The following is a 69670-nucleotide window of genomic DNA, read 5'->3' as shown; positions in this document are numbered from 1 at the left end:
GGGTTGGAAGGGACCTTTAGAGATCATCCGGTCCAGCCCCCCTGCAGAAGCAGCTCCCACCTTGATCAGGTCACACAGGAGGGTCTTGAAGCCCTCCAAGGAAAGAGCCTCCACACCCTCCCTGGGCAGCCTGGGCCAGGGCTCCCTCACCTCACAGAAAAAACTGCTGCCCCAACCTCCTGACACCCACCCTTTAGATGTTTGTAACTATTAAGAAGATGCCCCCTCAGCCTCCTCTTTTCTGCCCAAGCTCCCTCCCAGAGCCACTTACCCACAGCTTTGCACTGAGGCACTCACAGGCCAGCAGCACAGGCCCAGCAGGACCAGGACAATCAGAACTTTCATCACGCTGACAGCACGTGGCAGCTCCAAGAGCCAAGGGCACGTCACCCCCAGCGCTGTGTCTGATGTCGTAGTGCTGATAGTGCCTGGAAAGCCTCGGCCGGGGCGCTGATGTCACAGAGCTGCTGGTTCCAGGGGGATTCTGTGTGGGGCACCACGAGGGGCCCAAGCTGGGAGGAGGCAGAAGCAGGGGTGGACACCTGAGGTCACACCACGCTCAAAAAGCCCCTTTTCCTCCTCTTTGCTCTTGGTTAAAATTGGTTTGGGAGCAGCATGACTTGTCAGAGAGCCGAGATCTGGGTTGTAGCCGCAACCCCAAATCTCCAGGGTGCTGTTTGGCTGCGCACAAGGGCCAAAGGCCTGTGTGTGTACTGCCTGCAGGAGGGAAATGCCACTTGGCTTTCCCTGGCTCTCGGTACCACCTCCTGTCCTCTCAGGATCCAGCATTTGGTCAGCAGAGAGCCTCAGCAAAGTTGTTTCACCTTAACTGCGGTGGGATGAGGATGAGGCACAGGAGGGGGTCCTGTTCTCAGGGACTTGTAAGGGTTGCTGGGTAGCTGAGTAGTTGTCGTGTGCAGTGTTCAGCGGCTTCACCGCCCCAGAGCTCCTGTAAGTTCAGTCAGTGGTGGCTACAGAGTGATGTCACTTGACTAGCCAGCAGCTATGTCGGGTGACTTGGACCCTGGTCTTTTTGGATTGCAGTGGGAACTCAGGCAGCTGACACAGCCCCTGTATTTACATGCTCACTGACTCACAGCGTCAGTAAGCACCAGGGGACATCCCACTAGGCTCATCCCAAAGCAGCCTCCATTGCTCCTTCCCTTGATGAAAAGCTGAGCCTTCCTTTTCTGGTAAATAAGCCAGTCACTGCATGGTTACTGAGCCCCTCTCACTTGCTGGCAGAATTTGCAAGCCTGGGACCTCGGACTTGCCTGACAGATGTGACAGTTTCCCTGGCTCTCGGTCTAAATGGTCTTCGTGGTGTTCTGAGGAAAAGGAACAAGAGCTCAGTGACACCTCGACGAGCAGGAAGAGCTTATGGTTACATCTTCCTCTGTCAAGTGCCCTCAGCTCAGTCTCTGCTCCCAGGTCTCAAGGGTCACCCCCAGACACAGGTCAGAGTGCCAGAAGCTGCTCTGCTGTCCCTCTGTGCTCTTGACCAAGGTCTTGTCTGCAGAGGCTGAAGGAAAGCAAAGAGGTGGGCAGCTGCTGCTGAGCTCTGATGTTTGGTACCTTACGGTGTGCACAGGTTTCTGAAGGTCTTGCAAGGAGGCCAGTGCTGAGGTGAAAGTGACTTTCCAGCCTAGGCCCCTTTTTGGGCTGAGACAAAGGCGACCATTGCTCTGCATCAGCTTTGCTCCTCATGGGTTGTGTTTCCTCTTTCGGCAGGTTCTTGCCCCCGTAGACTGTTTTCCTGGTGGAAAGCCTGACCTGTCTCGCCTGGTCTGCTTGTGTGGACGAGTCACTGAGGCTGCACAAGTGGCCTGCTGAACTGTGACAGGAAGGAGGCTGTTTCAAGGGACATTTTGAGTGCAGCTGGCTCCACATCTCCACCTGGCCCTTGGGATGCCCAGGAAACAAAAACATCAGCACCACCATTTTGCACCCTAAATGTGCACATGAATCATTCAAGTTCCTTTAGACACAACAGTGTCCAAAGTCTTGGAGTCTCTGAAGTGTGCCAAGGCGTGTCTCCCTTGCCCCAGAGAGATAAACTTCATCAGAAGGAAATCTAGGCTGGAAGAGGTGGTTTTCCAGTGCTCAGTGGTCACTGCACAGGACAGCTGCCACCCAGCTTGCAGAAGAAAGGGCACAGTGCAAAGCAAGCAGAATCAAACTTGACTGTGCTGTATATGAAGGAAACCTAAAATGCAGGTTCTGTGTGCTGAACACAAGAGTGTTCTGTGGGAGGTGGAACTGAAAATGCTGTGTGCCTGTCTGAAGGGAATCCCTTCAGGGCCAGTGCAGGTCGAATTCCCTGCACTAGATCATTGCCACTAGCAAAAGCTTCTCAGGGACAACTGTCCAGTGCTGCCTCTGTGCCTGGGGGCCCTCAGCAGAAGAGCATTTCTTCTCTGCACAACAGTGTGCTCTGACCACAGATGGGATTTTTAAAGCACAGCAAGTGTCAAGTTCAGCTTTAAGTCTTCCAACCCATCCAAGCAATTTGGGTATTTGGACGCAATGGGCAGAGGAGCAGGAGAGCCAACTGTTCCTGCTTAGCAGAGGGATGGGGAGTAAGAAACAACAAGGATTGTTCTAACCAATGATGAAACTCAGATAGTTCCAGCAGAATGAGCTGTCTGAGAAGGCTTCCAGGTGGTGTTAACTGAAGTCAAGGAGCTCACAGACGTACAGGAACTGGGGGGGTGCTGGGTTTGCTGATTCTCTGGAATTCTATTGGTAGCAAAACTGAGTGATGGTGTTTCAATGACGCAGCTGCCTGTTCTTTCCTGCTCTTCTCCAGCCCAGTGTTTCCTCACTAACCCAGCATCTGGAAGAGCAAACAATGGGTGCTTTAAAAGTCTCCCTCTCACTGCAGTGGTGACAGGTTTCTGTTGATCTCCTAAGGACTTTACTTTGGGTTTGGTTTGACATTTTGGCCACCTGGACTTGAGAATTCTCCCTCCCTTTTCCACCCGCCTTTTCACATTTGTTGCCTGGGATTCTCCCTTTACAGTTCTTGCAGGACATTTATCCAGACTCTGTGCTCTGCACTTGAAACAACCAGCAGATGATTTCCGATGGAACCTGAGGCTCTCTGCACTGACCTGATGCAAAGGCAGTTTGCATCAAAACTCCTCCAAAATCCTTTTTTTTCTCTCAGAATTGCACCAAAACCTCATTTTATCCCTCACAACTCCCCCAAACCCCACTTTTTCCCCTCGAAACAATTCCAAAACTCCACTTTTTCCCTCAAGATGGCACTTTTTTACCCAGCACTTCCCAAAAATCCCACTTTTTCCCTCAGAATAGCACCCAAAACCCACTTTTCCTCTGAAAATACCTCCAAAACCTCACTTTTTCACTCAGAACTCCACCAAAACACCACTATTTTCCTCAAAACTGCACCAAAACCCCGCTTCTTCCTCACAAAGTTCCCCAAAACTGCACTTCTCCCCTCAGAACTCCACCAAACCCCACTTTTTCCCCTCAAAACTGCACCAAAACCCCATTTTCCGCCTCAAAACACCACCCAAACTCCACTTTTACCCTCAGAATTTCCACAAAACCCCACTTTTCCCCTCAAAACCCCACAAAAAAAAATTGTTTTTTCAAACATCCACCCAAACCCCACTTTTTCCCTTTAAAAATTTACCAAAACCCCACTTTTTCCCTCAAAACTCCACCCAAATCCCACCTTTTCCCCTCAGAATTGCACCAAAACCTCATTTGATCCCACAACTCCACTGCTTTTGGCCCTCAGAAATCTACTCCATCCCCACTTTTCCTCTCAAAACTCTTCCAAACTACACTTTTCCCCTGCAAAACTGCACCAAAACCCACTTTTTCTCCTAAAACTCCAACAAAACCTCACTTTTGCTCTCAGAAATAAACAAAAACTCTACTTTTTCCCTCAGAATTGCTCAAAAACACCGCTTTTCCTCTATCAAATTCCACCCAAATCCCAACTGTTTTCCTTTAAAATGCCACCCAAACCTCACCTTTCCCCTCAGATTTGCCCCCACACCTCATGTTATCCCTCAGAAATCCCACAAACCCCCTCCCCCAGCACCCAGAGCCCTCCCCAGCACCCAAACCCCCTCCCCAGCACCCAGGCCCCCTCCCAAACCCCCTCCCTCAGCATCCAAACCCCCTCCCTATCCCCCTCCCCAGCACCCAAATCCCCTCCCCAGCACCCAAATCCCCTCCCTAGCTCCCAGGGCCCTCCTCAGCACCCAAACCCCCTCCAAAACTCCTTCCTCAGCACCCAAACCCCCTCCCTCAGCACCCAAACCCCCTCCCAAACTCCCTCCCCAGCACCCAACCCCCTCCCTAGCTCCCAGAGCCCTCCTCAGCACCCAAACCCCCTCCAAAACTCCTTCCTCAGCACCCAAACCCCCTCCCCAGCACCCTGAGCCCTCCCCATCCCCACCCCCCATCCCATCCCCCCCCCAATACCCCATTAACCCCTTCTGTGCCGCCGCCCTCCCCAGACGTGGACGAGTGTTCGGGCCCCCCCCGCTGCCAGCCCGGCCGCTGCCTCAACACCGCGGGCTCGTTCCGCTGCCTGTGCCTCCGCTGCCTGTGCCCCCCCGGCCTCTCAGTGTTGGGGGGTCGCGGGGGGAGGTTTGGGGGACCCCCCACCCCAACACACACTGTTACAGAATAAAGGTTTTGTATAAAATGAGGGGGGTTTGTTTCGCACCCCCCCCCGTGAGAAATGGACGGGCCGAGGGGAGGGGCGGGGCCTGGCGCTGAGGGGAAAAGGGGCGGCTTTGGGTCTAAAGGCGGGAAAAAGGGGGTTTTGAGAGGAAAAAGGGGTTTTGGGGTCTTAAGGGATAAAAGAGGGGTTTTGAGAGGAAAAGGGGGGGTTTGAGGGGAAAAATGGAGGCTTTGAGGGGAAAATGGGAGGTTTTGGGGTCTAAAGGGATAAAAGAGGGGTTTTGAGGGGAAAAGGGGGGGTTTGAGGGGAAAAATGGAGGTTTTGAGGGGAAAATGGGAGGTTTTGGGGTCTAAAGGGATAAAAGAGGGGTTTTGCGGAAAAAGGGAGATTTTGGGGTCTTAACGGATAAAAGGGGGGGTTGAGTCGAAAAGGGGGGTTTTGAAGGGATAAAAGGGGTTTTGAGAAGAAAATGAAAGATATGGGGGTCTAAAGGGATAAAAGAGGGGTTTTGAGGGGAAAAGGAGGGTTCTGAGGGGAAAAATTGATGTTTTGAGGGGAAAATAGGAGGTTTTGGGGTCTAAAGGGATGAAAGAGGTTTTGAGGGGGAAAAAGGGGGGGGTTGAGGGGAAAAATTGAGGTTTTGAGGGGGAAAAGGGGGGTTTTGGGGTCTTAAGGGATAAAAGGGGGGGTTCAGTCGAAAAGGGGGGTTTTGAGGGGATAAAAGGGGTTTTGAGGAGAAAATGGGAGGTTTTGTGGTCTTAAGGGATAAAAGAGGGGGTTTGAAGGGAAAAAGGGGGGATTGAGGGGAAAAACGGAGGTTTTGAGGGGATAAAGAGGGGTTTAGGGGTCTTAAGAGTTAAAAGAGGAGGTTTTGAGGGGAAAAAAAGGGGTTTTAGTAGGGAAAAGGGAGGTTTTGAGTAGAAAAAGGAGAGATTTGGGGATCTTAAGTGTCCTGGTTTAGGCCCATCAGGGAACAAAGACCACGATTAGCCTCCAGTATGGAAGAGGCTGAGAATTGCTCAAGGGCAGGGAGAGCTTAATTGCCACTTAAGGTTCAGGACAAAGCAGACCAGGCCACTCGGTTTGGGGAAGAAAACAGAGAAACAATTTAATGCAACGTCAACTAAAACATACCCCCAAAAACCCAAAACATAACCAAAATGAAACAACACAGAGCAATACATCAATGAAGAGTCCAACCAGCCTTTTGAAGAACACCTTCTTGCCACCCCTCCCCTCTTCCCGGGCTCAGAGCCCTGATCCCGGGGTTTTTACCTTGTCCCCCCCTGAACGGTTCGGGGGGGCAGGCAGTGGGGGTTTCAGTTAGTCTGTTCCCGATAGCTTCTGCCGTTTGTCCCTCCTCAGGACGGGTGAACTCCACTGTTTTCCTGTAAAATGCCACCCACACCTCACTTTTCCCCTCAGATTTGCCCCCACACCTCATGTTATCCCTCAGAACTCCCACACACCCTCACTTTTCCCCTCTAAATCCCAACAGAAAACAACTTGTTCCTTCAAACCTCCACCCAAACCCCCACTTTGGACCTCAGATAGTTACCAAAACCTTCCTTTTTTTCTCATAACTCCACCCAGACCCCCACACTTTCCCCTCAAGATTTCCCAAAAACCTCACTTTTTCTTTAAACACCCCAACAAAAACACATATTTTCCTTCCAAACTCCACACAAACCCCCACTTTTTCTCTCAGAATTGCTCCAAAACCCCACTTTTCCTCTCAAAACTACACCCAAATCCCAATTGCTTTCCCTCACAATTACCCCAAAATTACCGTCTTTTGATCCCTCAGAACTACCCAAAACCCCACTTGGTCCTTCAAAACTCACACAAAACCCCTTTTCTCCTCACATCTTCCCCAAAGGCCCTCTTTTCCCCTCAGAATTACTCCAAAACCTCACTTTTTCCATCCAAACTCCACCTAAACCCCACTTTTGCTCTCAGAAATTTAACAAAACCCTGCTTTTTCCCTCAAAACACCACCCAAATCCCACCTTTTCCCTCAGAAATGCCCCAAAAATCTCATCTTTTCCCTCAAAACTCCACCCAAATGCCACTTTTCTTTCTCAGAAATGTACTCAAACCCCACTTTACATCCTCAAATCTCCTCCAAAATCCTTGTTTTTCCTCTCAGAATTGCACCAAAACCTCATTTTATCCCTCACAACTCCCCCAAACCCCACTTTTTCCCCTCAAAACGCTTCCAAAACTCCACTTTTTCCCTCAAGATGGCACTTTTTTACCCAGCAGTTCCCAAAAATCCCACTTTTTCCCTCAGAATAGCACCCAAGACCCACTTTTCCTCGGAAAATACCTCCAAAACCTCACTTTTTCACTCAGAACTCCACCAAAACACCACTGTTTCCCTCAAAACTGCACCAAAACCCCGCTTCTTCCCCCAGAAGTTCCCCAAAACCGCACCTTTCCCCTCAAAACTCGACCAGAACCCCATTTTCCCCCTCAAAACACCACCCAAACTCCACTTTTACCCTCAGAATTTCCACAAAACCACATTTTTCCCCTCAAAACCCCACCAAAACACTTGTTTTTTTCAGAAATCCTCCCATACCCCACTTTTTCCCTCAAAACTCCACCCAAATCCCACCTTTTCCCCTCAGAATTGCACCAAAACCTCATTTGATCCCACAACTCCACTGCTTTTTGCCCTCAGAAATGTACTCCATCCCCACTTTTCCCCTCAAAACTCTTCCAAACTACACTTTTCCCTGAAAAATTGCACCAAAACCCACTTTTTCTCCTAAAACTCCAACAAAACCTCACTTTTGCTCTCAGAAATAAACAAAAACTCTACTTTTTCCCTCAGAATTGCTCAAAAACACCGCTTTTCCTCTGTAAAATTCCACCCAAATCCCAACTGTTTTCCTGTAAAATGCCACCCAAACCTCACTTTTCCCCTCAGACATGCCCAAAAACCTCCTTTCATCCCTCACAACTCCACTGAAATCACACTTTTTCTCTCACAATTGCGCCAAAACCTTATTTTATCCCTCAGAACCCCCCCCAAGCCCTACTTTTCTTCTCAAAACTCTACTAAAACCCCACTTTTTTCCACGTAAGAGGCAGGAAGGAAAAACCAGAACAGGGAGCTATCTTCAATCCCACCCATTTGGACTGCTCAGCTCCCACTGAAATAACACATGCCCTCCCTTAACGTATACCACTGAGTATGGGAGCTACAAGAAAGCAGGAAGGCAGACCCCAGCTACAGTAGTAAGTAGGTCTCCATGCAGTCTATCAGCCAGCACGGTGTCACATTTGCAGCTGCTTTCCTGTGGGAGCTATCTCCAATCACACTCACTTTGACTCCTCAACTCCCATTGAAAAAGTACACACTGTCGGTAGAAGTTATATATCTCAATGGGAGATATAGAAAGCACAGAAAGAACCACTTAAAAATCAATAGGTGTAAGGGAACTAAAGAGAAAAAGGGACAAAATGGGGTCAGAGACTAAAAGGGATGTGGAAAGAGAAGAAGAGAAGGGAACGAGGAAAGGCAAGGGAAAAAGGAAACAAATAGGGCAGCAAATGGATGAAAAGCAACAGATAAAATTAAAAGCAATTAAGGGAACGAGGGGAAAGTTGAAAATGAGCATCAGGGAACCACTATGGACGTGCAGAATGGACATCTAATATACTTTGGCAAAGACATTGGAGGCAAAAAACCATCAGCATGTCAAGAATTGTTGTGCTCATAGTGGGGTCAGCACAAAGGACACGGGCAGCGAGTCAGAAGGAAACAGGCTGATTGATCCTGACATCTAAAGCGTGAGCATACACTACACTCCATCCACCAACTGCATCCAGTCATGGACAGTAACTAAGGAAGAGACATCGGCAGGTGCCTGAGTTCTCATCACCCAGACCCGCAGTGGCTGGGGAGCCCCAGTGCAGCCAGGACTTGCAGAACCTGTTGCTGCAACTGGGGAGTCCCACGCAGCGCGTCCACTCGTAGGGGAGGTCTCCAAGAAGGTCCAGCTCTTCTCTTCTCGAATCAACAACGTCACATCACTCCCAAAGCGGGAACAGCTGGTTGCACACTGCATTGAGATCCCCCCCGGAGCCTGGCCAGGGCTCAGGGAGGAACCAAGGGAGTTTCTTTCCCTGTTCGGCTCTGATCATGTATTTTCACGCCAGGCCAGACACCTGGTTTCATGACCTCGACAGTTGCCTCCAAACAAGCAAAGGAATCTCGTGGCATCTCTCTTCACTAATGATTCTATTCTGTCTGGCTACGTCTGTCACTAATCATCTCACGTATTTCACTGATAATCAGACACTCACTTCATCTCCTATTTGGCTGTGAGGTTGATTAGAGGTCAGCTTGAGTTTGGGGCCTCAGCACTTCAGTTGGTCTTTTGACCTACAGGTGAACTCTCACAACATTTCTTTTCCTTTGTTGGCCACATAAAACATGAAATGAGACACGGAACAGAGATTAGAACAGTGACTGCAAAGCCACCAGGCATTGCCAGCCTGGGCCCACGGTCCTGTTCCATCCCGCCCTGGGCTCAAGATGTTGATCCATCATTTGGGTTGCAGCGGCCAAGCCAGCCAGGTGCCTTCTGAGGCACAGCCAATAGCTCCTCATAGTATGTGATGAGCAGCTCTGCCATCCACATTTGCTAACAGGAATCCACAAGTGATGACAAAGCATCTGCTTGACGTGGCCTGAGCAGAGCCGGGCCAAATACCAAGCCGAGGTTGCTGCCTGACGTGCTTTTCCTCATAGTCCTGCATAAATAGGGAAAAAACCCCAAATCCCCAGGAGTTAGAGGGTTTTACCACTTCTGAAATATTTTAGATACTAAAATATTATGTCTAAAGAGGCCAAAAGTCAGTAGAAACCTGACCCTTCAGTGCAGCAGCTGGGACTGACCCTTCAGTGCAGATGCATTGGGCAGCAGCTGGGACTGACCTTCAGTGCAGATGCATTGGGCAGCAGCTGGGACTGACCTTCAGTGCAGGTGTATTTGGCAGCAGCTGAGACTAAGGGTTTTCTAGACAGGGTGTTTTTCCCATGCCATTGGGTGAACACAGAGAATTGCCCCAGGGTTCCAAGAAAGCTCTTTTTTTGGGGGCTCATTTGAGAGTTATTTCTGACTCCACCTCAGAGCTCAAGATCAGGGATCTCAGTTGAGACCTGCCCACCAGTCCATGGGGTAAGAAGCCCATTGTTATCCACTGCCTCCATGGTGAGAGTCCTCCTGAGAAATGCCAGTCTTGATGAGTGGATGGAGTTGCCACCAACCTTCCTGTATTCCTCAGAGCTTTTCTTCAGAGCCTTTTCAATCAAGATGGTAGAGTTTGGCCTGGAAAGATTGGTTCTGGACAGTGAGGGCCTGGAGGGCAGACACACCAATAAACACCCCAACCATGTTCTCACTCCTCTTCCACTCACATGAGGCAGCATGTGCTCTGAACCCACCAAGGGAGCTGGACAGGGCTTAGAAAGCCCTGCCATGGGCTGCTTGAATATGCAGTGCCTCAGGGAAGCCCGAAACCCCCGCAGCACCTGCGGCTGCTGACCCTGCCTGGCACCGCTCTGTGAAACTGTCACCCTGTTGCCTTGGGCTGCAGCAGAACAAGCCTGTCCTTCCTTCAGATTGCTGGCATTTCTATCTCAGGCATGAAAGAGCCCATTGGTGTGGATCCTGGAGTTAGAAAGAGGCAGGAGACAGCCCACCCCTGCTTCCATCACCTTGCTGGGCTTCTAACGTGGCAACAGGCAACGCTGAGTTAGTGGTGTGGACTTTCAATGCTCATCCATCTCAGAGCTGGACACAGCAACAAGATGTTCTTTTAAGCAATTGTGTTGCTGTTACCATCCAAAGCATTCGCTGAATCCCAGAATGGCAGGAGTTGGGAGGCACCTCTGGAGAGCACCTAGAGGTGGAGGCCATCCACTGCTCTCCCCTCATCTACCCAGCCAGCCATGCCATGGTAGAAGGCCATCACCTTGGTTACACCTGGTACCTCTCTCTGTGCAAAAGTCACAGCTGCTGTGAAACTGGTGTTCTTCTCTGGGACCTGACACCAGTGCTCTTTGCACAACTGCTGAGCTGCCTCAAACTGCCACAGCCACATGAGAAATAAAACAGTGGAACTGCCAACCTGGAGACACAGGGCTGGGGAATGAAACAGGGGAGCTGCCAACCTGGAGAGACAGGGCTGGGGAATGAAACAGTGGGGATGCCCACCTGGAGAGACAGGGATGGGGAATGAAACAGTGGGGCTGCCAACCTGGAGAGACAGGGATGGGGAATGAAACAGTGGAGTTGCCAACCTGGAGACACAGCTGCATTTGAGCCTTTTCCATTTGGTGAGCACTGGTCAGTTCTGGGGAAAAGACAAAGACAAGACACAAGACTTTGCTCAGAGAATTGCGAGGTCCAAGAGCACAGACATCGTGAGCAAAGAGCAATTTGGGATGCAGTCTCAGGGCATGGAGATTGAGTAGGAAACCAATAGCAATATCTCCTGTGACCTTGGTCAGTTGTTGGGAGGATCAAGACTTCTGACCTAAATTTAGCCATGCCATGCTGGATCCCATCTGTGCCTACAGGAGAAGGGAAGAGACTGTTCTCAACTCATGGGATGCTCTGGCCTGTGTCTCTGATGGACAGAGCACAGAGCTAAGACACAGGGCTGACTTTGGGGAAAGGGCTGGAAGAACCTACTGGAGCTCTTTGAAAGTCAGGGACTCGTCCTTATGTGAAAAAAACCCAAAGGAGACTGTGCAGAGAGCTGTTAAATGTCAGCTCCAGCACGTGGAGAGACACGTCTTTAGTTACTGAACCCACAGGCAAGAACCAGCTCTGTCTGCAGCATCAAATCCCGCGGAGCCATTGGAATACAGACCCGAGGGAACGGTGCTGAGGGGCAGGTTTGGGATCCCAAAGCCGCAGAGCTGAGGTGCTGAGGGCCACGGTCAGTGGTGGCCGTGGCAGGGTGAGGGCAGGGCTTGGACTCCAGCAGAGCCCCGTCGGCAAACGCCCGGGCGAGGAGCAGCCCCAGGCGGCCGCGGGGCCGGGGCTGAGGGGACGCTTTGTCACTCGGGGCTGCGGCCGCACACTCACCCAGCCCCCGCCTCTGCCGCCCGGCCCCGCTCCCAGTCTGCCCCGGGAAAGGGACACGAGCGGGGCAGAGACTGGCACCGTCACACACGGACACCAAAGGATGGGGTCAACAGAAGATTCTAGAAGCCCCTGTGATGCTGGAAGGAAGGAAAACACTGGAAAGCAGCAAACGGATCCAAATGGGCTCAGAAAGAACAATGACAAACCAAAGGGTGTCGGGGAACTGCAGAAAAAGGGATGAAATGAGGACAGAAACCATGGGCACAGCAAGAATCGTTCTGCTGGGAGCGGGGCCAGCACAAAGCACACAGGCACCGAGTCAAAAGGAAACAGGGGCAGTTTTATTGACAACTCAAGCACTAAGAGAACCAGCGAAATAACACAACAAACGGAGCCCAGCGGCAGCGTGAGGAAGGCAGAGCCCCTCACTTGAACTCCAGTTACCCAGAGAAAATACATTCAAAACAATACCTAGAAAATACATGAAGGAAAGGACACGAGCAAACAGCAGTTATCACTGTCCACACCCGCTGTCCCTGCTGGCATCTGAGGCTCTCCTGATTCGCCATCCTCCCATGCACCCACACTCTGGAAATGCAGCTGCACGTTGGGTTTCCCCAGTTGCTTGTAACAAGAACTTTGATGTAAGGAAAAGCTCTGGGGAGCGGCGTGTTCTGTGAAGAGAGACAAGGAAATGCAGGCGTTCAGAGCAACAGTGCAGCCATATCTCCCCCTGCCAGCCCCGCTCCTGCTCAGGGATCAGGCTCCCCAAAGCAGCTGGGCATCCTCTGCACGCCGGCCCCGCTGGGGCTGCGCCTCCTTCCCTCGGCCCTTTGCCTCTGCTGCTTGTTCTGTGCTGACAGAGAGGCCCAGGAGGGGCTCTGACGCGTAGGGCAGCTGCTGGGCAGCCCCACCAAGCTCTCGCTGTCCCCTGGGCTCGCCTTCCCCTGCAGCCTGAGGGCAGGGGACAGAAGGGGCTGTGCTGGGAGGAGAGGACACTGTCCCACCCGCCACAGGCCACAGGACGCAGCACTGGTGCTGCCCGAGGGCTTTTGGCACTGGGCACCCCTCTTTCTGCAGGGCACAAAGGCCTTGTGCAGTGTCTGTGTGTGCAGCTGGCTCTGCTGAAGGCAGTGGCTGCAGATCTCTCAGAGCTTGTGCTCCCACCCGCCCGATCCTGCCCGTGTTCTGCTTTTGCTGCCACCACCACACGCTGCTCAGCTCTCACAACCCCACCAGGTCTCTCTCAAAGCGAGCCAGTGCCCAGGGAGACAGCATTCACACGCTGCCTGCTGTGCACTTGCAGGCAAACCCTTTTTGCTCCATGGCATCTCTCCCCCGTGCATAGGCCATGCCTTCAGAGGGAAGGGCTGAACGGCCTCTTTTGCCACGTCGTACGTGAGGGTCCCAAGCTGAGTTTCCTCTTTTCCCGACGCCTCCAGTCCCTCGGGGCAAAGCACAAGGAGAGCAGCTCAGATTCATGTCAACAAAGAGGCAACGTGCAGAATCACAGAACCAGAGCATCTCAAGGCTTGGGAGGGACCTGGAAAGCTCATCCAGTGCTACCCCCCTGCCAGAGCACGACTCCCTAGAGTAGGTCACACAGGAACTCGTCCAGCTGGGTTGGAATGTCTCCAGAGAAAGAGACTCCACAGCCCATCTGGGCAGCCCCTTGCAGTGCTCCCTCACCTCAGCAGGGAACAAATTCCTCCTTCTGTTTCTTTGGAACCTCTTCCGTTCCAGTTTGTCCCTTGTCCTGTCATTGGCCATCCCTGAGCACAGCCTGGCTCCATCCTCCTGACACCCACCCTTGATGCATTTGTAACATGAATGAGGTCACCTCTCAGTCTCCCCTCCTCCAAGCTACAGAGCCCCAGCTCCCTCAGCCTTCAGCACAAGAGAAATGCTCCACTCCATCATCTCTGTGGCCCTGTGCTGAACTCTCTCCAGCAGCTCCCTGTCCTTGCACTGAGGGGCCCACAACTGGACACACTGTTCCAGATGTGGTCTCACGAGGGCAGAGGAAAGGGGGAGCAGAACCTCTCTCCACCTGCTCACCACAGTCCTTCTAATCCAGCCCAGGATGCCATTGGCCTTCTGGGCCACGAAAGCACATTGCTGGCTCATGCTCATCCTGCTGCCCACCAAGACCCCCAGGTCCCTTTCCCCTACACTGCTCTCACAGTTCATTTCCCAACCTGTGCTGGTACATGGGGTTGTTCTCTCCCAGGTGCAAGACTCCACACTTGCCCTTGTTGAACTTCCTTAGAGTTCTCTCTGCCCATTCTCAGCCTGTCCACGTCTGGTTGGATGGCAGCACAGCCTCTGGGGTGGCAGCCACCGCCCCAGTTCAGTATCAGCAGCAAACTTGCTGGCAGTGCCTCTGTTCCCACAGCAAGGTCACTAATGAATAGATTGAACAGTACCGGGCCCAGCACCGACCCCTGAGAGACTCCACTAGACACAGGCCTCCAGCTGCACCCTGCCCCATTGGTCACCACTCTGCCTTCTGCCCTTCAGTCACTTCACACTCTACCTCATGGTCTGATCATCCAGCCCACACTGCCTCAGTTTTGCTGCCAGGATGTTGTGGGAGAAGGTGCCAGATGCTTGACTGAAACCCAGATAAACCACATCTGCTGCACTGCCACCATCTATCCACCTGCTTACATCTTCAGCAAAGGCTCTCAGGTTGGTCACACATGACTCCCCCTTGGTCAAGCCACGCTGATTGCTCCCAATGACCCTCTTGTCCTTTAACTGCCTGGAGACAGCGCCCAGGAGAAGTTGTTCCATCCTTCCCAGGGATGGAGCTGAGGCTGAGCGCTCTGGAGTTTCTCAGCTCCTCCTTCTTACCCTTGTTGCAGACTGGAGTGACATTTGCTCTCCTCCAGCCCTCAGGCACCTCTCCTGTCCTCCATGAATTACTGAAGAGGATGGAGGGTGGTTCAGCAATGACTGCCTCCAGCTCCCTCAGCACCCGCGGGTGCATCCCATCGGGGCCCATGGATTGATGCACATCCAGACTGCTCAGCTGATCCTGATCCCAGTCCTCAGCAACCAAACACAACTCCTCCTTCAACCTGACTTCCTCTGGAGTCTGGGGCTCCTGAGGGCAGTCTCCAGCAATATACACAGAGGCAATGGAGGCATTCAGGAACTCTGCCTTCTCTGTCTCCTCTGTCACAAGGGCACTCACCTCGTTCAGCACTGGGCCTACATTGCCTCTGGTGTTAGTTCTACCTGCAGTGTATTTGAAGAAGCCCTTCTTGTTGTCCTTGTCCTCCCTTGCAAGGTACAACTCCAGTGAGGCTTTAGCTTTCCTACTTGCCTCCCTACATCTTCTGACAACAGCCTTACATTCATCCCAAGTGGCCATCCCTTCCTTCCATCATCTCTAGACTCTCTCCTTCCACTTGAGTTTGCCCAACAGTTCCCTGCTGAACCATGTGGGTCTCCTGGCTCCCTTCCTGGACTTCCTACCCGCTGCATGCTCTGATCCTGAGCCTGGAAAAAGGGACCTTTGAATACAGACCAACTCTCTTGGGCCTCTTTGTCCTCTAATACCCTGTCCCACAAGATGTCCCCTAGCAATTGCTTGAAAAGGCCAAAGTTGGCCCTGCTAAAGCCCAGGGCTGTGATCCTGCTTGGTATTCTGTTCCTACCACACCAGATCCTGAACTCCACCATCTCATGGCTGCTGCAGCCAAGGCTGCTCTCGACCTCCACCACTTCCACCAGACCCTGCTTGCTCATGAGCACAAGATCCACTAGTGCTCCTCTCCTAGTTGGCACATCCACCACCTGCGTCAAGAAGTGATCATCCATGCACTGAAGGCATCTCCTAGACTGTAAGTGGCAGCCATGTAGGTCTGCCAGCAGGTGTCTGGGTAGTAGGATGTGCTGCACCAGCCCTGGTACCCACCCGCCCTCTCCTGGCCAATGGCCACAGCCTACTGCTGCCTGGGGAGGAGCTCAGTCTCTGCCTTGAGCTTTGGTCAAAAACCCTGAGGGGCTTTGGTCAGAATAAGTCTTGAGAGGGGTGAAAGCTCTCGAGCCCCTGAAGCACCTGGCTAGGGCACTGCAGTGCTCAGCAGAGAGCAGGGCAGCAGCCTCAGAGGAGCACAAAAGCAAGCGAGTCCCTGCCACGTCCCCCCAGGGCCAGATGCAGCCAGAAGCACCCAGCACACACTTACATAGACAGCCACGTCTCTGGGAGCACTGCTGACAGCCACGGACAAGGAGCCTTCCTCAGGGACGTGCTGCAGAGCCACGGCACTCAGCTGGACTCGTGCTGGCAGCCTGATGACAACCTGGCCAGAATGCCCTGGGAAACACCAGCGCCTGTCCCGGGAGACATCCGTCTGCAAAGCAGCACAGGACAGCACTGAGACAGAAGCGAGTGCTGGGGCCAGCGCCGCTGCTCCTCTGGCCTGGAGCACAGGCGCCGTGTGCCTGGGGCTCTGCTCCAGCTGCAGGAGGAGGCACTGCCATGGCCTTGTGTGGAGCTGCTTTTTGCTTGGCAACAGGGGAAGGGAACTGCAGCGCTGTCCCTGTAAGCAGCTCTCAGAACATGCCCTGGATCTGAGCTGGATCCACCTCCAGCCCAGCCAGGCCAAGCTGGTGCCTCTGCCATCACTACTGAAGAAGCGAAATCTAAGCCAGAAGAGGAGGTGGTACAAAATGGAGCAGAGCATGGGGATCCCAGTCAGAGAAGGAGGAAGGAAAGAGCAGCACTGGACCAGAGACCCCTCTGTAGCCCGTGGTGAGAGAGCAGCTGTGTCCCTGCAAGCCGTGGAGAGCAATGGCAGGGCTGAGAGGCACCAGCAGCTCTGGGTCAGTGCACTGGTAGGGAAGAGGGTGGCAGCGGGGTCACAGCAGGGCCCCTCAGTCCTGCTCCGCTCCCTTCCTGAGGGAAACTGCTGGTTTCTAGCAAGCCCTGCCCTGTCTTGGAGCTCTGGTTTCAGGAACCTACCAACGCTGTGGGCTTCCACAGGAGCAGTGGCAGGTAGGCAGGCAAGCAGCACTGATGGTTTCTGCTACAGTACCTGCAGGATGGTATCAGGCCCATCCTCAGGGTACGTTCTGCTCAGAACAATGTTGAAGATGCAATTCCAGCTGCACCTGTAGGTCTTGGAAGTTCTTGTCAGGTCAATGGTGGCACCTGTGAGGAAGGGAGAGCAGATGACTGCAAGAGCCACAGATCAGGAGGCCTCGGTGCCCCGAGATCAGCTGAGCAGCTCCAAGCCTGTCACTCCTGTCCCTGTGGCAGGACAAGGGCTGAGGGTGCTGGGAGACAGCAGGCGCCCATGTGGGTGTCAGCAGAGCAAGGCTGAGGGCCTGCTGCACCGGCAGCAAAGATGACCCAGCCAGTCCCCTTCCAACTGCCATGGAGAGGAGCAGAGTCCCTCCATCAGCACAGGAACGTGTGTGGGGGCAGCAGCAGGGGCACACACGGGCTGAGGGCAGGAGCGGGAGGCTCTCTGAGAGCCACGCTGCCACAGCCTTCCTCTTGGGCTGCAGTGAGCGTGGCAGCTCCCCCACTTTGGAGAGCAGTGCCTGGAGCACAGTCTCCTTGGGGCTTGCTGCACACAGGCACGGGGCAAGGAGATGGGGCTGCCTGTGTCCTTACCCAAGCTTTTTAGGGCCCAGTTAGACTTGATCATGTCTTCTAAACTCATCCCCAACGCTCCCTGGTCGTCTTCCTGGGAAAGCCATGAAGGAACACAGAAAAGGCCATCAGCAGGCTGCTCAGTGTGCCTGCTGGCACCCAGAGATGCAAAAGGTCGGCGTCAGCAATTGGAGGCAAGCCTTGTCCATGGAGCTGAGAGCTGCTGCTGCTGACCTGAGCCACAGAGGCTGAGAAACACTGTCTGAGGCTGTGGCTGTGAGCTGGGCTGACGAGGGTTCCCACACCCTCATGGGCACCCTCCATGCTCTCCAGGTCAGCTGGGAGATGGGCTCAGGCCCTGCCAGCGGTGGCTGGCCCTCTGAGCGTGCCTGGAGCAAAGCCCTTCACAGGCAGATTTCCCTTTTCAGGCTGAAAAGCCAGTGTTTGGATGCCTGCTGCTGACAGAGAGAGAGCTGGCAGAGCAGCGCCCAGGAGGAACACATCCTGTGCTCACCCTTCAGCAGTGCCAGCAGCTTTTGCCCAAGGGAAGGGCTCCAGGAGCACCTTCCAAAGGCCTTGACAGTCATGCTGGGAAGCAAAGAGGCGGAGCAGACACGGAGACTGCATTTCAGCAGTCTTTCTGCTGGGGACCTTGCTCTCTGTCTGGCTGAGAATGCAGGCGTGCTCTCGCTGCCATCACACAGCTCTCTCGAAGGGCTGTTTCTGCACAGCTGGGAAGCGCAAGAGCCTCGTCTGGCTTTGCTCTCAGGGCCCTCCCACACCTGCATGGTCTCTTGCCACAGCTGGGGTTCACCCTTTCCCTGTGCAAGTGGCTGGCTAGTGACTGTGCCAGCGTGGCCAAAGTTTGGGCCTCTGGCAGATGTGCGAGAGAGAGTGCCAAGGGGCTTTGCTCTTGGTTCTCCCTGTGAATGGCCACAGCCCCAGCAGTGCCCAAGCTGCGGTGCCCAGGGGGGAGCAGGGGGCAGCTGCCTGGGGAGGCCTCTCTGCTCTCTCCTTGGCTTGTGCTGGCCCTCAGACCTTCCCTTTCTCCCCCTGTCTCCAGCAGAAGCACGCAGCACGTACCTAGCAAAGGTGTTGGAGGGTGGCAGCCGGTTCCACAGGCAGACTGCCAGTGTGCAGGCGAGGCTGAAGATCATCCCTGGGCAAAGAAACCAGAGAAAAGTCAGGCCTGTCTCTTAAGGCCTCTTCTCAGGGATGAGAGAGTGTTTTGCCTCCCTGCAGGGACACAGGCAGAAGACAAAGGCACAAAGGGCAGAGGAGCCTGCGCTTCTCCTGCCGCTGCTGCCACGGGCACAGCTCAGCTCTCCCAGCTCATCCCTAGGACCTGGCAGCAAGCAGCAGTGCTGAGCTTACCTGGAACCTCTCGGGCTCTGTGGTACCACACCACAGGCCGCTCTGGAGCAGGGACCGAGCTGGGAGCTGATGGCAAGCTGACATCCAGCTCTACACTGATGGTCCTATGGCAGGAGAAACAAAAGAGGTGCCGCTTGCCCACTGTCTGCAGGCTGCATGAGCCAAGGCCCTTGCCAGCAGCTGGGCTCTGGCAGCCTCCCAGGGCATGTCCCAGCTGCAGAGAGAGAGGGCAGCAAGGCTGGGCTGCTTCCAGGGCTCTCCCCTCTCCTTTCCCCATCCCTAGCTTCACAAGGCCTGCAGTGGGAGGAGAGGAACCAAGGTGGCAGCAGCCCAGCCAGCAGCCCAGCCCCATTCTCCCCTCATCCCTCCCTGCACCCCCTCGGACCTGCTCGCCTGGGCTGGCTCCGCTGCCTTTCCTCTGGCTTCCGCGAGGGCCGTCGGCCTCTTGCCGCCGTTGCCTTTCTTCTCGGCATCTCTGGGCAGAGACAGGCTCCCTGCTCACACCCCAATCGAACCACACAATCCTTTGGGTTGGAAAAGCCCTTTGAGCTGCTGCAGTCCCAGCCCTCTCCTCACCCTGCCAAGCCCAGCACTAACCCACAGCCCTCAGCACCTCAGCTCCACGGCTTTGGGATCCCTCCAGGGCTGGGCGCTCCCTGGGCAGCCTGGCACAGGGGCTGACACCCCTCTCAGGGAAGCAGACATTCCTTTATGGCAGCGCTGGGTGCACGGCGGATCGCTCCACTCAACGTGCCCCTGTGCAAGGAAACAACACTCCTCATACACATCAGAGAAACCAAGTGATGGTCTTGTACTTGGGCCTCACTGACACTGTTGGGAAGCTGTTTCTCTGCTCTGTTGTAAGGCTCTCTCCCTCAGCCACCCCCCAGGCTGGTTTTAAGGGCCTCAGCTCACAAGTGTCTGCACAACAGAGAAGTGGCCATTGGTGCTTTGAACCCTGTGCTTGCAATTCTCTCACTATTCAACTCAACATCCAACTCAGGTGTGTATAAAACAGCAAGTGAGGGTAGGAACTTGAGGACTGTACATGAGAAATCTCTCAAGTCTGTTATCAAAGAGACTCCTGAGGAAGAGCAGTGAGGTCAAGAACAGGGACACTCATGGGGGCAGGAATGAGGGTTCTGACAGGCCCCTCAGACAGCCTCCCCCTCCCATATTATGATGGGTTCATCAACAGAAAGACAGCCTGGGGCTGGGAAGGTGGAAGATCACATTGCTCACACTCGCAGCCTAGGACCAGGAGAACTCTGTTCAGACCTTCTGGCAAAACTTTCCAAAACTCCATGTCCCAAATAATCTTTAAGTCAAGGATTTGACAGATTGACAGAGCCCAGAGGCTGGTGATCAACGGCACAGAGTCGAGTTGGAGGCCTGTGGGCAGTGGAGATCCACAGGGATGGGTTCTGGGGCCAGTCTGGTTCAACATCTTCATCAACCACCTGGGTGAGGGGACAGAGGGACCCTCAGCAAGTTCCCTGCTGGCACCAAACTGGGAGCACTGGCTGATTCACCAGAGGTTGTGCTGCCATTCAGTGGGATCTCGTCCAACTGGAGAGTTGGGCAGAGAGGAACCTGCTGAGGTTCAACAAGGACAAGGGCAGAGTCCTGCAGCTGGGAAGGAACAACCCCCTGCACCAGGACAGGCTGAGGGTGACCTGCTGGAGAGCAGCTCTGCAGAGACAGACCTGGGAGTGCTGGCTGAAAATAAACTGACCATGAGCCAGCAGTGCCCTCGTGGGCAAGAAGCCAATGGCAGCCTGGGGGCATCAAGAAGAGTGTGGGCAGCAGGTCAAGGGAGGTTTTTCTCCCCCTCTTCTCTGCCCTGGTGAGGCCTCATCTGGAGTCTTGTTTCCAGTTCTGAACTCCCCAGCTCAAGAGGGACAGAGAACTTCTGGAGAGAGTCAAGCACGGGGTCACCAAGATGATCAGGGGACTGGAGCATCTTTCATACTAGAAAATGCTGTGGGACCTGGGGCTGTTTAGTCTGGAGCAGAGGAGACTGAGGGGAGATCTTATTAATAGATACAAATATCTAAAGGGTGGGTGTCAGGAGGTTGGGGCAGCACTTTTTTCGATGGTATCTAGCCACAGGACAAGGGGTGATGGGATGAAGCTGAAACACAAAAAATTCCACTTAACCATAAGAAAAATGTCTTTCAGTGTGAGGTGAGGGAGCCCTGGCCCAGGCTGCCCCGGGACGGTGTCGAGGCTCCTTCCCTGGAGCTCTTCAAGACACATGTGGGACACGTTCCTGTGTGACCTGATCTAGGTGGGACCTGCTTCTGCACGGGGGTTGGACTGGATGATCTCTAAAGGTCCCTTCCCAACCCCCACCATTCTGTGATTCTATATGCAGAGCACTGGGCAATGGGGCATGGGAACAGTGGGATAAAGACGTAGCAGAAGCCACTTGGGTGGTTAACAGCAGAGGTTCAACTGATCGTCCTGGTCCTGCCCAAACAAAACCCCTGCACACTGTGGGAGGGGAAAGAGGTCCCTGGAGTGCACCCAGGGCAGTGGCTGGGGAAGGCAGGATGGGCTGCACCTTGTAGGAAGGGCTCCTGGAGCCTTGCTTCAGGATGGGTTTCCCACGCACTCACAGCCTCCTTCAGGCATCCACCCGCTCCAGCGTGGGCTCCTCCACGGGCTGGGAGTGGCTCTCTGCTCCACCAGGCACCTCTCTGGGCTGCAGGGACACAGCTGCCTGAGGTGAAGCACAGAGAGATGCAGAGTACTGACAAGAAACACCAAGCGTGAAACCTCCTTTGTTTTTTCACGCATGCCAAAGAGATTTGCATTCTCATGTAGGCACTTGGAGTGGAAGCAGGTGCACAGATGAGCTGCAAAGCTGTGCACAAGCAGAAAAAGGGCTGCAGGCAGCTGGCTGCTGATGGGAGCTGGAGACAAGAGTCCTCCTTGGGAAGAGGCAAGAACTCAACTCTGGTTGAGTCAGAGAGACAGTCTTTGACTTGTGTGAGCTGCTGCTGCCGCCAGCTGCCGGAGGCAGCACGGCCACGTTCTCGCCAGGCCCCCGGAGCACAGTCTGTGCTGCAGTTTGTTGCGGGAGGGGTGTCCCATCCCTGCTTGTGCCTCCCTCCCCTGCTGGCCCCCTGTGTGGTGCCCCACGCAGAATGGCCCCCGCCCCAGCGCCCGCAGGCAGCGGCTCTGTGACATCAGCCCCGGGGCCGAGGTGCTGCGGGCAGCGCCAGCACTGCGGGCATTGCATCGGCCGCAGCGCTGCTGGGCACGAGCCCTCCCTCGGCTCTGGCAGCTGCCGCGTGTTGCCGCAGCAATGAAGCTTCTGCTGGTCTTTGTGCTGCTGGCCCTGTGCTGCTGGCCTGCGAGCGTGGCAGGGGACAGCTGTTGGTAAGTGGCTGTGGGAGGGAGCTGGGGCAGCCCTTCCCTGCAGGGTGCGCCGGTGCCACGAGCTGTGAGCCAAGGGTTCCCCAGCCCCGCTGCCCGTGCGGCGCCCACTGGGGAGGGCAGACGGCTGCCCTGCAGCCCCAGCAGCAGCCAGCCCTGGAGCAGGACACTCCTGACTTGCTCTTTGCAGGGGGAGCTGCGGCACCCGGCCCCTGGCTGAGCAGCCGTGGCGCGTGGTGGGTGGCGTGAATGCCCCCGTGGGGGCCTGGCCCTGGACCGTCAGCATCCAGAATCCCTGGGGAGCGGGCACCGGGCATTTCTGTGGAGGGAGCCTCATCCATTCCCAGTGGGTCCTCACTGCAGGACACTGCGTCGACTTCTACCGGTGAGTAGGAGCAGGGCAGGGCCGTCCCCCCGGCACTGGCAGGGGCCCTGTCTGCGGCCCGGCCTGCCGCTGGCGTGCCAGGGATGGCGTGTGCCGGGCACGGGCTGGTGCCGCCGCTTCCCGGCAGCCTGGGGCCGGCGCTGCCTGGAGCCCAGGGCACGCCGGGGCAGCCGTGCCCTCCGCAGCACGGCTCGCCTCTCTCCCTCGGCCAGCAGCAGGCAGGGCACCGCTGGGCTGGGCCGGGCTGCAGCGCACGGCTCCGCTCCCTCTGAGCCCTCTGCTCCCCATCTGCCTTCCAGGAGACTGCCGTGGTTTCGGGTGGTGGTCGGGGCCAACCAGCTGACTCTGACGGGCCCCGAGGTGCAGGTGCGATACACCACGCGGGCGCTGCTCCACCAGAGCTACTTCAACGTCACCGACTACGACATTGCCCTGCTGGAGCTGGACCGGCCCGTGGAGTGCAACCAGTACATGCAGGTGGCCTGTGTGCCTCACCCCGCCGACGTGGTGGTGTCCCAGCTGAGAGACTGCTACATCGCTGGCTGGGGCCACACCACCGCACAAAGTGAGTTCCCCTGGGGAAAGCGCTGCTGTGCCCAGGGCAAGCCTGGCACGCTGGGGAGACGGCTCGGGCTGGCGCGGAGCCCAGGCGGGAGCCAGAGTCAGGCTGCGGGGACGGGCGGCTGCAGACGGGCCTGAGCTCCCTCAGGCTGCCACGGTGCTCAGGGCTCTGGGACACCTTTCTCGTGAGGAGAGCACCTGGAGCTCTCTGACCTTTGAGAGGAAACCTTCTCCATGCTGAGAGATAGCTCAAGGGCTGGGGTTTAGAGGCTGGGGCCAGGTTGTTTTGGCTGGGGGCCAGTGACAGGACGAGGGGTAAGGGGCACACGCTGGAAGACGGGAAGTTCCCCTGGAAGAGGTAGAAAAATGTCTCTGCAGTGAGGATGCTGGAGGCCTGCACAGGCTGCCCAGGGAGGCTGTGGAGGCTCCTTCCCTGCTGGTTTCCAAACCCACCTGGACACGTTCCCCTGCCTCCTGCTTGAGGAGAACCAGCTTGAGCAGGGGCTTGGGCTGGATGAGCTCTCGAGGGCCCTTCCCACCCCCAGCCTTCTGGGACGCTGTGATTCTCAGCCACGGCCCCAAGGCAGCCCCACGGGAACGATGTGTCCGATGTCTCTTTGGCAAGGTGCAAAGCCAAGGCCCAGGGAAGGGCTCTGGCAGCCAGGGGAGGGGAAGTGTCCCGCAGCTGCTGGGGGCTAATTCCTTGCTGTGCTCGCAGCCCACGGATCCGACATGCTGCAGGAGGCCAAGGTGCGCCTCATCGATGCCAGGCTGTGTAACAGCAGCCAGTATAACAATGGGTCCATCCACAGCTACAACCTGTGTGCCGGCTACGCGCAGGGCGGCATCGACGCCTGCCAGGTAGGAGCAGCCGCGAGTCAGCCGCGGCAGCAGCCGCAGCCCTGTCCCACCTGGGGCTGCTGGGGCTCCCCAACACCCCCCTGAGCCTCTGTCCTGTGCTGCAGGGTGACAGCGGGGGCCCGCTGGTCTGCAGAGCTGCGGGCGCCAACTTCTTCTGGCTCGTGGGCGTGACCAGCTGGGGGAAAGGCTGTGGCAGAGCACACAGGCCCGGGGTCTACACCTCCACCCAGCACTTCTACTACTGGATACTGGAACAGATGCGCTCAGCAGGAAGGGCTGCTGCTCTCACCCGGGCGTGGAGACGTTTTCCCAGCACCTCATGGCCCTTTCACCGGCCAACACAGGCACCAGCCGCGGCACCAAACCCGGCGTGGAACTGGAATCCAACCAGCTCAGGACCCTTTACCTGGGCAACATTTGCCCCAACTGCAGCACCAACACAGGCACCAAACCCATCGTGGAACTGGAATCCAACCAGCTCAGGACCCTTTACCTGGGAAACATTTGCCCCAACTGCAGCACCAACACAGGCACCAAACCCATCGTGGAACTGGAATCCAACCAGCTCAGGACCCTTTACCTGGGAAACATTTGCCCCAGCCGCGGCACCAACACAGGCACCGGCCCTGACACAAACCCCAGCACCAGCGGGCCAGGTTGGGTCCTGCCCATTTCCCCTCCAGAAGCTCAGGGATTTCTTTAGGCGGGTCCAGGAGCTCCTGCAGGCCATGAAGGGACAAGCGGCTTGAGCAGCAGGACGCCGCTGGAGGTGCAGGCCTGGGCTCTGCCCCTCTGCTGCAGGTCTTTAGCAGTAGCCATTAGGTTGGAGGAAGTAGAAGCTGTAGTTGCAGTGTGTCTGGTATCTTGCCCTGGCTTCAGCCAGGATCGAGTTCAGTCTCCCTTTGTGGTGTTCTATTAAACTGTCCTTGTCTCAACCCGTGTTCTCCTTTTGCTGCCACCACCACACGCTGCTCAGCTCTCACAACGCTGCCAGACCAGGACCAGCAAGAGGAGGTCACACAGGAACTCCTCCAGGTGGGTTTGAATGTCTCCACAGTCCATCTGGGCAGCCCCTTCCAGGGCTCCCTCACCTCAACAGGGAAGAAGTTTTGCCTTGTGTTCCTTTGGAACCTCTTCTGTTCCAGCTTGTGCCCGTTGCCCCTTGTCCTGTCATTGGCCATCCCTGAGCACAGCCTGGCTCCAGCCTCCTGACACCCACCCTTGATGGATTTGTAAACATGAATGAAGTCACTCCTCAATCTCCTCCAAGCCCCAGCTCCCTCAGCCTTTCATCACAAGGGAGATGCTCCACTCCATCATCTGTCTGGCCCTACACTGAGCTCTCTCCAGCAGCTCCCTGTCCTCCTGCAACTGAAGAGCCCAGAACTGGACACAGTATTCCAGATGTGGTCTCACGAGGGCAGAGGAGAGGGGGAGGAGAACCTCTCTCCACCTACTGCCCACAGCCCTTCTAATCCACGCCAGGATGCCTTTGGGCTTCTTGGCCACCATGGCCCACTGCTGGCTCATGCTCACCCTGCTGCCCAACGGCATCCCCACATCCCTTTCCCCTACACTTCTCTCTGAGTTCGTTCCCCAGCCTGCTGTCTGGGTAGTAGGAGCCCAGCCCTGCTACCCACCCGCCCTCTCCTGGCCAAAAGCCACAGCCTACTGCTGCCTGGGGAGGAGCTCAGTCTCTGCCTTGAGCTTTGGTCAAGAACCCTGAGGGGCTTTGGCCAGAATAAGTCTTGAGAGGGTGAAAGCTCTCGAGCCCCTGAAGCACCTGGCTAGGGCACTGCAGTGCTCAGCAGAGAGCAGGGCAGCAGCCTCAGAGGGGCACAAAAGCAAGCGAGTCCCTGCCACGTCCCCCCAGGGCCAGATGCAGCCAGAAGCACCCAGCACACACTTACAGAGACAGCCACGTCTCTGGGAGCACTGCTGACAGCCACGGACAAGGAGCCTTCCTCAGGGACGTGCTGCAGAGCCACGGCACTCAGCTGGACTCGTGCTGGCAGCCTGATGACAACCTGGCCAGAATGCCCTGGGAAACACCAGCGCCTGCCCCGGGAGACATCCGTCTGCAAAGCAGCACAGGACAGCACTGAGACAGAAGCGAGTGCTGGGGCCAGCGCCGCTGCTCCTCTGGCCTGGAGCACAGGCGCCGTGTGCCTGGGGCTCTGCTCCAGCTGCAGGAGGAGGCACTGCCATGGCCTTGTGTGGAGCTGCTTTTTGCTTGGCAACAGGGGAAGGGAACTGCAGCGCTGTCCCTGTAAGCAGAGCAGCCCCACACGAGAGGCAGAGAGGAGCTGCAGCATTTGGAGCAAATGAGCGTCGGAGCAGCCAGTGCAGGGCTGCCCTGTGTGTGAGGGACCCCAGGGGCTTGCAGGGAGGACGGGTGCAGAGCCCACCTGCCCTGAGGAGGGACAAAGGGCAGAAGCTATGGTGAACAGACTGACTGAAACCCCCACTCACTGGCCCCCAACCCCCCCAAGCCATTCGGGGTGTGGAGGGGGTAAAGACACTGGGATCAGGGCTCTGAACCAGGGAGGAGGGGAGGTGTGGCAAGAAGGTGTTCTTAAAAGGGCTGGTTGGACTCTTCATTGTTGTATTCATCTGAGTTGGTTTATTTTGGCTATGTTTTGGGTTTTGAGGTTATGTTTCAGTTGATGTGGCATTCAATTATTTTCTGTTTCCTTCCCCAAGCCCAGTAGCCTGCTCTGTTTTGTCCTGAACCTTAAGTTGCAATTAAGCTCTCCCTGCCCTTTGGCAGTTCTCAGCCTCTTCAGTACTTGAGGCTAATGGTGGCCTTTTGTTCCCTGATGGGCCTAAACCAGGACAGTGACCCACAGTGCTCCCCCTCCCCTGGGATGGCCTCTGCAATCATTCCTGGCAATCATTTAGAACTTCAGCTTCTACTAAAGGCACAGCACTGTTCACACTGTCAGCAAAAGTCTAACACTGAGCAGGGCTGCAGGGAGGAGGCAGCTGGGGTGCAAGAAACCCACTCCACAGTGGCTCCCTGGGACAGCAGCACGGAGGCTGGGACAGAGTGGAGACTGCGTGGGCAGCCCTGTGAGCTCTTGCAGAAGAAGGGAGCTGCAGGGTACTGTGGAACTCACAAGCTGCATGTTTGTGATGCCAGGAAAGTGCCAATCAGGACTCAGTAGCCAATGTGACTATCAAGCAGGCCTTTCTGGCAGCGCTGGGCACACAGGGGATGGCTCCACCAAGTGTGTGCCCTGCTTAGAGCAAAACTTTCCACATGTCCCAGACTAGATCTGCATGTTCATTGCACCTTTTCATGAGTTCCCCCCATGGCCCTGCCTCAGCCCACCCAGGTCACAGCTCCCTCACGCCTCCTTCGCTGAGCCACAGGGGCCTCTGAGGATGAAGATCTGAGTCTTCCTCACAGTGTATTTCTCACCTTTGGCTTCCTGGTGTTTGTCCAAACCACAGAACAGGCTTGAGCGGGTGCTGATTCATTTGTCTCACTCTGATGGGTCCAAGATAAGTTCTGCTCTTGCCAGATCACAACAGGAGTGAGATGTGCTGCAGTGACAGCTTCTTGTGACTCTAAGAGATCAGCCATGTCCTGAAGCTTGCACTGCCACAAGGGTAACAAGTTCCTAAATGGCAATATTTCAAACGGTTACAGATGTGTGCTTGCAGTTTTCTGGCCAAATGCTGCTTCTGTAACATCTGCAATTCATTGGACACCCTGGGCCAAGAGTCTGTCACTTGTCTAGCAAGCGCTGGGCTTTGGGTGCACCTTGCTCATCAGACTCTCATTATCATGGGGCTGTTTAGTCTGCAAAAGAGGAGACTGAGGGGGGATCTGATGAATAGTGACAAATATCTCAATGCTGGGTGTCAGGAGGCTGGGGCAGCACTTTGTTGTGTCTAGGAACAGGACAAGGGGTGATGGGATGAAGCTGGAACACAACAAGTTCCACTTAAATAGAAGCAAAGACTCTTTCAGTGTGAGGGGAGGGAGCCCTGGCCCAGGCTGCCCAGGGAGGCTGTGGAGGCTCCTTCCTTGCAGGTCTTCAAGACCCGCCCGGGCACGTTCCTGTGTGACCTGCCCTAGGTTGACCTGCTCTGGAAGGGGCCTTGCACTGGATGATCTCTAAAGGTCCCTTCCAACCCCCACCATTCTGTGATTCTATGATTCTAAGACCCAAACACAGCTCCATCCCAAAGCCCACCCAGCTCCAAGCTGCCACCAGCCCTCACTGAGCGTGTGCTCTGCATTCTCCTTACCCCACACCTTTAAAAGCAAAGCCAGAGCATTTCCCAGCAATCCCGATGAAGGTCTGTGTGCCCAGAGTCACTCCAGCCCCACCTCAAAGGGAAGAAAAGACTATAAAATGGCTTAAGAAAGGGGCTGTTGGGGAAGGCACCATCGTGAATCAGTCAGGGAAGGTTCCATCTCAGGCTGCCTCTGACTCCTGGGAGCAGCCAACGGCTGCAGCTCCCTCCCCCCACAGGGACGCCTCTGGCTCAGAGCTGGTTGTGCCGAGGGCTGGCTGGGGAAGCTCAGAAATCCCTCTGCACAGTCGCTTCTCTCATCTCCTGCTGCACCATTCGCAGTCTCAGCTTCTGCCTGTGCTTTGGCACACGCTGTGTCCATCCCCAGCAGCCCACCAGCACCTGGGGAACCTGTTGCTGCCAGCAACTGCACCTTGGCTTCAGCTGGGTGTCAGAGTCTCAACGCAGCTGGGGAAGGGTCACGAGAACCGGTGTGATGAGGAGAGGCTCAGGGAGCTGGGGATGCTGAGCCTAGAGGAGAGGAGGCTGAGAGGACACAGGATCACTCTCTACAGCTGCCTGAAGGGGGTTGTAGTGACCTGGGGGTCGAGCTCTTCTCATTTTTAGCTTGCAAAGTGGTACCTTTTGGAAGAAATCCTCATTTTCACCATCCAAAGTGAGAGTTTTCTCTTCCAAACCCTCATTTGGGGGCCCATACCCTCCTTTTTAGCTTCCATTGCCTTCTTTGGAGGCCTAAGCCTCCATCTTAAGCTTTCAAACCTCACTTGGTGACCCAAACCCTACTTTTTGCTCCCAAAGCCCAATTTTCAGCTTCCAGACCTTGGGTTTAGATTTCAAATCATCCTTTTCTACATCCAAACCATCATCTTTACTTTCCAAAGTCTCATTTTTGTGTTCAAACCCCCATTTTATGCTTCCTAACCCTCATGTCTTAGCTTCCAAACACTCAATTTTAGCTTCCAAATGCTCGTTTTGTGGCACAGATGCTCATTTTGAGCTTCCAAAGCCTCTTTTTTGCCTTTTTTAACCTTATTGCTTGGATCCCAGCCCTCAAGGTTTTGATTCCAAAGTCTCACTTTGTGGCCCAAGTTCTTATTTTGGGTTTAATCTGTTCCTTTTCAGCTTTCAATCCCTCATTCTCGGGTCTCAACCTCGGTTTTTAGCATCCAAGGCCTCGTTTTTAGCTTTCCAAAGCATCCTATTGGGTAGATTTAGACCCAAACCCAGGTGTTATACACCTAAAAGAAGGATTTAGACCCTAAAAACTAGGCTTTAGGCCCAAAAAGTCAGGATTAAGACCCTTAAACCGGGAGCTTAGACCCAAAAAAGATGATTTAGATCCTAAAAGCTTGGGGTTAGACCCAAAATGGGTCTACAACTGCGGGTTTAGATCCCAAAAACGAGGCTTTAGACCCTAAAAGCTAGACTTTAGATCAAAAAAATGAGGGTTTAGACCCCAAAACTAGGGTTTTAGCAATAAAAAAGAGGGTCTAGACCCTAAAACTAGGAGTTTAGACACCAAAAATGCATATTTAGATCCTGAAACCAGGGATTTAGTTCTAAAAATACGGATACAGACCCTAAAACTGGGAGTTTAGACCCGGAAAACAAGGATTTACACCCTAACAACAGGGTTTAGTCCTAAAAACAAGGATCTAGACCCTAAATCTGGGACTTTACACACCAAAAAAAGGGATTTAGACGCTAAAACTGTGGGTTTAGACTAAAAAATGGGGATTGAGACCCTAAAAGAGGGGGTTTAGGCGGAAAACAAGGATTTAGACCTTAAAAACAAGACTTTAGGCCCAAAAAATGAGGATTTAGACCCTAAAACTGTGGGTTTAGACCCAAAAAATGAGGATTTAGATCCTAAATGTTTGGGGTTAGACCCAAAAATGGGTATACAACTGAGTGGTTTTTAGGTTCAAAAAGACCTGCTCCTTTTTAGCTTCCAAACCCTCATGCTAGGGCCCAGGTTTCTTTTTTTGTCTTCCAAAGCCTTGTATCTAGCTCCAAACTTCTGTTTTTAGCATTGAAGGCCTCGTTTTTAGCTTTCCAAAGCACCCCATTGGGTAAACCCCCTCCTTTTGAGCTGCCAAGGCCTCCCCTTGGAGGGCACAAGCAGGAGCTGGGCAGATGCTGCCCTTGTGTGTCTCTGTGCCCGTGCGGCCGCTGCGTGCCGCGTCCCCTCACACCCCAGGCTGCACATGGGCAGTGCCTGGGGGTACCCAGGGAGGGCCTTGGGTGGCCGCCCCTGTGTCAGCGTGTGCCCAGCACCCCGTGTCCCGTCCCTGCCCACCACACAGCACACACCGGCCCCAGCCTCTCGCCCCCCGCCCTGCAGGGAGCCCTCAGCGCTGAGAAGGGCCCCTGAGCTCAGCCTTCTCCTCTGCAGGGCCACAGCAGCTCTGGCTGGGATCTCTGTGCTGTGTCAGTGCCCCACAGAGAGCACAGACACACTGAGGCACAGACAGTGCTGCTGGGCGGGGAAATGAGCCCTCAGTGCCCTTGGCTGGCCGTGGGGGGCTGAGAGCTTGAGCAAGGGCGAGACACGGAGTGGTGTGAGGGGGATCCCTCTGCTCTCAGCAGGGGCTGGGGCTGTGCAGGCGCACAGGGGACGGGCACAAAGGGGCAGCAACAGGGCGCTGGGCACCAGGCAGGGGCACAGCCCGGCTGCCCTGGCTCTGCTCTCACCCACAGCCCGTCCTCTGGCCTCGCAGCCCTCGCTCAGTTCTCCCTGAGGGCAGCAGAAACGCTGAGGGCTCCTGTGCAAATCCATCCCTGCACAGACACTGCTCTCTCCTGCTACACTCAGTGCAACTGAACCCCCCTCAACGTCCCGTTTCTGCTCTGTCGCCGCTTCCTCTCAGAGATGCAGCGAGAGAACAGAGCAGGGCAGGAGCAACTCCTCAGCTGTTTGGTCTCTGCTGCACAAGTACCACAAACACAAAGCCTGGACTACACTCCTTCCTTGAACCATCAGCCATCAGCAGAGGAAGACAGCTTCAGCCAGTCGGTGCACCCCTGCTATTACATCTGGGCAGCAGAGACAGGACTCCAGTTTGGCAGCAAGAAACAGCTGCATTAGCTTATGGCAAGATCCTCCCCAGAAATGTGACACAGAGAGGCCAGGGCACACGGCAGGCTACAGGAATGGCAGCCTTGGTGGTGACCTGCTGATCTGTGCTGATCCACCTGCTCATACACAGAGAGAAAGGGAATTGTCCTCAAGAAATAAAACCCCATCTGCCTGACATCAATGCTGTAACCATGGCTCACAGAAATGCCACCATGAAGTACTCGGGTCACTGGGCCAGTTCAAGGAACGCAGCATTTGCTCTGGCACACCACGCTGGGGAGGGGGCTCAGGATGAGGAGGGAACCCCAAAACACCCCAAAAGTCTTCGACACCCCCCAAGACTCTTCAAGGACTCAAAACAACCCAAAACGCCTAAAAATGCCCCAACTCCCCTCTCCAAAGGCTCCCACATCCTCCCAGTTTATCCCTCAGTAGCCTCTTCTCAGTAGCTCCCAGAAGTCCCAAATCCCAGGAACCCCCAGTTCACCCCTAGAGGCCCCCAGTAGCTCCCAGTGACTCCCAGTTCTCCTCACTGCAGCCCCTTGTGCCTCAGTGAGCCGCCCAGTAATACCCAGTAGCTCCCAGTTCACACCCAGTAACTCCCAGTACTCCCCAGTGCCTCCCAGTAGCCACACAGTTCACCCCTCAGAAGTCCCAAACAGCTCCTCCCCAACTGCTCCAGCGTGGCTCCTTCCCACGGGCTGCAGCTCCTCACCGACTGCTCCAGCCTGGGGCCTGCCATGGGGGCAGCTCCTCACACCCTGCCCCAGCGGGGGTCACCCACCGCCACAACAGTCCCACGGGGACACACTGCTCCAGCCCGGGGCCGTCCCAGGCTCACAAGCGCTGACACAAACCTGCTCTGCACGGGCACCTCCCCACAGGCTCCCAGCTGCTGCCAGGAGCTCGCTCCACGATGAGCTTCCAGCACAGCCACAGCCTCCTGCAGCCCACGCCAGCGGGGCACGAGCAAGGGCTCCGCGCGGGGCACGCTGGGAACCCGAGGCCCCGCCCCCTCCGCCGCACGCCGCCTCCTGCCGGGCGCCGCCGCACAACTACAGCTCCCGGCACGCACCGCGGCTCCCGCCCGCGGCTTTGGGCGGCAGCGACGCGCTGGGGGTGATGGGAAATGGAGGCTGCGGGGCGCCAACGAGCCTCCGCACCTCCCGCTTTTAGGGTCTTTATCCCAGTTTTGCAGATTAAACCCCTGGTTTTAGGGTCTAAATCCTTGTATTTGGGGTCTAAAGACCCAGTGTTCGAGTCTAAGTCCTAGTTTTCGGTCTGAACTCCCTGTTTTAGGGTCTAAATCTCCTTTTTTTGGTCTAAACCCACAGTTTTAGGGTCTAAATCCTCATTTTTTGGGCCTAAAGTCTTGTTTTTAGGGTCTGAATCCTTTTTTTGAGGTCTATACCACCTGGTTTTGGGTCTAAATCCTCATTTTTGCTGTCTAAACTCCTGGTTTTAGGGTCTGGATCCTCGTTTTTACAACTATACCCCTGGTTTTAGGGTCTAAATCCTTGTATTTGGAGTCTAAACACCCAGTGTTAAAGTCTAAGTCCTAGTTTTCGGTCTGAACTCCCTGTTTTAGGGTCTAAATCTCCTTTTTTGGGTCTAAACCCACAGTTTTAGGGTCTAAATCCAGATTTTTGCAGCCTAAAGTCTAGTTTTTAGGGTCTGAATCCTTGTTTTGAGGTCTATACCACCTGGTTTTGGGTCTAAATCCTCGTATTTGCTGTCTAAACTCCCAGTTTTAGCATCTGGATCCTCTTTTTTATGGCTAAAACCCTAGTTTTAGGGTCTAAATCCTCATTTTTGGGGTCTAAACCCTCAGTTTTAGCACCTAAATCCCCTTATTTTGGTGTCTTAACTCCCAGTTTTAGGGTCTGGATCCTCGTTTTTAGGACTAACACCCTGGTTTTAGGGTCTAAATCCTTGTATTTGGGGTCTAAAGACCCAGTGTTAGGGTCTAAGTCCTGGTTTTCAGTCTAAACTCCCTGTTTTAGGGTCTAAATCTCCTTTTCTGGGTCTAAACCCACAGTTTTAGGGTCTAAATCCTCATTTTTTGGGCCTAAAGTCTTGTTTTTAGGGTCTGAATCCTTGTTTTGAGGTCTATACCACCTGGTTTTGGGTCTAAATCCTCGTTTTTGCTGTCTAAACTCCCGGTTTTAGGGTCTGGATCCTCGTTTTTACAACTATACCCCTGGTTTTAGGGTCTAAGTCCTTATTTTGGGCATCTAAAAAACCAGTTTTAGCGTCTCAATCCTCCTTTTCAGTATAAATCCTACTGTTTAAGGGTCTAAAGCCTTATTTTAATGCCAAAACTCCTAGTTTTAGGGACTAAATTCTCTCTTTTGGTCAAACCCCCCTGTTTTAAGGTCTATCTATACCACCTAAATCCCTAGTTTCAGGGTCTAAATCCTTGTATTTGGGGGTCTAAACCCACTGTTTTAGGGTCTAAACCCTCATTTTTGGGGTCTAAAGTCTAGATTTTAGGGTCTAAAGCCTTGTTTTGGGATCTAAACCACCAGTTGTATACCCATTTTTGGATCTAACCCCAAACTTTTAGGATCTAAAGCCTCGTTTTTGGGGTCTAAAGTCTTGTTTTTAAGGGGTAAATCCTTGTTTTCGGTCTAGTCCCCCTCTTTTATGCTCTCAATCCCCATTTTTTAGTCTAAACTGACACTTTTAGGGTCTAAATCCTCTTTTTTGGTGCCCGTGCAGAGCAGGTTTGTGTCGGCGCTTGTGAGCCTGGGAGGGCCCCGGGCTGGAGCAGTGTGTCCCCGTGGGACTGTTGTGGCGGTGGGTGACCCCCGCTGGGGCAGGGTGTGAGGAGCTGCCCCCATGGCAGGCCCCAGGCTGGAGCAGTCGGTGAGGAGCTGCAGCCCGTGGGAAGGAGCCACGCTGGAGCAGTTGGTGAGGGACTGTCTCCCGTGGGAGGGACCCCACAGTGCAGCAGTGGGAAGCGTGAGGAGGCCTCTCCCTGAGCAGCAGCAGCGGCAAAGTCCATCTGTGATGAACTGACCACAAGCCCCATGGTCTGCGCTGCTGGGGGGAAGGAAGGGGAGTCCTGGCCAGAGGAGGGGTGGGGGGAGGGGGTTTTCAGATGGTTTTATTTCTCATCTCCCTGCTCTAATTTTGTAATCATGAAACCTTTTTCTGCCCAAGTTGAGTCTGTTTTGCCCGTGACACTCACTGCTGAGTGACCTCTCTGTCCTTAACTCACAAGTGCTTTGTTATATTTCTCTCTCTCTCCAGTTTAGGAGGGGCAGTGATTTAATGACTGGGTGGACATCAGGCTAAACCACCACAAGTAGAAGCACAATTAAAAATGTCCTGATGTTGGTAAAATTTAACAGCACTTGAAATGCTATTGAGAGTGGAATGTAAACCAGCTCATCTTATCTAAAACATGATGTTGTCTTTATGCAGTGTCCAGAAGAAGAGATTTTTCAGGAGTTAGCAAAGTAGTTTAGATTTTAACTTGAAATCTAGATGTCATCATCATTATAATGGACTATTACACAGGAAAGCAAAGTCACTTTCTGAGCAGCTTGGCTATAGAAGTTACTCTACAGTTAAACTAAATCTAGCAGAGAATAACCATGATGATATTTAGACAAAAATGAAAGTCTTTCAGACATCATAAAAAGTAAAACCCAAGTCTATACAACTCGTCAAAGCCTGCAACAAAATGACTTGAACTTGCAGAAAGCTGTCATGTCAGAATTTGATTAAGGATTGTAAATATTGCCATTTTGTGTCAATACAGATGCTGATTGTGAAATTGGTTCCTTAAGCTCTCTCTTCAAAATGCTGTTGTATTGCAGTAGATGTACTAAGACACAGAAATACTCAGGAAAACTAAAGCAATAAAGCAAATAACTGTATTCTTCTCCACATACTTAGTGGGGAAAGGTGTATTATGTGCTCTCCCCACCTTGAACAACCTGACTGACACTGGAATGCTTTTAAGAGGTGAATTAGTCTACATGTTGGGCCAAGGAATCTCAAAAGCTTTTGCACTGGTTCTGATCCTGAACACCCTAAGGATGCCAGGATCTTGAACTTAGAAGCTGCCAAGAGCTTTATCTGCCACATTACAACAGACTTCTGGATATTTTAAGTTTGTCTCTCCTTTTCATGTCTTCCAAGATGCCAAACAAGATTTAGAGCCTACATGTCTTCTTTGTCATTTGACATCCATGGCAGTCCTGCAACAGCAGCTGCAATGCTAAAAGCCCACGGTCCCCCAGAGATGCTGTGACTCACCTGCTGTATCATCTCTTTGCATCTCATTTGGACTCCTGAGAACTATCCAGGAAAATGTCATTCCATGGTTTTCATGGAGACACAGAAATGGTACTCCCAATCTGAGTCTTGCCTGAGAGATTGCAAAGTGTGGAGTGCAAGATAAAAAGGTTCAGGGTGATGCCACAAAATCATGATCAAAACAATCTGCTAGTGAATGGCTTCCCCTGATACACAGTATGGTTGTAGGATGAACTAAAGTATGATGCTGGTTTGGAGTTTGTCATGCACATTTCACTTCTCTTCATACAGTGAGGGTCATCTAGGTGTGTGTAGGGACTGACTAACCTGGAAAAGCTTAATTAAACTGACCTTGCTATGCACTCTGTAGAAGCTGTCTTAAAGCCATCAGTAGAACAGTCAATATATGAAAAACCTTATTTCCCCTTCAGGATGTGGTTAACTTGTTTTTCAAACAAAGGGGGATTTAGTCTTGCCTGGTGTAACTTAGTCATAAGGTTGACCACAGCATCCTGTCTGTTGCTAGCGAGAGAAAATGAGTCGGGGGATGTGTATGTTGGGGTCTTTTGAATAATAACCAAGTTGCTATGGAAACTGTTTTTCCATCACACCACCTTACATTAATTCCTCTTGGCCTGTTCCTAGTCTCAATGAGTGGAAAAAAAATAGGATGCTTTTTTTTCTGAAATGTGAATTTTCCTTCCTCATACTCTTATCAAACTGTCTTTTAACTGATTGCTCCTTAGACATGTGCCTTTCTGTTACCATGCAAAAGAAAGATGCATCAGAAAGGCCAGACCTCATTTGAATTTCTATTCTGACTGATCATTAGGTCAGTTGTGTTTCAGCAATCTCCATCTCAAAGTCATAAGAAAAAGCACAGAACAAACCACAGCATTTAGGCTTAGTAAAGCTTTCTTTTGGTCACCACTTCTGTAGCCTAAACTGCTGTGTGCCACACATTTTGCAGGAGAAATGCAGGTTTAATAAAGAAACACTTCCTTGGCTGAACATTATCTGGTTGAATTGAATCACTTCACATCCAACACAGGTCTCATCTACACTATAAAACTGCTGATGCTAAAGCTATCTAAAAATCATTAAAGCTATAAATAGCATCTCCTCTGCCTGAATTCTCTCAGCAGTAATACATCAATAACGCAACATGCCTGTAAATGCTGTTTTTAAAGGGTCATATATCTATGAGGACTGGATTTTTCAAAGCTATTGAAGCGATGTAGAGCTTTATACTAACATGTACTAATAAACCTTATACGAACTTATCGCAATAGTATCAAGCTTATTTTTTCAGACAAAATAAATTCACACAGGAGCTGTAAAAAGGTCGTGGTTATCTCCTCACACAACCTCCCGGGTCCTCCAACTTCCTTGAGGGCAGAAACCGGTTCTGCAAGGGGCCAAGTGATATCTCAAGTTGCCCAAAGATCAGGGGTGAGAAAGCCTCAGGACTTATCAGCCTTCATCTCCCGAGGCCCCAAAGACCATCACCGGGAGACACCACGCAAAGGAAAGGAAGAAAAGACCTAATTTACATGCCAAATCGGGGACAGGTTGTGTCTTTGTCTAGGTGGATAATGTCACCATACGATTTTGTGACTTTGTAACAAATATAAGTCAAGCAAGTTGCCCAGGCGGGTGGGCAAGTTTATACACCCCCTGCCCCCACCGTGCCGAATAAACATCCTTCCTTATCACTCTTGGAGCGACAGAGTCTGTTTCCGCGAGTCAGAAGCAGGTTGGATGCTGCTGTCTAGAAGTGAGAACAGTGGCGTGATCAACTTCTACTTAGCAGGGGGTTAAGAAAAAATACAGTCTCCTCAGTTCACAGAGAAAAAGAAACAGCAAAAGCAGCTACAAGTCTTGAAATGAAATCCACTGGCCAGGCAGGACTCGGCAGTACGGAAGGTCTGAAGGGGAGGGTGCTCTGCTGTCTTCTGCGTGGTTGTTGTCAGTAGATTTGACGTTGGCCGTTTGACCCGTTGTGCTGCTGGGACAAGCTCTCCAGCTGCTCTTCACAGTGCTGCTGCCTTGTTTCCACATCGGCCCTTTAATGCAACCGGGGCTACATGCCATTGTCTGACAGCTGTGAGATCAAGACAGGTAGACACTCACAAAGCTTAACCTGGACTATCTTTTGTGCCTCTTTGTATACCTTAATTTAAAAAGCCTCCCCTCTCCTCTCTCTCCTCCCACTACTTCACATGTCAGTGTTTTCAGAGCCTTGCTTTTAACCCCTTATTTGTGTTCATTTTTCTCCAGGCTTTGTGCTCTACCACTTGAAACAGTCAGTGAGATCTCTCTCAGGCACTTCTGGTAATACCTGAGTTGTTCTGGCAAAGAAAGTTTGCTGCAAAGAAAATTTGGGTACCAGACAGCAAGAACTGAGCTTTGGATATGAAAGGGGCTGTTTTCTTGGTGGTTTGGGAGTGACAATGGGACGATTTTCAGGTGGATTTTTTTGGTTGTTGTTGGGGATGAGGTTTAGATAAGCATTGTGCTTTTTCCCAGAAACCTACAAGAGTTATTTAAAGGGAGCAGGAGCAGGTGAACAGGTGTAATGACAGAGAACTACAAAAAGACAAGGGGTCATTCCTGGCATGAGCTTCCAGTTTTTCTATAGATCAAGCTATGTGCTTCCTTACCTCAGAAAAGAAACAGCTTGATGCTCACGAGTGCATTGAAGGCAATACTTTTTGCCAGCAGGACTCTCAAGCCCAACACAGTCACAGAGAGCATGTTTGTTTTCTCCCCTTCAGCATCTGTTCAGTGATAGAGAAAAGATGAGAGAGATCATGGTCTAGATTTGGATATCGTGACACTGTCAGAAAGTGGGAAAAAAACCAAACCCAAAGGTTATCGATTCAGGGGAAGATGACAGAGATACATGACAACAACATGGGAGGAGGATATCTGTCTACACTGGGTTTTGCTTTATGATGCTTGTCTGCTGCTAAAGCAGCTGCCTTTTAAAGCAGCTGTATTTTGATTCCCCTACCCCTGAGAAAATAGATTTGCATGCATTTACCACCAACATTGTCATGTATCTTCACAATCTATTAGGTAACTAACCTTGCATAGAGATGTCTGTGGTGTTGCAAATGTTCCCTGTTACTGATTCTTCAGCCTCCTTTTCTGTAGCATGATAATAAAAAAACGTTACAAATGATAGTCACATTTTTAAAAGGATTAAACAAAATGTTCACATGACCCTTCCCATAGGAACACGTGGGCAGTACAGCCTGAGGCTCCGCTGACCACTCACTAATTCTAAGATTAATGAAGAGGAGGAGATTTCTCCATGCATTTGCAGAAAACAGAAGAATTATTGAATTGCTTTGGGTTTAGTGTTTGAATGAGTAAAAAAATCAATCCCCTTTTTCAAGAAAAAGAAACAAAATCCCACCACTGTAACTTTTTGCTGTGTTTACAAAGGCTATTTCAGGCTGTGCCAAGATGTTTGCTTCCAGGGGGAAACTATTTAGTCATAACTAAATGTGCATTTTTAAAAAAGACTGTGCCTTACTTTTCTCCCAAAAAAAGTAACTCCAAGTTGTTAAACAGTTCAGATTGTTTATGCTTTTAAACATCTGTCATCTCCACTTGCTCATGTACCAGATGTCTTCCCCATTTCTGCTGGTTACCCAGCACAGCACTCACTAGCAGGAGAAACAGCAAGCATCAGAAGATGCTGCCTCCAGAAATAAGCTGCAGCTGTACCACAAAACTGTACCTAGCAATGCTTCTTTGCCATCGTGTTTGGCTGTGCAAGCCACCTCTGTGCCTTTTGTTGCACTGACCACCTTAATGGTATCGTACAACCCTTCTGATGTCAAAACGGGGGTATTTTGCTCATATATGGCTTCATTAGAGGACACCTCCAAGATGACATTCTTTGTATAGAACTTCCTTGCCAAACAAGCTACTTTCTCGGTGTTGCCATCTTCTTCCAGTTTCTCGACTTCATCACAATGACTTGTGGGTCAGAACTCCTTATGTTGTCTGTAAAAAAAATAAAGCATTGTTTGGGCATGGTTTGGTTTGATTGCCAACTTGTCTGAGGTGCTGTCACTTAAAGTTCATATATACTCCAGCTGTGACTAATTCCTGGCTTTATCAATGACTAATTGCCTTTTCTTCCTCATTATTTCTTACTGCTGCTTCTAAAAGATCAGATAAAGGCAGAGAGTAGGGGTTTTTATGGGAGCTTTCAGTTCACAGGATTCTAAGCCTCCTTTTTTCCAAAGCTCATTCTTTATTTATAAGTAAAGGACTTGCAAACCAGAAGAGAACATTTATTTATTCCCTTCCAAGAGTCAAATTATACCACTTTCTCAACAATTTAATTCCTAAAAATAACACTTTGATCAAGGACTGTCTTGCATATTCCAGAGACATAGGAGAATAACTGGTTTTCCTTAACTCTCCCTCCCCTCCCCCAAATCTTCTCCTGATGTGGCTAAAAGGTTTAACCACAGCAAGAGTAACAGGACAAAGAGATGTCAGTTTGTTGCTTCACTATTGTGCAAAGTTACTCCAATGAATGACGTTGCAGAAATGAAGTGCTGCTGCTGGACTGGGGACAAGGTTGATCTTTTCTAGAACAAATGCTCAGATGCAAGAACGACTTTTGTCTCTAAGATGGGGAAGTAGGAGAGAAGCAATCAGAAGTCTGTGAATTGTGGATCTCCACTTCTCCAGGAGTTCCTGACAAGGTCAAGAACTTTCAGCTGTGGGGAAAGTTTTCCTCACTAGACATTGCACGTGCTGTGAGCTATTCCGACACATCAGGAGACAATGAAAAAGAGTAATACTGGTACTTGGTTCAACAAAAATTCTTTTGCTTGTTCTGAAAAGTGTGACCTTTCTCATCCATCTGCTGTGACATACTGTTTGTTCCACAGCTCCAGGGGCAGTTAGAAGTATAATGCAGAATTGGTATAATAAACTGATTTGAAGGGAAGAACAACCCGAGGCCAATGAACTTCTGATGTCCATGGACAAATCTTCTTACAAGCTTCCTTAAATTAGTGCAATAACCTTCAGAGGTAATGTTTTAGTGTTAAGAAACCAACAAACTTCAAGGCATGACAAATGTGCCCGAGCATTGGAGCTTTGAAAGAGCTTAAAAGATGCTGATAAGCTTTCAGAGGATTTGAAATCCCTGCTCTCTCATCTTTCCAAAGAGTTACTCTGAAACTTTTATATACTTTTCTTTTTCAGTTTCGAAGGCATTTTAGAGTTCAGTTCCCAATTCCAAGCAACACACATGAATGATAAAGGTTTCACAACTGCAGAAGCCTTAATTTCAACTACACAGCAGCAGCCTTCTCAAGGAATTTCTTATGACATACAAGTAATGAAACATGATTGCTTAAACTTGAAAGAGATGTCTTTTCAGGAAACAGTGGTCTCAAAATGATTCAGTAGCCAATAAATCATTGTGATTTCTTGAAAAATAAAATATCTTTGCCCTCAGATCATAGATGGAGAAACCAGGCTGGTTCCACATACAAATGTCAGGACAAGATTAGCAACATGAATTTTGATAAAATCAAGAAACTGCAGGGAATCATCCAGCGTGCTTCCTTGCCAGACAGAGCTCAGCTTATGAAGGCTGGTTAGACAGACAAGAAAAGATTTACATGTCCAGCTTGTCAGGAGCATGCTGATGGATCTCTCTGCTAAAAAGAGGTGCATTAGGCTTTGAATTTTGCATGGCATCTGCCTTGCAGGGTGGTCAAAAGATCTTTCAGGTGTAACATTTTTCTCAACACAGGACACTTTTTTAAGGTTTGATCAAGGGGCTCTGATTTTACTCTCTTTGCCACCAGTACCCCAATACTGAACAACTGAGGTGAAAGCCAAGTAGTACTCTGACATAGCTTCACCTACAGCAAACAGATACCAAACAGGAATCAAACATTCACTGAATTCAGTTGACCTATTCAGTTTAACCCCAACTCTGAATAATTTAGTGTCAGGAGGTTGGGACGTCCCTTTTTTCTATAGTAAGTAGCAACAGGACAAGGGGTGATGGGATGAAGCTGGAACACAAAAACTTCCACTTGAGTACAAGAAAAATCTATTTTCCTGTGAGGGGAGGGAGCCCTGGCCCAGGCTGCCCAGGGAGGGTGTGGAGGCTCCTTCCTTAGAGCTCTTCAAGACTCACCTGGACATGTTCCTGTGTGACCTGATCTAGGTGAACCTGCTTCAACAGGAGGGTTGGACTGGATGATCTCTAAAGGTCCCTTCTAACCCCCACCTTCTGTGATTCTGTGATTAAACTAGTACAGAAATGTTCATAAGGCTCCATTCAATGCTTTTGTATATCATCCTTCTCTCGTCTCAGTGCTGTGTTTCTGATTCTGACATAACAGAAATTCTTAAGGACTTAAATGTCAGCCTGCACAGAAACTTTATTTCCCTTTAAACTGTCAAAGCATGACTTTAATACTTAAATCATCTAACTGCATATGAGAATGTAATAGATAGAAAGCCTACAGTCTAAGTAGCTACTTTAAGGCATTAGGGAGTCTGAGTTACAACTCAGACAAGGTTAGTACATAAAGGACATCTACTTGGCTCCACAGTCAGTTGAGTGCTGTTCCCAAAAACAAGCGCAGCTCTAACAGTTTAAACATGTCAATCAAAAAAGGCTCATTTTGCTATTCCTCCCACATGCATTTCCTTTCCAGGTGCTGTAACATGGTTCTGCCAGAGTCTGCCAGTCCTGTGGTTTCTTTGTTATCTGAGAAGAGGCTTTTCATTTTTTCTCATCTCCAGCATTTTTAAACAGTCAATGTACTAGCAAGCTGCTTCTCTGGCATGATGCACTGGGTAAGACTTTCAGCAGGAGCAAATGTACACAGTGCAATTGTGGTTGATAAAGAGAATTATTTCCAAAAGCATCAACTGAGCCCCATTATTTTGCATTATCTGAAAACACATACACAAATCCCTACAACTGCTTGCTTTTGGGAGGGATTTATGTACATACAGGACTCTTTATGTGAGAAACAAGAGCATCATACCAGCATTTCTGTGAATGTCTGAAATGGCAACACCACTGCTCAGTCTTCCCTCTCCCTGTCTTTTGTTTCCTTCTTGCCACATTCTACTATTCTCTGTGGCATATTTTGCTTCTTTCAACAAACAAACAAGCAAATATCATCTTCCAATCAACGTAGAGTGATGTTAAAATAATGGAATCTGGCAGTTTTGTCTGGCCCTACACTTGCAACTGAGGATTTCCTGGTTGGGAGGAACAAATCTTTCTCCAGAATGATAACTTTGTATTCCTTTAGCCCTTTGGAATTTGAAATGGACTTAAATTGTTCCAAAGCAGACATTTATTCCCATGCAAGACACCCAACAGACCTGGACAGATATTAGGCAGCACCTAAGGGAGTCCCATGACTTTCTGGAAGGAGAGCAGGATGTTTTAGATACGTAACATTACATGGGACATTTTTGCAGCACTTTAAGGACATGCAGACCTCTAAAAGCATCGTAACAAGTCTTAAGGTATGCACCTGGACGTTCAGGATAACGAAGATCTACTTAACAAATTCATCTCCTGTCCCATTATTCATACTTCCACAAAAAACCTTGGGGTGACATCCACCTATTCTTTACATCATAAAATTCCAAATAGAGCTGGGAAGAACTAAGGCTTGTTATAATCCCTGCTCATCACATTTGCATTTTCAGAGCCTAGGCAACTTCACAGCCAATTTTCTTTCATTCTAAGCAGTCTTAGACATGAGGCAGCTGTGAAAATTTAAGCCCAAGGATATTGAAGCTCCTTTCTCCTCTGTTTCCATGCCAGTGGAATTATTTACCTGGTGAAACTATGAATGTGGTGTTAGTGTCACTTATGTTAAAGCTAAACATGAAGAGAAATAACAAAATAACTGCCATGCTCCATTCATCTCCTCTTCAGAGGAGCCTGAGGGGTGACCTCATTAATCTTTACAAATCCATAAAGGCTGGGTGTCAGGAAGATGGAGTCAGGCTCTTCTCAGTAATGTCCAATGACAGGACAAGGGGCAATGGGTATAAGCCTGAACATAAGAGGTTCCAAAGAAACAGAAGGAATAATTTCTTCACTGTGAGGGTGAGGGAGCACTGGAACAGGCTGCCTAGGTGGGTTGTAGAGTCTGGGAACATTCAAAACCCACCTGGATGAGTTCCTGTGCTTCTACTCTAGGTGGTCCTGCTCTGGCAGGGGAGTTGGACTGGATGATCTATCGAGGTCCTTTCCAACCCTTAAGAATCTGTAGTGTCAAAAACTAACTTCTTATACCAGAGAGCTAAAGATCCATCTGAAAACATCTCTCCACTGTCAACTCATGACTAAGTTGTTCATTCCTGCTCAAAATGATTCAGTGAAAATCCACTGGAGGGTAAGACACTTCACAGGAAATTTGGGCCAAATTGCTATCCAGTTAACACGTTAAGTAATGTGAGCCAGCAATGTGCCCTCGTGGCCAAGAAGGCCAATGGCACCTTGGGATGCATCAAGAAGAGTGTGGGCAGCAGGTCAAGGGAGGTTCTTCTCCCTGTCTACTCTGCCCTGGTGAGGCCTCATCTGGAGTCCTGTGTCCAGCTCTGGGCTCCTCAGTTCAAGAGGGACAGGGAAGTGCTGGAGAGAGGCCAGTGCAGGGCCACCAAGATGATCAGGGGACTGGAGCATCTTTCATATGAGAAAAGGCTGCGGGACCTGGGGCTGTTTAGTCTGGAGCAGAGGAGACTGAGGGTGGATCTCAATAGTTACAAACATCTCAATGGTGGGTATCAGGAGGTTAGGACATCCCTTTTTTCTATAGTAAGTAGCAACAGGACAAGGGGTGATGGGATGAAGCTGAAACACAAACAGTTCCACTTAAATATAAGAAAAATCTCTTTTCCTGTGAGGTGAGGGAGCCCTGGCCCAGGCTGCCCAGGGAGGGTGTGGAGGATCCTTCCTTGGAGACTGGACATGTTCCTGTGTGACCTGATCTAGGTGGTTCCTGCTTCTGCAGGGGTTTTGGACTGGATGATCTCTAAAGGTCCCTTCCAACCCCACCATTCTGTGATTCTATGAAGTAATGCACACCCAGTGCTTGGGGATGATGGAGCAATAGCAATATATAGAGGCAGCCTTCCTTAGCAGGCTCAAGCTGAGGATTCACCTGGAAACCCTGGACAGAGTGATTATTGCAGCAGAAAGTTCTTACAATGAACCCAAACTGTTAGATTCCTTTGTCCTCCTCCACATTAACAACATTTTACAAATAACATAATGACACTTACTTGGCTCAACTGTGAGAGTCGTCCCTCTTCCAAAAATAAGCTTATCTGTCCTCACACTGCTGATACTTACTGCAATCAATCACTCTTTCCTTGTGGTATTCAAAAATGTTGTAAGAACAGGGGTTGAAAAGCCAGATATTTGTCCTAATCATCCACATGTGCAATCCCATGAGGATTTCCAGATCCACATTTTCTTCCAAAACTGGAAAGGGAAAAACAATAATGATTTCAAAGTGAGGACAGAATTTCCAGCTTCTACCTTTCGTCCACCTTTTAGAGACCCTTTGAGCTCTATTCCCAGGATAAACAGAAATATTAAAAGAATGTTGCATTTGCCTCCTTAATCATTTCAGTCACTCAGCTGCTTTTTTCCCCAAAATATGTTGCCTTTTTTCCTCCTCTAGGTTTTTGTACAGGACCCTATGCTGTTTATATCATTGTGGTGACCCAGCCACCACAGTGATAGATTTCATTGCAAAAAACTGTCACTTCCTGCTTCTTTACTACTCAGAATTTGGATTCTAGTCATGTGACTTCTTGAGTGGTTTCTGATGCAATACACCACATAAAGAAATGTGATATCAGTAAACAGTAAAGAAACATGAAAATCCAGCACTTTTAGTGCTATCTCAAAGCATTTATGACAATCTGCTTCACCTTGAACCTGGTTTCAGTTCTCAGGAGTTTATCTGAGCTCTTATCTGGGCTCTAAAAGTTGGTGTCTGAGGGTCATTTAGTGCCTTAGAAAGTCTTTATGCTGGTTTGAGACAAGGAAGCAGGCAAAATGATTGTTCATAAACACAGACTTATTGTGCACTGTTTGAGCTCAGGATCCAGAGAGGAGAAGACAATGCAGAAAAGCAGGACTGGAGCCCTGGACTTCAGGAGAGCAGAATCTGGGCTCTCCTGCTTAGAAAAATCCCATAGGTTATGGCCTGGGAAAGAAGAGGGCCCTGGAGCTGCTTGATTCTCAGAGATTAACTCCTCCAAGTTCAAGAATGTTTCATCTTGACGATGCAGCAAATGAAGAAACTTTCAAGAACATCTGTGGACCAGTTGCCCCAATCTTACCAATTTCTAACTACTTTCATTCTAAATTTCCTAACTCTTTCTGGACTCTCCAGTATTTATGGTCTCAAAACCTGTTTTCATGGGAAATGACAAACATCACATTTATGAATTGTTAAAACATTCCTTTGGATTAGCTGACAGTGGTTTGATGGAATCTGCCTTGATGTGCTAAAGCTGCTTATGCACTCAGGTATCTGATTTTTACTATCTCTTGAGTTATTTTTATAAGGGTTTTGGAAGGATTTTCCCAATTACTCCTGCACCTTTTTTTGTTTCTCAGTTTCTTTGCTCTTGTGAGCTAGATTATTTGACCACAGTGTTGGCTATTCTGTGGGCTATTATTTATTTACCTAAGCCCTTGGCTGAGCTTGAAGGGGGAAATATCTAGTTATGACTGACCAAAGCTGGCTTTTTAATTGGATCATGGAGCAGTCTCTGCATCTTCACACCCAGTTCTAAGACACAAAACGAAACAGCATTACTTCATCCTATTGACAAATCAGTGACTCCCCACTAATACAGTGGTTCCCCACTGGATTACTCCGTGTTTATTTGCATTACTGTTGTCATTACTCTTTATTGTGTTTAAGTGTTTTCTCCTCCTTATTCCCCCATTCCTCCCAGGAAAATGTTGAGATGTCTGATGTGATACTTTCAGTCTCTTGAAATGTTGGCAGAAGAAAGAGAACAAGCTCTAAATGCCTCCTGTAACAGACCTGGGTACATCCAGGTGCCTCTCTCACAGCCTTTGCCTGCTGCCAAGTCTTCCCAGAGCAGTGAGAACACACCCAGTTTGTCACTGGGCTCTCAGATGCAACTGAACAGCCTTTTCCCTTTGGGTGGCCACAGAAACACACTTGCCATCACAGCCTCCCACAAGTTGTTGCAGTACCTCTATGCCCCTTGCCAGGAAAGTCAGCTCAGAGAGGTGTAGCAAGTGCCTTGCCTTGAGGCCAGCAACAACCATCCATGATGGATTTAACCCCCCTCTTTCCAGGTCTGCTCTGGCCCTGCCTGTGTTGCAAGCACTCTGCCCTTTTCAGCCCTCTGCTGCTGCAGAAACAGGGTAGTGAAGTGACACTCTGTTTCCATGGGGCACCAGAAACCATGGTGTCTCTTTCCCCAAGATGCTGTTTGCTGATGACTCCATCAGCCTCCCACACAATCACTTCCTTCATCTTGCTCAGAGGCCACCTGGCCAGTGTCTGTCTGCTTCAGTGAGGAGCAATAAACTGTGATCACTCCAAGGAGCAAAGACTGGAGTGATGCTGGTGTAGCATCAGACACTGGACTGGTAGGAGAACTAAATGGTTCTCTGTGAACTCAGCAGAAAAAGTTTAGCAGAGAAATAGAGCTGGCACCAGGAAGGAGGCAACACCTTCCCCTCTTCTGTGTCAGACAGGAGCTTTTTCTGATTTTCCCATTCAAAACAGTAAGTGCATCTGAAGGACAAAGCCCTTTCTTTCCCAAGCTGGGATGGTGAGGAATCCACTCTCCTGCCCCTGGAATGGCTCTGAATGAGCACAGCAGGGACAAGGACCTCTCACAGGCAAGCAGGGAACAACTACACTGCCCTCCTGAAACCTGTTTTTTTTAAGATGGGCTGCAGTGCCCCATGAGCAGTTTCCAGCCCCAGTTACACCACCAGCCCACAAGATGAGTGAGCAGCAGGTTGGTGCATCCCCATCCCACCTCTGCAGAGGCTGGTCAGATGTCCAACACTGCTGTGCCCTGCAGGGATGGCAGGAAGGGAGCCAGGGGCAGGTCAGGCTGCAGCAGCCAGCACAGCTCCACAGAGCCCTGCAGAGCACAGGGGCAAGCTCAGTTCCCAGGAAACATCAACCCTTTCACTTACCTGTGATGGGGAACATCAGCACACACACGGCAGCACACGTGGCCAGAGCCGCTCGCTCTTGCCTCTCTGCCCGCAGATCAGCTCTGCCCACATCTTCCCTGCCTCAGCTTTGGTCACTGTACTCACCCCAGGCAGTGCTACAGGCTGGGACAGAGAGGCTGGAAAGCTGCTCAGAGGGAAAAGACAGGAGTGTTAATTGGCAGCAGCTGAACATGAGCCAGCGGTGTGCCCAGGTGCCCAAAAACGCCAATAGATTCCAGGCTTGGGTCAGAAATAGTGTGGCCAGCAGAACCAGTGATGGAGGTAACGCCTCTGTGAAGAACAGATTTGAGAAGGGAGGTTGTTGGTCAGTTGCAAAACTGCAGCAGCCACAGGGAGGGAGAATGTGAAAACATCTGGGCAGACCCCAAGGTCAGTGGAGAAGGAGGGGGAGGAGGGTGCTTGGGCACTGGAAGAAAGACTCCTCTGTGATATGTGGTGAGGACCATGGTGAGGCAGCTGTGCCCCTGCAGTCCATGAGGTCCTCAGGGAGCAGAGACCCACTGGCAGCCCGTGGAGGAGCCCAGGCCGCAGCGGGTGGATGCCTGCAGGAGGCTGTGACTGTGCTGGAAGCTCATCGTGGAGCGAGCTCCTGGCAGCAGCTGGGAGCCTGTGGGGAGGTGCCCGTGCAGAGCAGGTTTGTGTCAGCGCTTGTGAGCCTGGGAGGGCCCCGGGCTGGAGCAGTGTGTCCCCGTGGGACTGTTGTGGCGGTGGGTGACCCCCGCTGGGGCAGGGTGTGAGGAGCTGCCCCCATGGCAGGCCCCAGGCTGGAGCAGTCGGTGAGGAGCTGCAGCCCGTGGGAAGGAGCCACGCTGCAGCAGTTGGTGAGGGACTGTCTCCCGTGGGAGGGACCCCACAGTGCAGCAGTGGGAAGTGTGAGGAGGCCTCTCCCTGAGCAGCAGCAGCGGCAAAGTCCATCTGTGATGAACTGACCACAAGCCCCATGGTCTGCGCTGCTGGGGGGAAGGAAGGGGAGTCCTGGCCAGAGGAGGGGTGGGGGAAGGTGTTTTTCAGACGGTTTTATTTCTCATCTCCTTGCTCCTCTTTTGTAATAATCAAACCTTTTTCTCCCCAAGTTGAGTCTGTTTTGCCCGTGACGCTCACTGCTGAGTGAGCTCTCTGTCCTTAACTCACAAGTGGTTTGTTCTATTTCTCTCTCTTTCCTGTCCCATTTAGGAGGGGGAGTGATTTAATGACTTGGTGGACACTGGTCTAAACTACCACAACTCACCTGGCAGCAAAACCTCTCTGGGCAAAAAGAGATGTGCTGTAGGGCCACCCCAAGTTTTCTCTGGAGCAGCACTGCACGCCGTTGCTGCTGGGATTCTGAAGATGGCCCCACAGCTCTCAAGCTGTCCCTTGCTCCTGTTACAGTCTCAGATCTGGGAAAAAAAAAGCACAAATTCCCTATTCTGCTCCAAAGCTTCCAAATGACACTGTATTTCCCTCATTTTCTCTACCCAGTCCTCAGGCAGCTAAGTTGTGGGCTAGACTGAGTGAGCCTGAGCCATGCCCAAAACCACAGCAAGGCTATTTACAGACCCCACCAGCTGGGCCATGGCTGGGTGGGAACCAAAGCTAACAGCAAAAACTGTTTACAAAGGCCAAAAGGTTATGGAGTGTGACAGGGGTAAGGATCAGCCTGAGACATGGGGAGATGGCAATCAGAAGGGTCAGGACAGAAAGGGACAAAACCAACTGAAATGACCCTTTCAGAATCAACACTGGAAAACTGATGCTGTAACTACACAACTCTCCGGGGAGCAGCACTGAAAAAGTGTGGGAATAGTCCCCAGTTTTGAGGCCCAGAGTTGGGGCAGTGCCAGGAGGTTTCTGCTAAAACTCATTTACATTTCCCGTCCCTGTGTGTGCGAACAGCACAGAAGTAGCGGGCAGAGTCCTGTGGGCTCGGGGCACTTAGAGACAGAGCTGTCCTAAACCGGGAATTGTCCCGGGACACAGAGGCTCGACCATTCACTGCCGGTGCACGTTGAATCAGTGATGAACTAGGGGAGATAAAGGACACCCACTCCAGCCTGCCTCCGGGTGCCTGACGGTACCATCTTATTGCGTATGTCCCGAAGTCGAAGCCGTGTCCGCGGCAGAAGAGGAGCACGGAGTCCCCGGGCGCTCGCTGCCCTCCGCCGGCCTCCACCAGCCTCAGCTGCGCCCACACGCCTGCGGACGGACGGACGGACGGAGAGCGCGGGCACCGGGCACGGCGCGCCCACGGCCCGAGGACGGGCACCCGCCGCCCCAGCGCCCCCCGCCCGGCCCGGACACAGCCGCAACAGCGGGGCAAGCCCCGCACCCGAACCCTCCCGAACCCTGCTCTTCCCTCTCTCCTTCTCACTTTCCCTCGCCCTCTCCCGGCTTCTCCTTCTCTCTCCACCCGTCCCTCTCCCTGTTCTCCCCCTCCCTGTCCCCCTCCCTCCCGCTGCCGCTGCCCCCGCCCCGGGCTCGCCGCCCTCCCCGCCCGCCGCCTCTCACCTGCCGGCCCCAAGGCCAAGCCCGAGCCCAGCAGCCACGGCCCCGGCCCGGCCGCCATCGGCGGAACAAGGGCCCGGCGGGGCCGCACACGAGCCGAGCGGAGCCGAGCTCGGGCCCGCCGCTGCCCGCCCCGTCGCCTCGGCCCCTCGCCGCCACAGCGCCCGCGCCTCTGCCCGAAGCCCGCACGGCCGCCCCGGCCCGGCCCCCTGGCGACAGGGCCCCTCCGCGCAGGAGAAGGGGCGGCGCCACAGCACCGGCGCGGGCTGGCCCCCTGCTCGGCCCCAGCGCTCCTGCGCACACGCTCAGCCCCTGCCGAACGGTGCTGGCGAGCTTCAGAGCTGCAGGAAACGAGGGGACGGTGCCGCAGATGACCCGACGGCATCAAAAGGCTGCTCCGTTCCATCGGCGCTAAGAGCCGCGGCAGAGATGTGGCGGGGGGAGACGTGCGGGAACGGACAGCATTTGCCTTCAGCACATGTGCGGCTGACAGCGCTCTGCAACGAGCGGCTGATCCAGCGCAGGGTTGTGCTGCTGATAGCCTGAGGCACCTCAGCCGGCTGCAGCAGTGGGCTGCCAGCAGCCTCACAGAGCTCAACAAGCACTTAGGACACATTGCTGCACCGGGAGCAGAACAGCCCTAAGCACCAGGACAGTCCATGCTCACCCAGCTGGAAACAGCTCTGCAGAGAAACACCTCGGGGTTGTGGTGGACACCAAAGTTTCCGTGAGCCAGCAACGTGCCCTGGCGGCAAGGGCAGCCAGCGGCATCATGGGCTTCTCCTCTCTCTACTCCTCCCTCTCCTCCCCGCCTGCGCGCCACCAACAGCCCTGCGCAAGGGACGGGCTGTCAGCCGGCAGCGGCAACTCGCGGGTGTCTCCCCGTGCCCCGCACCCCCAGCCCGCTCTCTTTGACAACTTCCATCTCTTCTATCAGTTTCTAACCATCCTTTGACCAATTCTGTCTGTCTCTTTAGGATCACCCCAATTCAAGCTAACTTGAGGCCAGGCTGATTTGTTCAGGCTATAGGGTTTATGGCACATTCCTGCCAAATCTCTTCTCTCTGGACTGAACAACTCTCAATGGCATGTCACCATCAACTCAAGCTTTGACCTTGAACAAATATTGGAGAATGTTGACACACATTACCCACATTTTTCCTGACCCTGAACACTGATTTCCTCACACACATCACACCAGAGGGGCTTCAAATACCCTGGACACTGATTCCCTCACACACATCACACCAGAGGGGCTTCAAACACCCTGGACACTGATTCCCTCACACACATCACACCAGAGGGGCTTCAAACCTTTTATGTTCACACACTGGGCACAAATCATTTCCCACAGACACACACTGGCTGTTACAGAACAGTGGGGAGAGCAGCGGGGAGGGTGCTGCAGAGGCCGGCTCTGCAGGACGCCTCAGTCTGATCCCTCACCAGTGACCTCTCCTCCTTCCTCTCCTTCCTTCCCCTGTTGCCATGTTGGGCTCCCTGGCCTCACCTTCCCTCTGTGCCCTGAGGCGAGCCCGCCTCTGATTGGCTGCGGGGCTGTCACTGCCCTGGCTGGGCCCGCCCTCCCTGAGGCAGCGTTTTCTCTGATTGGCTGAGGAGCTGTCACTCTCTCCTGGGCTGGGCCCGCCCTCCCTGAGGCGATGGTGTCTCTGATTGGCTGCGGGGCTGCCACAGCTGTGGCTGGGCCCGCCCTCCCTGAGGCACCGCCGCCTCCGATTGGCCGCGGCGCACACGTCAATCACGGCTGTGCCCGCGTCCTGGGCTGCCATTGGCTGTGCGGGGCTCTGGCTCCCCTGTGGGCAGCCGCTGCCAGGACAGCAGCTCTGCCTCTGGGCTCGGCGCTGCCCGAGCCAGGCTGTAACAAAGACGCGATGGACACGGAGGGACAGGAGAAAGCCCCCAGCCCTTCAGGAAGGTCTCAGAGCAGCCTGTCAGGCAGCAAGGGCTGGGAGGGTGGAACTTGGCTGGCTGACATGGATCCTAGGACCTCTCTACAAGGGTAGGACACCCGGGGCTGAGGGCTTCCTTCTATCCCTCAGCGTCCTGGCGTTTGCAGGGTGGGCTGAGCAGACTCGCTGTGCACCATGAGGGACACCTCACACCGCAAAAGAGGGAAGTGAGGCAGAGCTTGGCTGGCTGAAAGGGTCCCCTGGCATCTCTCTGGAGGGGAAGGAAAGCTGCGACTGCCGGCGTTCCTCTGCCGCTCAGGCTCTGCCGCTGATTTCTTGTCTCCGAGCCCCTCCTTCTGGCAGAGCAGCCGTCCTGCATGCGACTGACACCCCTCCCGCAGCCAAAGGGACGAGCAAAGTCCCTCACAGCCAGCCAGACTCCACATCTTGTCCCACAACACTCCAGCAAAAGACACCTTTCCCCTCAAAAACCCACCTGAACCCCACTTTTCCCCTCAAAACCTCACCCAAACGCCACTTTTCCCCTCAGAATCAGGAATTGTTTGGTGGTTAAAGCCCCTGAAGCTGCTGCAGTCCCAGCGCTCCCCACACCCTGCCCAGCCCAGCACTGACCCACGGCCTCAGCACCTCAGCCCCACGGCTTTGGGGTCCCTCCAGGGCTGGGCACTACCCCAGCTCCCTGGGCAGCCTGGCACAGGGGCTCACACCCCTCTCAGGGAAATGGTTCTGCCTCAGCTCCAGCCTCAACTCCCATCCAAACTGCACTTATTCCCCTCAAAACTCCACCAATAACTCCACTTTGCCCTCAAATCTCTACTAAACTCCCACTTTCTCCCTCAAAACTCCACCAAAAACCCACTTTTTCCCCTCAATTCTCCACTAAACTCCCACTTTCTCCTCAAAACTCCACCAAAACCCCCTTTTCCCCTCAATTCTCCACTAAACTCCCACTTTCTCCTCAAAACTCCTTGAAAACCCCACTTTTCCCCTCAAATCTCCACTAAACTCCCACTTTCTCCTCAAAACTTCTTAAAAACCCCACTTTTTCCCCACAAAACCCCCAAAGCCCCACTTTTCCCCTCAAAACTCTAACAAACACTTTTTCCTCTAAATTCCAAGAAATCCTTTTTTTTTCCCACAATACTCCACCAAAATCCTACTTTTTCCCTCAAAACTCCTTCAAGATATGACTTTTTCCCTCCAAAACACCACAAAAACCCCACTTTTTCCTCAAAACTCCACTGAAACCCCTTTTTTCCTCAAAACTCCATCAAAATCCCACTTTTTTACTCTGAAAGCCCCCCAAACCCCCAGTTTTTCCCTCCAAACTCTGCCAGAATCTCAATTTGCCTTCAAAATTGCACCACAACTCCATCAAAAACCCCCTTTTCCCCTCAAATCTCTACTACCACTTTTTCCCTCAAAACCCCTTCAAAACCCAACTTTTTCCCACTAAAACACACCTTTTCTCCTCAAAGCTCCACTGAACTCCACCTTCTCCCCTCAAAACCCCCCTTTTATCCCTTAAGACCCCAAAACCTCCCCTCTTTCCCCTCAAAACCTCCGTTTTTCCCCTCAACCCCCCCTTTTCCCCTCAAAAACCCCTCTTTTAACCCTTAAGACCCCAAAACCTCCCATTTTCCCCTCAAAACCGCATTTTTTCCCATCAAACACCCATTTTCCCCTCAAAACCCCTCTTTTATCCCTTAAGACCACAAAAACTCCCCATTTTCTCCTCAAAACCCCCTTTTTGCCCTCGAAGGACCCCTTTCATCCCTTAAGATCCCCAAATCTCTCCTTTTTCTCCTCAAAACCTCCCTTTTTCCTCCTAAAACCCCCTTTTTCCTCTCAAAAACTCCTCTTTTAACCCTTAAGACCCCAAAACTTCCCCCTTTTCCCCTCTAAACCCCCCTTTTATTCCTTAAGACCCCCAAACCCCCCTTTATCCCCTCAAAATCTCCGTTTTTCCCCTCAATGCCCCCTTTTTCCCTTCAAAACCTCTCTTTTATCCCTTAAGATCCCCAAACCTCCCTTTTTTCACCTCAAAACCACTTTTTATCCCTTAAGATCCTAAAACTCCCCCTGTTTTGCCCTCAAATCTTGCCTTTTATCCCCTAAGACCGCAAACCTTCCTTTTTCCCCTCAAAACCACCTTTTATCCCTTAAGATCCCCAATCTCCCCCCCTTTCCCCTCAAAACCCCCCTTTTATCCTTTAAGACTCCACAACTCTCCCTTTTTCCCCCAAAAGTCTCCTTTTATCCCTTAAGACCACAAAATCTCCCCTTTTTCCCCTCAAAACCCTTTTTCCCCTCAAATCCTTCGTTTTTCCCCTCACCCCAGCCCTTTTTCCCTCAAACTCAACTTTTTCTCTCAAAACTCCACCAAAACTCCCCTTTTCCCCTCAAAACTCCTCTAAACTCCCACTTTTGCCTCAAAACTTCACCAAACCTCACGTTTTGGCTCAAAACTCCCCCCAAACCCCCCTTTTTCCCCTCAATACCCCACTTTTGCCCCTCAAGACCCTCAAACACCCCCTTTATCCCCTCAAAACCCCCCTTTTCGACTCAACCCCCCCTTTTATCCCTTAAGACCCCAAAACCCCCCTTTTTCCCCTCAAAACCCCTCTTTTATCCCTTTAGACCCCAAAACCTCCCATTTTCCCCTCAAAGCCTCCATTTTTCCCCTCAAACCCCCCCTTTTCCTCTCAAAACCCCTCTTTTATCCCTTAAGACCCCAAAACCCCTTTTTCCCCTCAAAACCCCCTTTTTCCCGCCTTTAGATCCAAAGCCGCCCCTTTTCCCCTCAGCGCCAGGCCCCGCCCCGCCCCTCCCCTCGGCCCGTCCATTTCTCACGGGGGGGGTGCGAAACAAACCCCCCTCATTTTATACAAAACCTTTATTCTGTAACAGTGTGTGTTGGGGTGGGGGGTCCCCCAAACCTCCCCCCGCGACCCCCCAACACTGAGAGGGGGGAGCACAGCGGGTGCCAAGGGGGGACACACACATAGGTGCCCCCCCCCCCCCGCCATCATCCCGAGGGCCACAATGCCGCCCCCCCCCGCCTTAAATCTCTTGATCTACACAATGAATACGGCGGGGGGCGGCTCAGGCGCGGGGGAGGCAGCGGCGGGGCCAGGCCGGGGGGGCACAGGCAGCGGAACGAGCCCGCGGTGTCGAGGCAGCGGCCGGGCTGGCAGCGGGGGGGGCCCGAACACTCGTCCACGTCTGGGGAGGGCGGCGGCACAGAAGGGGTTAATGGGGTATTGGGGGGGGATGGGATGGGGGATGGGGAGGGCTCAGGGTGCTGGGGAGGGGGTTTGGGTGCTGAGGAAGGAGTTTTGGAGGGGGGCTGGGTGCTGGGGTGGGCTGGGTGCTGGGGAGGGGGTTTAGGTGCTGGGGAAGGAGTTTGGGTGCTGGGGAAGGAGTTTTGGAGGGGGTTTGGGTGCTGAGGGAGGGGGTTTGGGTGCTGAGGAGGGCCCTGGGAGCTAGGGAGGGGATTTGGGTGCTGGGGAGGGGATTTGGGTGCTCGGGAGGGGATTTGGGTGCTGGGGAGGGGGATAGGGAGGGGGTTTGGGTGCTGAGGGAGGGGGTTTGGGAGGGGGCCTGGGTGCTGAGGGAGGGGGTTTGAGTGCTGGGGAGGACTCTGGGTGCTGGGGAAGGGGACCCGAGTGCTGGGGAGGGGATCAGGGTGCTGGGGAGGGGGTTTGGGTGCTGAATGAGGGGGTTTGGGTGCTGGGTTGGGCTCAGGGTGCTGGGGAGGGGGATAGGGAGGGGCTTTGTGTGCTGGGGAAGGAGTTCGGGAGGGGGTTTGGGTGCTGGGGAGGGGGTTTGGGTGCTGGGGAAGGAGTTTTGGAGAGGGGCTGGGTGCTGGGGAGGGCTCTGGGTGCTGAGGGAGGGGGTTTGGGTGCTTGGGGAAGGGATTTGGGTGCTGGGGGAGGGCTCAGGGTGCTGGGGAGGGGGATAGGGAGGGAATTTGGGTGCGGAGGAGGAAATTTGGGAGGGGGTTGGGTGCTGGGGCGGGCTCAGTCTTGAAAGGGGGCTCCTGGTGTTGGGGGGTGGTCAGGGTGCTGGGGGAGGGGTCAGTCTGGTTGGGGGGGGTCAGACTGAAAGGGGGCTCAGGCTGATCTGAGGGAGTCAGGCTGGTTTGGGGGCTCAGGCTGGTGTGGAGGTGTCTGTTTTGGGGGGCTCAATCTGGTGTGGGGGTGTCTGTGTTTTGGGGGGCTCAGGCTGGTTTGGGGGGTTCAGGCTGGTTTGGGGGTGTCTGTGTTTTGGAGGGCTCAGGCTAGTTTTGGGGGGCTCAGGCTGGTGTGGGGGTGTCTATGTTTTGGGGGCTCAATCTGGTGTGGGGGTGTCTGTGTTTTGGGGGGCTCAGGCTGGTTTGGGGGCTCAGTGTGTTTTGAGGGGCTCAGTCTGGTTTGAGGGCTCAGTGTGTTTTGGGGGGCTCAGGCTAGTTTGGAGACTCAGGCTGGTTTGAGGGCTCAGTCTGATTTGGGGGTGTCAGTGTGTTTTGGGGGGCTCAGTCTGGTTTGGGGGCTCAGGTTGGTTTTGGGGGGCTCAGTCTGGTCTGGGGGGCTCAGTGTGTTTTGGGGGACTCAGGCTGGTGTGGGGGTGTTTGTGGTTTGGGGGAGCTCAGGCTGGTTTGGGGGGCTCAGACTGGTTTTGGGGGCCTCAGGCTGGTGTGGGGGTATCTTTGTTTTGGGGGGCTCAGGCTTGTTTGGGGGGCTCAGGCTGGTGTGGGGGTGTCTGTGTTTTGGGGGGCTCAGGCTGGTTTTGGGGGACAGTGTGTTTTGAGGGGCTCAGGCTGGTGTGGGGGTGTCTGTGTTTTGGGGGACTCAGGCTGGTTTTGGGGGATAGTGTGTTTTGGGGGGCTCAGGCTGGTGTGGCAGTGTCTGTGTTTTGGAGGGCTCAGGCTTGTTTGGGGGGCTCAGGCTGGTTTGGGGGTGTCTGTGTTTTGGAGGGCTCAGGCTGGTTTTGGGGGGCTCAGGCTGGTTTGGGGGACAGTGTGTTTTGGGGGGCTCAGAGTGGTATGGGAGTGTGTGTTTTGGGAGGCTCAGGCTGGTGTGGGGGTGTCTGTGTTTTGGGGGGCTCAGGCTGGTTTTGGGGGACAGTGTGTTTTGGGGGGCTCAGGCTGGTGTGGGGGTGTCTGTGTTTTGAGGCGCTCAGGCTGGTGTGGGGGTGTCTGTGTTTTGGGGGGCTCAGGCTGGTGTGGGGGTGTCTCACCGACACAGTCGAGCTGCGCCGGGTCCAGCCGGTAGCCGGGGTCGCAGCTGCAGGTGAAGCCGTCGGGGAGCCGGACGCAGCGCCCGTGGTGGCACCCAGTGAGCACCCCACACTCCTCCCCTGGGCCTGGGGGGGTCAGGCTGGGGGTCAGCACCCCAAAATCCACCTCCCCTCCACCCCACCCACTCCCCAAACTCACCCTCCTCCTCTTCCTTCTCCTCTTCCTCCTCCACCAAGGCTCCGTGGGCTTGGTAGGACCAGGCGTGGGGGTCGGGGTGGGGTCAGGGTGGGGGTCGGGGGGTTCATAACGGAGTCCCCGAGGTCGGTGAGGGATGAAAGGTAAAGGGGGGGCCTCAAAATCATCCCCCTCGTACCGAGGGGAGGGGATGTAAAGAGGATCGTGAGCGCCGATGCCGCCAAGCCCCGCCCCGAAGAAGTAAGGGTCGTATTCGGAAGGGGGGGGCAGAGTGGAGGGGGCGAGGTGGGACCCCCCCGAAATAGTCGGGACTGTAAGGTGGGGGTGGGGGGGGCATAAGGGGGGGGGTGCTCGAAGGGGGGCACGGCGTAGCCCGGGGGGCGCAGAACTTTGCACAGGAACTCGAAGTCGTCTGGGGAAGGGGGAGGAGAGAGAGAGGAGAGAGGGGAGTTATGGGGGACCCCCACACACAGTAAACGGGAATGGGAGGGGGTTGGGGGGCTGGGGAGGGGGTTGGGGTGGGGGTTTGGATGCTGAGGAGGGAGTTTGGGTGCTGGAGGTGGGCTCAGGGTGCTGGGGAGGGGATTGGGGAGGGAGTTTGGGTGCTGGGGAGTGGGTTTAGGTGTTGGAGGTGGGCTCAGGGTGCTGGGGAGGGGGTTGGGAGAGATCAGGGTGCTGGGGAGGGGGTTGGGAGGGCTTGGGATGCCGGGGAAGAGGGTTATGTGTTGGGGGTTTGGGTGCTGGGGGTGGGCTCAGGGGGTCTGGGTGCTGGGAGGGGGTTGGGGGGGACAGGGTGCTGGGGAGGGGGTTTGGGTGCTGGGGGTGGGCTCTGGGTGCTGGCCCAGCACGTCCGTGTCACTGGCGTGAGATCATGGGCGCCCTGTCTCTGCACCCACATCTCTAGTTCCCCCTGCTCACTCCCCAGGCTGTGTGCGTTGGTGTACAGGCAACACAGGGGCTCCCTCCAGCAGATGGGTTTCCCTGGCCCCTGGCAGGCCACACCTTTCCCCACTCCTTGTCCCATCTACGGACGGGTGTCTCGATGCCTCTTCACAGTGAGTCACCCCCAAGGAGCAGCCCTTGCTTTTTACAGGGCCTGTTGCCAGGGGCACAGTTGGTGGTGTATTGGTTGTTGAGATTTCCCCACCCAGACCGTGTTCATTCATGACCACATTTATTAGAGCTACAAAGGTATAATTTATTGGAACACGGGAGGGAGGGTCACGAAGGGGAGAGGGTCGTGTACCAGAGAGTGGCAAAGCGGAGAGGGGAGAGGGTCGCGATGCGGAGAGAGTCTTGAAGTGGAGAGGGACGTGGAGAGTGTCATGAACATAGAGAGCCTTGTGAAGCGGGGAGTCCTGAAGCTGGAGTCCTGAAGCGGGGAGTCCTGAATCTGGAGTCCTGAAGCTGGAGTCCTGAAGCGGGGAGTCTTGAAGCTGGAGTCCTGAAGCGGGGAGTCCTGAAGCGGGGAGTCTTGAAGCTGGAGTCTTGAAGCTGGAGTCCTGAAGCGGTGAGTCCTGAAGCTGGAGTCCTGAAATAGGGAGTCCTGAAGCTGGAGTCCTGAAGCGATGAGTCCTGAAGCTGGAGTCCTGAAATAGGGAGTCCTGAAGCGGGGAGTCCTGAAATAGGGAGTCCTGAAGCTGGAGTCCTGAAGCGGGGAGTCCTGAAATAGGGAGTCCTGAATCTGGAGTCCTGATGCGCAGAGTCCTGAAGCGGTGAGTCCTGAAGCTGGAGTCCTGAAGCGGGGAGCCTTGAAGTGGAGAGGGTCACATAGTAGAGAGAGTCGTGAAGTGTAGAGGGTCGTGGAGGGGGTCGTGAACTGGAGGGTCTTGAAGTGGAGAGGGTCGTTAAGCGTGAGTCGTGGAGACAGTCTTGAAGTGGAGAAAGTTGTAAAGCTGCAAGGCTCTTGGAGAGGGTCTTGAAGCGGTGAGTCATGAAGCGCAGAGTTGTGGAGGGTGCCCGAAGTGCAGAGTCTTGAAGTGGAAAGGGTCATGAAGCAGAGAGTCGTGACCTTGAGATGTTTGTGAACTATAGAGTGTCGAGAAGCAGAGAGTCGTGAAGTAGAGAGGGTCGTGAAACTGAAAGGATAGTGGAGAAGGTCCTGAAGTGGTGAGTGATGGAGGGTCGTGGAGAGGGTCGGAAGCATCGAGTCTTGGAAGTGGAGAGGGTCGTGTAGTGGAGAGTTGTGAAGTTGAGAAGTTTGTGAAGTGTAGAGAGTCTTGGAGAGTCGTAAAGTGCAGGTGGTGGGAAGCACAGAGTGGTGAAGTGGAGAGGGACGCGAAGCGGAGAGTGGTGGAGAGAGTGGTGGAGACAGTCATGAAGCTGAAATAGTGAAGAGGGTCGCGAAACGGAGAGTGGTGGAGAGAGTCATGTACCTTAGAGTCCCGGAGTGGAGAGTGGGGAAGTGGGGAGGGTCGTTTACCTTAGAGTCATGAAGTGGGGAGTCGGGAAGTGGGGAGGGTCGTAAAGCAGAGAGGGTCCCGAAGCGGAGGGTCCAAGGTCTTGTGCTGCAATGGATTCTGACACTAGAGTGGCACTCTGACATCAATATTTCCGTGGTGTTGCAAAGAGGAGCCTTGGCATTCGTTTGTAGTGCCGGGACCCATACTGTGGTGGATCGACCTCCATGGGCTCTTCCCGATCCTGAGGTGGATCCACCTCCATGGGCTCCTCCTCATCCTTTGGTGGATCCACTTCCATTGGCTCCACCCTGTCAGCTGCTGGAGGAAAAGCCATTGCAGCAGGAGCAAGAAGAGTTGCGGGAGGAGGAAAAAATGGTGCAGTAGGAGGAAAAGGGAGGGGAAAGGCAGCCATCGGTGCAGGGGGGCAAGTCGTTGTTGCAGGCATTGCTGGAGGAAAGGCAGGAGGTGCTGGAGGAGGAAAGGTGAACGTTGATGGTACAGGAAAAGCCATTGGTGCAGGGGGAAAAGCTGGCGGAAAGGCAGGTGCTGCTGGAGGAGGAAAGGTGAACATTGGTGGTACAGGAAAAGGCATTGGTGCAGGGGGAAAAGCTGGCGGAAAGGCAGGTGCTGCTGGAGGAGGAAAGGCAGGTGTTGCTGCTGCTTTGTTGATCTTGAGAAGTCTCTGAAGCCACATCTTCACCCTCCTGAACTTCTTCCCTTCTTGGCCAGGCAGAGATGAGCAACTGCTGTCTTTGGTGCTAAGGATCCCCGTCCAAGTGTGCGGAGGTCACGACGCCAGGAGCTCTGCAGCTGAGAGTCAAGTGCCGTGTGTCGGTTGGTATGCTAATGGGGTTAACGGACATGGCAGGAGACAGCGTGATGTCAGCAGCACACGCTGGGGTGAATGCAAATGTCCACGCGGCCGACTGTGATTGGCTCGTGTGTGTGTTGGCTTGGCAGCGTGAGCTTAGGACTAGATGATGGTCAAGGCCTTTTCCAAGCAAACTAATGCTATGATTTGATGAAAGGTAGCGTGGTGTGGGAGGAAGAGGAGGGCTGTGGAGGGGCAGAGGGCCCCTTCCTGGGAGTGTCCCCTCTGTGTCCATTGCTAAAGGAGGGCCGTAGCAGGGATTGGGTCTGACCTGTGGTTTCTGGGTGTTAAGTAGGAGAAACACAGCACGTCACAAGGCAAGGCTGCTGCGGCTTTCAAAGCTACCCTTGAACTGGATTTGTGACTTAGGCACCTTGATCTTGTAGAGAGGGCTTGGATGGGATTGCCGAGTGGGTGGCCTCCACAGTGCTCCAAAATATGCCTTTCTTGGCTGCTGAGAAGTGCCAGTGGGCTGATGCTTCTTGTCCAAGTGGTGCTTTGCAGCCCTACTTTCCTGACTTTGGGCCAGAGCCCTTCCGAGTGGGCTTGTCAAGCCCCAGAAGTGCCTTCTAAGCTGCACTGGATCTCATGGATGTGAAGCCGTGCCGTTGGTTGCCTTCTCTCCTTTGGCACTTAGTGCAGGGAGCTTTGGCTGCTTGTCTGTCAGCATCAGGATGTTGTGAGTTCAAGGCTCCTGCCTTCCATTGGCTGCATCCTGTTGGCTCTGCAGACTGGGAGCAGGCTGGCATTTTTCAGGCAGGAGCAAGGTAGTTCTGATCCTCTGGCACTATCAGAAAGCATCAGTGTTTGTGCTGTAGCAAGACTGAAAAGAGTCCCCCGCAGAGAGTGACTGGGAAGAACAGGCAAGCTGCTGCTGCCAAGGAAGGCTACGTCTTTCTGTCCAGCAAAGGCTTTCACGTTTATTGCCAAGGCATAAGGTGCCCGTCATGCGCAAACAGTTGCAAGGTGTCTTTGGAAGGCAGCAAAACCTGTTGCTTCCTGATCTCGCTTCACGTCTCCAACGTTGCTCTGCATGAAGCATCTGAAGGGTGGAGAGGAGTGGGTTGATATCTAAAAATCAATCCTGGTTTTGCTTTAATTCTAAAGCAAAGATATCCTTGTGTCCTCTCATCTGGAGAAAGAGGATCCTGTGTGTAGTCAGGCACATAGTTAAATACCTTTATCTGGTAAGGCCATTGTTGCTGCCTGCAAGAAGATAATGTGCCCAGAGCTGCTGGAGGTGGGATTTGAACTCCTTCTCTTGTTGCAGATGGCGGAAGCTGTGCAGACTCAAGATCAACCAATGGAGGAGGAGGTGGAGACCTTTGCCTTCCAGGCAGAGATTGCTCAGTTGATGTCTCTGATGATCAACACTTTCTGTTCCAATAAGGAAATCTTTCTGAGGGAGCTGATTTCCAACTGATCAGAGGTAAGTCCTTTAAAGTCTGCCCTCATTCATGTCAATAAAGCTGCTATAATGTTAAAAACCAGGCAATGCTAAAGCCTGCGTCTTCTTTTAAAGGCTCTGGACAAGATAAGGTACGAGAGCTTGACAGACCCAAGCAAGCGGGATTCTGGAAAAGACCTGAAAATTGACTTGGTTCCAAACAAGCACGATCGCCCACTGTGGATACAGGCATAGGGATGAGCAAAGCTGACCTGGTCAACAACCTTGGTACTATTGCCAAAGGTGGTGCTAAGGCTTTCATGGAAGCACTGCAGGCAGGAGCTGATATGTCCATGATTGGGCGGTTTGGTGTTGCTTTCTACTCGGCCTACTTGGTTGCAGAAAAAGTGCCAGTGATCACCAAGCACAATGATGATGAGCAGGACGCTTGGGAGTGGTCAGCTGGAGGATCTTTCACTGTCAGACTTGATAATGGTGAGTATGAAATGTCTCTACTCAAGTATGCTTTCTAGAAGGTTTTTGGTACTGGGATACCTAATGTATTCATTGAAAATGAAAGGAATTGGGACTAGTCATGTGTCAGGTGAAGCCCAGGCCCAGTTGTTCTCATACCATTCCTGTTTGAGTAGCTGTTGGTACCAAAGGGAATGCTTCATAATGAACAGTAAGCTTTCAAAGCTTGTAGATATCAATATTTCTGTAGGTTCCTACAGTTTATCTACAGAAACTTGAAAGAGACCATGTGAGTAGATGAATGAGTTTCAAATCTCTTAGACTTGCCTGAAGTACCTTCTAGGTACGGTCAGCCCGAGGAAGTGTCTGTGAGGCTGTTCCTGTGCCCAGAAGTTTCCCTTCTCCCAGTAAAGATACTGCAGGACTTAGTCAAAGAAAATCTGCTTTAGTATTCATTCCAAAGTCAAAGTGTAGGCTTCTGCTGCACAAATTAAAGCCGTCAACACCGTTCTAGGTGAACCTTTGGGCCCTGGAACAAAAGTCATCCTGCATCTGAAGGAAGATCAGACTGAATACCTGGAAGAGCGGCGAATCAAGGAGATTGTGAAGAAGCACTCTCAGTTCATTGGCTACCCCATCACACTCTTTGTACGTACCTTGCTTCAAGTTTTTACAAGGCTATTAATACATTTCACAAGATCTAGGTAAGTCATGTCATTTTAAGGGTTGGAAGGGACCTGGAAAGCTCATCCAGTGCAACCCCCCTGCCAGAGCAGGACCACCTAGAGTAGGTCACACAGGAACGGATCCAGATGGGTTTGGAATGTTTCCAGAGGAGAGTCCACAGCCCATCTGGGCAGCCCCTGCCAGTGCGGCCTCACCTGAACACTGAAGAGGTGTGTTTCTTTGGAAGCTCTTACGTTCCAGCTTGTACCCATTGCCCCTTGCCCTAGAGCACAGCCTGGCTCTATGCTCCTCACACGCAGCCTTTATGGCTTTGTCAACATGAATGAGGTCACTGCTCAGTCTCCTCCAAGCTCAAGAGCCCCAGCTCCCTCAGCCTTTCATCACAAGGGAGATGCTCCACTCCATCATCTCTGTGGCCCTGTGCTGAACTGTCTCCAGGAGCTCCCTGTCCTTCTGGAACTAAGGAGCCCAGAACTGTGCTGCCCGTTCCCAAAGGAAAACACAAAACAACCGAGGTCGTTTCATGCGGTGCTTTATTGAGGGCCCTGGGGACCTGAGGACTAGTGTCCAAAGTCAGAGCCCCCACTAACAGAAAATTTTAGAGTTTGTATACTTTCCACAAATGATTACTTCATCAGGTGCCCGTGATGTTTACCAGTTTTCTTAGACTTTAGGATTATGTTGTGCTCTTTCATGTAGTTACTTGAGACTATGCTTATCTGAATCCACAGCCAGAAATTTCCATAGATAACAAACAGGTAAACATTCGAGATAACGATTTCTTTGAGAAAAACAAGGTTCAGGTTCAGCATTCTTCACTAATCTCTTTGCTTTGTTTAAGCAAGAATGCACAAGCTCAGCATGCCCCACTAGTTCCCTAGACTGCTAGGTTACATCAACATCCCACACTGCTCACTAGGCCTGGATACAGACCTTAGACTAACTACTTCTAACTTTCCATATACAGTAATGCTAACAACTGGACACTATTCCAGATGTCGTCTCACGAGGGCAGAGTGGAGGGGGAGCAGAAGCTCAGGATCACAGTCTCCAAATCACTGAGAAAAATGAAACACATCTTGATGTGTTGTCAGTGGTAGTTGAGTGTAATTGAAACGAGACAGTATAAATGACATCAGCACATGGAAATACACCAGCACTTGTGCCTGGGCACGCAGAATGCAAGGAGGAAAGTACCGTTTCCCTGGTGCCATTTTCAGGCCAAAGAAGAGAAAGCGGCCTCGTTATCCCAGGAGATTTGTCCAAGCAGGTCTTTGAAGAGGCCCAAGTCAGCTGGCCGAAGCCCAGGCTTGCAAGCCAGTTTGGCATCCTGCTGCTTCTCCATAGCAGCTGGAACTGCACCATTTCATGGTCACTGCAGCCAAGGCTGCCTCCAACCTCCACATCCCCAAGCAGCCCTTCTTTCTTGGTCAGCACAAGGTGCAGCAGCACACCCCTCCTCCTTGGCTCACAACATTTGTCCAGTGCAACAGCTTAGTGTTATTGCTTGTGTTTCCAGACCAGTAAGGAATGCACAAAGAGGTCAAGAGACTTGCTGGAGGGGAGGAGGAGCGTGGATGAGACAGCTGGCAAGAGACCTCAAGTCTCCTTCCTCCTATCCCTGTAGTTTTCCCTGAAGACCGTTGTTGTGCGTATGAAATAAGACGGGGACAAAGGCTGTTTTCCTGGTAGTCTGATGTAGTCTTGAGGTCTGTGTTATAAACCCGGAGTCTGTTAGAATTCCAGCATATAATATAAGGACCCTGTAATGAAATGAGTAATACAGACAGAGAGATATTTGTAACTGTTAATAAGGTCCCTACTCAGTCTTCTCTTTTCTAGACTAAACAGCCCCAGTTCCCGCAGCCTTTCCTGGTATGAGAGATGCTCCAGTCCCCTGATCTTCTTGGTGGCCCTGCGCGGGACTGTCTCCAGAAGTTCTCTGTCCCTCTAGAGCTGAGGAGCCCAGAACTGGACACAGGATGTCATTGCTGTGAGTTTCATCTTTAGAAACATTTCCCTTCAAGGTGTTTACATTGAAATTCAAGGTGTTCTAGATGTGCCAAACCACTCGGGAAAAACCACTGGGTTTTGCCCTCTTAAGACTCAGCTGGTGGTGTTGGTAACCTCAACCATCTTTTGAGATGAGTTGAGATAGAACTGTGCGTGCTCAGGTTCTCAGCTGTGCTCGTCACCAAATGTTCACTTGAAATATTCCATCATTCACTTCCTCTTCTCACTTACCTTGGGGTCTGCGTAGACACTTGTCCCTCATGCAACTCCTTCCACTTCCCAGAAAAATAAGCTTCCTCTACTTTCTTTGTCTGACAAAGGGGTTGTGGAGGGTGCCCAATTGGCTCAGCCGCAGAGGTGGGTCTTACTTAGAGACAGGGAAATTTTTGAGCAACTTAGCATTACCATAAGGACCAATATTACAGCTCCTTCCCTGGGACCAGAACCAGCTCTACACAGAGCCAAGACGTTAGCTAATGTTGTTCCTTGTGTGTGTTTGTGTTTGTTTGTCTTGTTATTCAACCAGTTGCAAAACCTTGTTTTCAAATAGAATCCTAGAATCATAGAATGGTAGGGGTTGGATTGTTGACGGATCCGCAATCCATGAAAAACTTCCCTACACAGGAATGCAGAGAAGCAGGCACTTCTTTATTATGCAGCGCTGGGAAGACACGAGGGATAGCTCCTCCATAGGTGCTTCCTTGTTAGTTACCATTTTCAGGGTTTTTACAGAGCTGAAAGAAAAGGATCACATTTGCCAACACAAGCATGCATAAAATGTCCATCTGTCAGTTTAGCCCTTCACCTTGATTGGTTCCCAACAAACACAAAATTTCCAAAACCACAGTGATTGGTCAAAGAAAGATATCAGTCCCTTTGTTTTAGTAACAACTAAGGTAACAGCCAAGGTAACCTAAGGAATACATTGACCAGGGTCTTGTAGTTAAGGTAACAGCCAAAGTAACCTAAGGAATACATTGACCAGGGTCTTGTAGTTAAGGTAACAGCCAAGGTAACCTAAGGAATACGTTGACCAGGGTCTTGTGGCTAAGGTAACACGTCCCCATCAGGTGTGGTATGTAACTCTTGCAGTTTGATCCTTATGTGATTCAAAGGAATACTTACTTAATCCATAGGTGTGTGAGTTATTTGAAGTGCTGAGCTAACTGATTGGTCTCTTAGTAACTAGGTGCTTAACAAGTACTTCTGGTGGTGATAAGTGGTTCACTAAAATAATTGTGTGTGTGCAACAAGAAGGGACCTTTAGAGATGATCTAGTCCAACCTCGCATGGCAAAGCAGGTCCACCTAGATCAGGTCACACAGGAACATGTCCAGGTGTGTTGGGAAGCCCCCCAGAGAAGGCTACTCCCCACCCTCCCTGGGCAGCCTGTGCCCATGCTCCGTCACCCTGACAGTGAACTAGTTTTTCCTTAGGGTTAAATCATAGAATGATAGAATGGTAGGGGTTGGAAGGGAGCTTTCCCCTTCTCCTTGGCTCCTTGACCACTTGTGAGAGTTGGTTGTCACGAGCACTGTGCAGGAAGCTCCTGGCCTGTGTGTGCTTGGCTGAGTGGCTTTGCCAGCAAATATCAGGGGTGTTGAGGTCCCCGTGAGGACCGGGGATGATGATTGTGAGGCAGCTCTGAGCCGTTTCTTCGAAGGCCCGATGCGCTTCTTCTTCCTGCTCAGGTGGCCTAGAGTAAAGTGCCATAGTAGGATCACCCACACTAGCCTGCCCCTTTGTTTTCACCCAGAAGCACTCACCCCAGCCCTCATCCCCACCCAGGCAGAGCTCAATGTGCTCTAACTGCTCTCTCACCTAGAGAACAACTCCAGCCCCTCGGCCCAGTTGCCTGTGTTTCCTAAACAGCACGTAGCCATGGCTGGCTGTGCTCCAGCCCCGTGAGCTGGCCCAGCACGTCTGTGTCACTGGCGTGAGATCATGGGCGCCCTATCTCTGCACCCACATCTCTAGTTCCCCCTGCTCACTCCCCAGGCTGTGTGCGTTGGTGTACAGGCAACACAGGGGCTCCCTCCAGCAGATGAGTTTCCCTGGCCCCTGGCAGGCCACACCTTTCCCCACTCCTTGTCCCATCTACGGACGGGTGTCTCGATGCCTCTTCACAGTGAGTCACCCCCAAGGAGCAGCCCTTGCTTTTTACAGGGCCTGTTGCCAGGGGCACAGTTGGTGGTGTATTGGTTGTTGAGATTTCCCCACCCAGACCGTGTTCATTCATGACCACATTTATTAGAGCTACAAAGGTATAATTTATTGGAACACGGGAGGGAGGGTCACGAAGGGGAGAGGGTCGTGTACCAGAGTGTGGCAAAGCGGAGAGGGGAGAGGGTCACGATGCGGAGAGAGTCTTGAAGTGGAGAGGGACGTGGAGAGTGTCATGAACATAGAGAGCCTTGTGAAGCGGGGAGTCCTGAAGCGGGGAGTCCTGAAGCGGGGAGTCCTGAAGCTGGAGTCCTGAAGCTGGAGTTCTGAAATAGGGAGTCCTGAAGCTGGAGTCCTGAAGCTGGAGTCCTGAAGCTGGAGTCCTGAAGCGGGGAGTCCTGAATCTGGAGTCCTGAATCTGGAGTCCTGAAGCTGGAGTCCTGAAGCGGTGAGTCCTGAAGCTGGAGTCCTGAAGCGGGGAGTCTTGAAGTGGAGAGGGTCACATAGTAGAGAGAGTCGTGAAGTGTAGAGGGTCGTGGAGGGGGTCGTGAACTGGAGGGTCTTGAAGTGGAGAGGGTCGTTAAGCGTGAGTCGTGGAGACAGTCTTGAAGTGGAGAAAGTTGTAAAGCTGCAAGGCTCTTGGAGAGGGTCTTGAAGCGGTGAGTCATGAAGCGCAGAGTTGTGGAGGGTGCCCGAAGTGCAGAGTCTTGAAGTGGAAAGGGTCATGAAGCAGAGAGTCGTGACCTTGAGATGTTTGTGAACTATAGAGTGTCGAGAAGCAGAGAGTCGTGAAGTAGAGAGGGTCGTGAAACTGAAAGGATCGTGGAGAAGGTCCTGAAGTGGTGAGTGGTGGAGGGTCGTGGAGAGGGTCGGAAGCATCGAGTCTTGGAAGTGGAGAGGGTCGTGAAGTGGAGAGTTGTGAAGTTGAGAAGTTTGTGAAGTGTAGAGAGTCTTGGAGAGTCGTGAAGTGCAGGTGGTGGGAAGCACAGAGTGGTGAAATGGAGAGGGACGTGAAGCGGAGAGTGGTGGAGAGAGTGGTGGAGACAGTCATGAAGCTGAAATAGTGAAGAGGGTCGCGAAACGGAGAGTGGTGGAGAGAGTCATGTACCTTAGAGTCCCGGAGTGGAGAGTGGGGAAGTGGGGAGGGTCGTTTACCTTAGAGTCATGAAGTGGGGAGTCGGGAAGTGGGGAGGGTCGTAAAGCAGAGAGGGTCCCGAAGCGGAGGGTCCAAGGTCTTGTGCTGCAATGGATTCTGACACTAGAGTGGCACTCTGACATCAATATTTCCGTGGTGTTGCAAAGAGGAGCCTTGGCATTCGTTTGTAGTGCCGGGACCCATACTGTGGTGGATCGACCTCCATGGGCTCTTCCCGATCCTGAGGTGGATCCACCTCCATGGGCTCCTCCTCATCCTTTGGTGGATCCACTTCCATTGGCTCCACCCTGTCAGCTGCTGGAGGAAAAGCCATTGCAGCAGGAGCAAGAAGAGTTGCGGGAGAAGGAAAAAATGGTGCGGGAGGAGGAAAAAATGGTGCAGTAGGAGGAAAAGGGAGGGGAAAGGCAGCCATCGGTGCAGGGGGGCAAGTCGTTGTTGCAGGCATTGCTGGAGGAAAGGCAGGAGGTACTGGAGGAGGAAAGGTGAACGTTGGTGGTACAGGAAAAGCCATTGGTGCAGGGGGAAAAGCTGGCGGGAAGGCAGGTGCTGCTGGAGGAGGAAAGGCAGGTGTTGCTGCTGCTTTGTTGATCTTGAGAAGTCTCTGAAGCCACATCTTCACCCTCCTGAACTTCTTCCCTTCTTGGCCAGGCAGAGATGAGCAACTGCTGTCTTTGGTGCTAAGGATCCCCGTCCAAGTGTGTGGAGGTCACGACGCCAGGAGCTCTGCAGCTGAGAGTCAAGTGCCGTGTGTCGGTTGGTATGCTAATGGGGTTAACGGACATGGCAGGAGACAGCGTGATGTCAGCAGCACACGCTGGGGTGAATGCAA

General features: G+C 52.5%; 1 protein-coding gene, 1 pseudogene and 1 gene segment (V, D, J or C); all 3 read right to left on the bottom strand.

Annotated features, from left to right (window-relative positions):
* The window catches only part of LOC133629402 (acrosin-like), a 26615-nt gene extending 2337 nt beyond the window's left edge, over positions 1-24278 (bottom strand). Inside the window, exons 1-6 of the mRNA XM_062020049.1 lie at positions 24247-24278; positions 18767-18870; positions 18476-18551; positions 17907-17980; positions 16830-16945; positions 391-512 (exon numbers count right to left, since the gene is read on the bottom strand). Coding sequence (XP_061876033.1) covers positions 391-512; positions 16830-16945; positions 17907-17980; positions 18476-18551; positions 18767-18870; positions 24247-24278 — 524 coding nt within the window. The remainder of the gene's footprint in view (positions 1-390; positions 513-16829; positions 16946-17906; positions 17981-18475; positions 18552-18766; positions 18871-24246) is intronic.
* Positions 24279-37392: 13114 nt separating this feature from the next.
* On the bottom strand, positions 37393-45980 carry LOC133629401 (T cell receptor delta constant-like; annotated as a pseudogene).
* Positions 45981-49697: 3717 nt separating this feature from the next.
* Positions 49698-50402, bottom strand: LOC133629400 (Ig heavy chain V region C3-like). The segment is given in 2 exon segments: positions 49698-50032; positions 50345-50402. Coding segments are annotated over 2 exon segments (393 nt in total).
* Between the last annotated feature and the right edge of the window lie 19268 nt (positions 50403-69670).

This window comes from Colius striatus, unplaced genomic scaffold (genome assembly GCF_028858725.1).
Source record: "Colius striatus isolate bColStr4 unplaced genomic scaffold, bColStr4.1.hap1 scaffold_43, whole genome shotgun sequence".
Taxonomy (NCBI): Eukaryota; Metazoa; Chordata; class Aves; order Coliiformes; family Coliidae; genus Colius; species Colius striatus.
Note: the sequence above shows the minus strand (reverse complement) of the source record. Positions and strands in the feature narration are given on the sequence as shown.